The sequence below is a fragment of the Adiantum capillus-veneris genome, chromosome 27 (genome assembly GCF_014529385.1).
Source record: "Adiantum capillus-veneris isolate H3 chromosome 27, ASM1452938v2, whole genome shotgun sequence".
Lineage (NCBI taxonomy): Eukaryota > Viridiplantae > Streptophyta > Polypodiopsida > Polypodiales > Pteridaceae > Adiantum > Adiantum capillus-veneris.
In genome coordinates, this window is record NC_140957.1 from 72,052,861 (window position 1) to 72,124,949 (window position 72,089).

At 41.5% G+C, this 72,089-nt stretch overlaps 1 protein-coding gene across 1 annotated transcript in view; it reads right to left on the reverse strand.

The window, feature by feature from the left end:
• The window catches only part of LOC147422183 (pentatricopeptide repeat-containing protein At4g13650-like), a 2,737-nt gene extending 1,673 nt beyond the window's left edge, over positions 1-1,064 (reverse strand). Inside the window, exon 1 of the mRNA XM_086503274.1 lies at positions 1-1,064. This exon is cut by the window's left edge and continues 1,673 nt beyond it. Within this exon, the coding sequence (XP_086359400.1) occupies positions 1-887 (887 nt within the window). The 5' untranslated portion in view covers positions 888-1,064.
• Between the last annotated feature and the right edge of the window lie 71,025 nt (positions 1,065-72,089).

The following is a 72,089-nucleotide window of genomic DNA, read 5'->3' on the forward strand; positions in this document are numbered from 1 at the left end:
GCTTTCAAGCTACTGACATAAGTGAACGCATCTGGAGGGATGCCCTCATCTTGCATCTTATCAACAAGGTGAAGTACATCTTCTGCATTCCCATGTTCGGCATGCCCAGTAATCAAAGCTGTCCAGGAAACCTTATTTCGGACTGGAAGCTTGCTTAGTATGTGTTGTGCAACCGGAAGCAAGCCAAACTTTGTATACATATCCACTAGTGTATTGCCGACAGGACATCCACCATCCAGGCCCTTACTAATGATCTCAGTATAGAACTTTTCTCCTTCGGCCACAGCTCCTATGCTACCACAAGCTTTTAAACAGCAAACAAGCGTGTACTCATTTGGAGGTATTTTGTCTCTTCGCATTTGCTCAACACGTTGAAATGCATCCTCAACACACCCACATTCAGCATATCCTGAGATCAATGCAGTCCATAAGACCACGTCCCTAACAGGAAGCCTGTCAAAGACTGCTTGAGCTTTGGAAAGGGAGCCACATTTTGCATACATATCAACTATAGAGCTGCAAACAAAAGCATCTCGCTCCAAAAGCCCCCTTTTGGAGATGTCAGCATGTAATTCACAGCCGCGGCTGAGATCTTTGAGCATGGAACAAGCTTTGAGCAGAGCCACAAAAGTAGAGCCATTTGGATGTAAAGAGTCATCTTCCTGTGTCTTCTGGTAAAGGGTAAGCGCACGAAGGGGCTCTCCACGCTTCACAAAGCCTGTAATGAGAGATGAGTAGTAACCTTCCTGATAAGCATGGCAAATGCACATGCTTCTCACTTGTTCTTTCAAGTATGGTGATGGTGATATGAATACACAAACGCTGTTTAACTGACATTTCAATATCAAGAACACTTTTGAAGAACGCTCTTCACCAGAGCAAACCATGAAGCAAGCTGCAGAAAAAGGGGTGCATTTCTTCGTGCTGCATAACCAGCGCCATTACACAGACGAGCTCACGCGACCCGCCTACGGCGGGTCTCGCTCGCTCGCACCAACGGGAGGCTTTGTAGATCATTAATGGACAATTTGTGACTGTTTCTCAAGCTCACTCATGAGCACAAATAGACTCACACTATATGTCTCTCGTGAGTTCAACTCTCGTCCGCGATAGATCTTTGAGGTCTCTTGGGATAGTTTCCTACGACGTTGAAATCCTCTTCTTCTTCTTCTTCTATTCTCGCTTTTGAACGTCCCTATGTATCTATGTAGTATGTATATATGTGTTTACATAGCTAGGTGTGTGTTTACTTATATGTGTATGCAACAAAAAGGAAGGAAGGAGAGAGAGAGAGAGAGAGAGAGAGAGAGAGAGAGAGAGGCAATCAATATATTCCAATAGAAAATATCTTAGATAGGAAGCAACACAAAACTCATCCATGCACAATCTATACATTTGTTCAAAAATTTCAACTTCTTGTATATTGTCACATGTGTTTAAGATGTAAGCATAAGAAATTACATTTTTAAAGAGTGACCCTCACCTTGCATCTCATAAAAAGTTGCAAAGCCCATGTTGGACATACCCCATGACAAATAGAGTTCAAGAGAGGCCAGGCAGCTCATCTAAAAAGTAGCCACTACTTTACATTGATCAAAATAGCTCAATGTTTTGTGGCATCTTGCAATTAATGAATTCCAAGAAATCACATCCGTGAAATGGGCCAAAGAGATCTTGCAGGAAACAGAACGGTGTAGCTAGGCAACAAAGGGGCCACAATCCATGTAGATAGACTTGAAGGCAGAATTATCATCAAAGGAATCAATGTGTGTACTTGGGCACCTATGTATAACTTAGGGCCATAGAAGAGCCATTGTTCCCTCATATATGATGATCTGCATGAACTGAGGCTGAGTTACAACCACCTCAAAATATCATTATTGATACTTGGGCTGGCTACCCCATCTATGGAAAGTGAGTCAACAACTTCCCATGTTTCCCTTACATATTGTGTGACATTGCTAGTGGCCAAACTGCTACCATCGATAGTATGGAAGGGCACCTACCTTGAATGTTGCAGCACCCCAAACTTGTGAGCCTTATAAAAGCATAGCAAGATTTTAACGCAAGCTAGGGCATAGCAACGAAGCTTGAAAAAATGCTTGTTGTGAATGTTGTAGAAAGACATTTGGCAATTACCACAACAATGCAAGGGGTGTGGCTGCAATTTGAGGGGTTGAAGCTGCACATCGGGCCTAAATCGATAGATGTAGGAGTTAGCGGTGCTTGACTATTGCTCTTACTGTTCCTCTCTTCATCTTTCACCAACTATCCTTTCTCTTTTTGTGTCGTCAAGGGGTCTTCAACTATATTGCATTCCTTTTGCTTGGGCTCCTAGCAACGGAATGGTATTTGAGCTCCTCAAACATCTACTCTCGTTTGCACATAAAGAAGCCCTCGAAGGGGGTGCTACATTTGCAGACCTTTGTACTGCTCTTATCAATGTAATGCTCACACTATAACTGCTAAAGAGCGTAAAAGTCCTTAAGATGGTACCATCCTAATGGCCAAGCTTCAAAGATGGAAAAATAAATGAATCCATAGCTATTGGAAAGGCTTATGCAAGGTATTATAGCTCAACCATTATAGCATGCAATAAAGATTAGTGGATCAAAGCTATGTAAATAATGGTGTCCAAAAAACATTCATATCTATCAAAAAGGTTCATGCAATGTGTTATATCTCCGGCTATCATAGAATGTACTAAAGATTAATGAATCAAAGCTATATAAGTATACATGGATAGATGTTCCCCTAATGAAACAAAAAACAATGAGTACCACTAATGAAAGGGCGGTGGTAATGCATGTGCTAGTTTCCACCCAACTGTGCTATCTTATAGCCTCCCCCTAGCGTACACACTGTTCAGCCATGCCAATGGCCTTGCTCGTAGGACCCATGTCCTTACATTACCCCCCTTGGAGAATCCTTTTCGTCCTCGAAAACAAACGTAGGAAAACGTTTCTTAAGTGCGGAGACATTCTCCCATGTAGAACCTTCTTCAGGTTTATCTAACCATTTTACCAACACCTGTGGTCTGACATGATGTCTAGTGCGAAGCTCATGAGAATCCAAAATCTTTTTTTGGGTTCATGAGGGATGCTTGGCGGTTCGATAAGGTCAACTACTAACACACTTGTGTCAATGACATTATCATTCTGTGCTAGCTGTTTTAGTAAACGGCTAACATGAAAAACATGATGAACTCGTGAGTGCTCTGGAAGAGCTAACTTATAGGCCACTTGACCTATACATTTGAGAATGGTAAATGGTCCACAATAGCGTGGTGAAAGTTTAGCAACCTTTTTCGTCTTCAGACTTTCTGAATGCTCCAGAACTTTGAGGAAAACTTTGTCTTCTTCTTTGAAAGTAGCAAGACGATGATGCTCATCCGCGTACTTCTTATATCGATCTTGAGCTTGCTTAACATTTTTTGAGCAACTCGAAGCATGTCAAAATGGTCTTGGAGAAAATCCTTCGCTTGCTGTATCTTCTCCTTAGACAACCCCACCGTAATGGGTGATCTAGGTTGAAATCCATACAAAAGCATAAATGGACTAAACCCTGTAGTCACATGCTTTGAACTATTATAAGCAAATTCCAATATAGGTAAGTAGTCCTCCCAATTGGTTTGCTTCGTGCTAAAGTACGCTCGTAGCATATCCTCTAGCACTTGATTAACTCTTTTTGTTTGACTATCCGTTTTTGGATGATCAGCCGTACTTAGATTAATTTTAGTTTCCAACTTTTGGAACATAGCTCTCCAAAAGCAATTATCAAACTTTTGATCTCTGTCACTAATTATACTAGCTTGTAGACCGTAGAGTTTATATATATGCTCTACAAATATCCATGCTAATTCCGGTGTCTTAACCGTAGTCTTAGTGGGAATGAATCGACCCATCTTGGTGAGACAGTCTACAATTACCCATATGGCATCATGGTCACGATTTGTAGTAGGTAGTCCTACTACAAAATCCATAGAGATACTCTCCCACTTACCTTGTGGAATCTCTAAAGGATGTAAAAGGCCACCTACCTTCAGGCGCTCTGCCTTATTAACTTGGCACTGTTGGCAGTTTAGTACGTACTCTTGAACATCATGATGTAAGCCTGGCCAATAAAATTGATGTCGAACTAAGGCATACGTCTTTCGAATACCTAGATGACCAGAACTTGGACTATCGTGACACTCAAATAATATTTGGCGCCTAGTGTCTGAGTCCTTTGGCACACATACTCTACCTTTGTGGAGTAAGTAGTCATCATCAATGGAAAAATTCTTCTATCGCTTAAGCTCTTTCTGAGTAGGGGTGGAACTCTATGTGTTGGAGTTTCTATCTGTGTGTGCAGAGACATGTTGATCTAGCTGTTCAGAGACATGACATGTGAGTGTGAGGGATCCCTTTTTAAAACTGCACTCCACACTTTAGCATATGATTGATCTTGTGCACACTTGCCACGTAATGACTCTAAAAATCCAGTCTTCATTTCCGTGAAAGCAAGTGAATTAACATGAGGCATCCGACTTAGTGCATCCGCTACTACATTATATCACCCCTTGCAATATCATAGCTTACAATCATAATCTTGAAGAATTTCGGCCCATCGAGCTTTACGGCCCTTCAAGTCCGTTTGAGTAGTAAACCATTTGATACTCTCATGGTCAAAATCTACTTCAAACTCGGCACCATATAAATAGTGTCGCCACTTTCGTAAAGCGTGAATTATGGCATAGAGCTCTCTCTCACAGAAAAAATAATTATGTTGAGCTCTATCTAACTTTTTACTTTCAAAGGCTATAGGTCTTCCCTCTTGAAGAAGTACCGCACCAATTGCTTTATCACTAGCATCAGTCTCTACCACAAACGGCTTAAGTGGGTCGACGATTGCTAGGATGGGAGTAGTGGCTATAGCTACCTTGAGTTGTTCAAAACTGCGTTTTTGGGCTTCTTTCCAAGAAAAGGTCTTACCTTTTGCTTTAATTTTATCCGTCATAGGAACATCAATTTGGCATAATCACGGATATATTGTCGATAAAATCCAGCCATGCCTAAAAATATTTGAAGCTCCTCAACCATGTTGGGATGTGGCCATCGAAGAATGGCAGCGACCTTGTCAGTGTCCATTTTGATGCCAGAATAAGAGATCACATGACCGAGGTAATGTCTCTCTATTTTAAAGAAATCGCACTTGCTTTGCTTAACATACAGCGCGTGAGCTCATAGCTGTTCGAACACTAATCGTAAGTGTTCTATGTGTTCATCTTCAGTCTTACTGTAAATGAGAATGTCATCAAGGAAAAGCACAACAAATTTTCCAAGATAGGGACGTAAGAGACTATCCATGAGTGTCATAAATGTAGCTGGAGCATTGGTTAGACCAAAAGGCATAACCAAAAATTCAAAATGCTCGAACCGTGTTCTAAAGGAAGTTTTGGAGATATCTTGTAGTAGGATATGCACCTGGTGGTATCTTGAACGAAGATCTATCTTTGTATAGTATCTTGCCCCATGGAGTTGATCAAACAACTCATCCACTCGAGGTAGAGGATACTTGTTCTTGATGGTTATCGCATTTAATCCGCAATAATCTACGCAAATGCGCATAGTACCATCTTTCTTTTTTACCAATAGAATTGGTGATGCCCAAGGCGAAGTTCTAGGTCTAATGAAACCATGAGCGAGGTAGTTAGCTAACTGACTCTCAACCTCCTTGGCTTCTTTAGCACTCATACGATAAGGTGGTTTACTCACCGGTTTAGTGCTTGGCAAGACATCTATGCCATGCTGCACATCACGTGTAGGGGGTAAACCCGGTGGCAAATCGCTTGAGAACAAATCACTATACTCCATGAGTAGGTGAGTTATCTTTTGCCGTGCAAAAGGAGAAAGTAAACTAGAGTTATCCTAGGATGGAGAATCTTGTAATTCCTATAATGTTTGTTTTACAATAGTTGCACGTTGCTCTATAGAATTAAAATTGAGAGCACTTTGCTTGTTAGATTTGTTAACACTTTGTTTATCAGTAGAATTCATTGCACTTTGCATGCCATTAGAATTCATTGCACTTTGCATACCATTACTAGAATTCACCGCACTTTGCTTTTGAGAGTTCACAAGACTTGGAGACAAGCAGTAACACAAAAAGACTTCATCTATTAAATCTGCTTTCTGCAAAATAGAAAGCTCGACTTTACATATAAGAGGTGCAGACGGTATATTTTTCTCACCAAGCAAAAGAACATGTTTATCATTGGCCATAAAGGATAAGGAGCTGTGTTCATAACTAGTGTGCAATGTGTCTCCTAAACCATGCAGCCACTCCCGTCTTAAAACTACATCAGCACGGTCCATGTTCATAACTTGGAAGTCAAGGGTCATCGTATGATCTTGAACAATAAGCTCAACCCCTTAAACTACTGTGTCCCATACTTCTTTATCATTCCCAGACATCTGCTCCACCACATACTTGTGAGAGCAGGGAGTCTGTGTAAGTTAAAATTTCTTGACTAGCTTATAGTTCAAGAAGTTATGAGTTGCACCATCATCCACTAAAATATAAACACGTTGTCTGTTAATAGTGCCATGCATGCGAATCAAATCATGGGGGCCAAAGGTGGGCTGTCACATTGAAGCAGACACACAACACTTGTGCTTTTCTTCCATATGAAGAACCTCTACAACACAATATTTAGGAGATGAATCTAATGTGAGACATTGCACCGTGTGCATGGCCTTTTATTTGCCTTGCAAAAGAGGACAATCTTTCTTGTTATGTTGGTCCAAAAGACATCTAAAACACAAATTGTGTTTCTTTGCACGCTCAAAATCAACAGTGCTGAGAGACCCACGTGGAGTATCTCGTTAGCTTAGGCTTCTTAGCCTCTTGTGGGCGTGGAGAGGTAGATTGTCTCTTATTCCTCTTGGAACGTGTGGGAGATCTACCTCGCCATTGGCTCTTAGCCACATTGCTCTTAACAAAACTATTCTTAGAGTAGGGAATATTTTCTTTCCTCTCTTGGTCATCATCATATCTTTGGGCATGACTGATGGCTTCTTCCAAAGTTTTTGGATGTTGGGTCTTGACATGAAGACGATAGTCTTTTGTCAAGACCCCTATTAAAACCCCGTATCTTTTGGAATTCATCTAGACCTTCTAGTTTCAATATGATTTCCCGATACTTCGAAAGGTACTGTGTGAGAGAGAGGCCAGACATGCGGCATGCATCCCATGCTAACCAATTTTTATCTTCTTTATTGGAGTTCAAAAACTCTTTGGAGGAAGAAGCTTGAAACACAGCCCAAGACGGAGGACGAGCATCTATTGGAAATCTCATCCACCACTTATAGGCCTTGATTTTAAGAGAGAGACTTGTTTCCATAGCCGTCTTTATATGTGGGGTGTGTCTCAATCTATGAATATCACTCCATTTGTGTAAGAACGTATTGACCGCATCCTTGTTGCGATCACGCTCTTCCCCGTGACACTCAAGAATGGTGATATTCTTAAGTAATGCATTGCTACCTTCTGCATCTTTTGCAACACTTGTCTCTTGGACTCCTTGAGTTGTGCGAGCTTGGTTCCCTTGAACTGCGCCACTTGTGGCTCCTTGAGCCATCTGTGAATTCATAAATTTCACAAGTAACTCCGTAAGATTGGTAACATTTGCATTGAGTGCAGAGAGGTTGCTTTCAATTACGCTTTGGTGATGTTCCAAAGTCTTGAAAGAAGCCATATCTACAAGCCCATGATCTCTTAGATCATCATCATCATGTATATTAGTGTCAGCAGCACCCGTGGTGCCCTGATTTTGATCTACGTGCTCAAAATCAAAAGTGTGTGTAGGTGGGATATCCTCACTTGCCATGGTAAACACAGACTAATGTAAAGAGAGAAAAAACATCAACTTGTACCTTGTGAAATTGAAGCCTTTGTGTTTTATATGCTCCGTGATTTGTGTTGCATGCGAACCTCGCCTTGCGAGAATTGTAGCGCTTCACGTGTTGTTCGTCGTAAGAACACCTTTGTTGCCTCTTCACAAAAGCTCGTCGTTTTTGTGAAGGCTTTTGCTCATTTTAAAGCTACCTCCTTGAGGAAAAAAGAATTTTTGGAGAAAAACTTGCCTTCCTCCAAGAAGTGAAGAGGAAGGGTGAAACCACTTCCTTGAAGTTTGAAGCTTTCCCTTTCCTTATAGCTTTTATAGCTTTCCTTTCAACACAAGTATGCTATTTTTCCTTATTATACATAACAAGGGTCAATAGCTTGATGGTAAAGTGTTGGCCTCTTGCCCTCATGGGGTGGGTTCACCCCTCCTTCATGCAAGGGTTAAGCGGGCCTTCTTACGCGCGTAGCCAACGGCGCCAACGGAAGCCTTCGGAGCCTCGGTGCCATCGAGTTTGCCTTGGTCGCCCGCCTTAGACGTACGTAGGTGGGCTGTCCGCGGTCGGCTGTCGCTGTTTGTCCGCGCGCGCTTCGCATAGGAAACTGTGCCTATCTTCTTTTTGCTGCACAACAAAGATGTCACTGTCTATGGAACATGGGAGAAAAGCAGCACGTTGCACGCACAAGCAGCCCGCTTTTCGCCTCCTCCCAAAAATAGCTCGGATACCAGTGAAAGGGTGGTGGTAATGCGTGTGCTAGTCTCCACCCAACTGTGCTATCTTATAGCCTCCCCCTAGCGTACACACTGTCCGATCGTGCCGGTGGCCTTGCCCGTTGGACCAATGTCCTTACAACTAAATCGTCAAAATTGTGTGTTAAGGAGTGGATCATATCCTTTAAGCTAGTTTTCGCAATATGTTTCTCTTGTTTAATTTTCATAGGACACTATATAATTATTATGCATGTCTCCATTTCCATGTGGATCCAATCTAATGGAAAGTCATGAGGCCGGGCAATCGCATTGCTACCCTTCACACACAGTCATCTATCTGAGAAAATAAAGATAGTAGTGCATCTTGGGGGAGGACCTTGCAAAAGATATACACCACCATGCTTCCACATCATGGCATACCCAATCTAAAAGAAAAATTATATCCTTATGAAGTAATTTACAAACATGAAAATCAAGAAACAAATACATCCTTTGGAATATTATAATACCAAAAACAGGCAAAGTATTCATGCCTATTTTTCACATATTGCTACAAATAGCCTTGTGACCCACCTACATGCAGTTTCAAGGCCATTTCTTGCCTTTGCTGCAAGGGCGTGCAATGAAATGTTGTCCTCTTCTCGAAGCTTTGAGCAACATGTGAGAGCAAGAGAGATGCATCACTTTCATATGACCCACTTGTTTCCATCGTGGAAAACATAGTTTGCCATTGTTAATATGTAGTTCCTACATATTATGGAGTGTTTAGTTTGTGACTGCCCCACCTACTAAGAAATGCTAGAAGGTCGTAAACAGTTGGTCTTACACTAACTATAAGTTTACTCTCATTGATGGATCTCAATGGGTTTCAATTGTATCTCTGTCTTTGAGATCAATTTTTGTTGTAGCCCTCTCACCCACCACCTGTGACCACTCAATATTCTCCACAACATTTTTGATGTGCAATAGAGAACTCTATTGGCATCAATAAAGGCAATCATGCCACGATAGCCAGTAGAGGGCTACCTTCTCTATGATGCTTTCATGGTGGTGGTGAAGTTGAGGTGGAAGCTAGGAATGACCTAAGGGAGTCGACATGCCTAGGATGATGTGCACCATTGTCAAATTGCATGGTGAGCACCAAAAGGAAGTGAAAAATTTAGAGGCAATGAAAGTGGGCACTGGATGCAATACCCAAGTGACATAGGAATCTATTATGGGAGGCCATATTCACGCACTCCACGTGGCTGCAAGCGGTATCAGCACGGAGCATGGATGTCAGTCGTCGCAAGGAGAAAGGGATTCCGGTAGGGGAAGGGTGACACCTCGCAACAAATACAAAGTCTGGCCACCTAGATATCAATCCCCTGATCTTTGTTGAGTCTTGAGTGACTAGCCAGTTAGCACACTCTATCTAGTGTTTTCAGCTTCTAAGGCATTTGGAGCTATTATTACTATCCATCCTTGGAGTTGGTGAAGGCAAAAAATTGGCCTGCACGCAATCGCACACAACTAGAGAGGGAGGTAGAGGTGTGTGCTCCCATCTAGATTCTCTTTTAATCTTTTTGGCCATTAGAGTGTGTGCATTAATGCAAACTAGCATTATGTCGGCACCAATATGGACATGCTGCTAGGGTACGACCATGCATCCTCTTCTCTGATTCTATATACTCATCCAAGATCTCCACATGGCTCAAAGCATGAGAGCACCGAGATACAGGAGCGAGGTCAATCCAAGATATTCATGAGCACAAGGTCACTCCGAGGTGGTTAGCCGACCACTTGCTGGAGCATGCATGTATGGGAGCAAGAGAGGTCGGCAACTGTATGTGAAGTGGACGAAGGAAGGATTTGAGAGCTTTGTTGAGATTGCAAGCTTGACATAACTAGAGTACACCCATGCAGAGAGCAACCATGCTTTGTGTGTGTGTGTGTGTGTGTGTGTTGAGTGCGTTGTAGTTGAGATCCATCTGTAGTTTTTTGCAACATGATCATACAGTTGAAGCTAATTGGCTGGGTTGCTGCTCTTAGGAATTGAAAAGCGCAAGATGAGTATTCAATTTTCTCCTTGGATCGAAACGATGAGAAAAACCTGCAGGTTTTGGTTTCTTGCTTCAAGATATCAATTGATCAACACACGACTCTTAAGGTTGTAGCCTATGGAACCTACCACCAACAAATATAACTCAATCTGATTTTTTTTTGTGCAACCAGCTGCCACTAGCGAAGGTCAACTCAAAGTGGTAGTCGATCACATGAAAATTTCATGTGAGTTTTCATGAGCTCTACATATGCTTCACAAACTAATGGACATGCTCCAGCTGGTGCTCCGAGCTGGACCTTTTTTGCTGCCTCTGAAAGGGGCCCTAAAAGGAGGTTTGACTTTGCCTCTCTTGTCCAAAGTGGGTAGTCCGATGGAGTACGTTGTGGTTTGTCAAAACCCTATCAACCAATATATCATTGGAAAGATCTTAGAAAATAAGTTCTAAATCTCCAAACTCTGACAATTTTGGAGCTGATTTGTAGAATTTATGGCCAACCCACTGAAGCTAAAATGTGGGGAGAGATTCCATTTGTAAGACAAAGTTGTCACATCAAAAAATAAAATCTTCTAGAATATAAGGAATTTTGATGGCATGTTATATATCAATCCATATAGATCTTGATGAGTACATTCTTAATCCAAAAGGTCCGACAAGTTTTGTTTCATTTGTAATTTTTTTTAGCAAGTGCCCGTTATGCACGAGGGAAAAAGTCAAAGTCCTTATGAGGCCCATTTGAGAGTCCAAAATTTCCCTAATGAACTTGATCATATAATATTTATTCATCATTTCCAATAGTATGGCCATCACCATCACCTCAATTCACATCTCTCTCTCTCTCTCTCTCTCTCTCTCTCTCTCTCTCTCGCTACACAAAAGAAAGGAGATCGGCAACTCACACCAAATGTAAGCTTGCATAGTAGCAGCTTCAACCAAATCACTTTATTAGAGAATATCATGCACAAAACGTTGTTTTGTCCTACATTTGATGTTGCTAACTCTTGGGACATTAATAGTGCAAGATGAGATTAAAAATTTGATTGTGAGCTTTTGTGACCTTCTTATACCTCTTGGGTTGTGTACATGCCTTTGGAGATTGACACTCACCATGAAAAGTTCAATATGTTGACTGTGGCCTTTTACTGCGTTTTGGAGAGAGAGAGAGAGAGAGAGAGAGAGAGAGAGAGAGAGAGAGAGAGAGAGAGAGAGAGAGAGTCCGAAATGAGGGATAGGGAAGAGAGAGGAGGGCGAGAGGGAGGGGTTGAATTTCAAATATTAGCACATCTATTATCATGTTTAGTACCGCATCTATTACCGCTATTATAGCCTTTGACTTAATTAGGCGCTTAAATATTCAAATTTTGGTGTTTCCCTCTACTTTTCTTGTGAAAATAAATTAAAGAACATAATATAAAATTTCAATAACCAAGACTACTCACTTACATATTCAAATTTTGGTGTTTCCCTCTACTTTGCTTGCGAAAACAAATTAAAGAACACTATATAAAATTTCAATAATATGAGAAAAATAATATTTAAACATAAAACAATAGCTAACATGAAACTACAAAAAGTTTGCTCCATCTTAAAGTTATGCATGCGCCTACATGCATAACAAGCACCGTCAGAGATGAGAAGTCAAACATGGACGATATCTTTTATCGAAACATGGGGATGATAGAGTGATGTGTGCCCACATTTTACTAGATGGTAGCACCTATGTTAGTTTCTTCAGGTGCTAAAGTTATGCAGGCGCCTCCATGTAAAGCAAGCACTGTCAGAGATGAGAAGCCAAACATGGAAAACATCTTTTGTGGAGGCATGAGGATGATAGAGTGAAGTGTGCCCATATTTTACCAGATGGTAGCACCTATTTTAGTTTCTTCAAGCACTATCTTGCAACAATGTGCACAATACAAAACGCTAGCTCCACTTGCACCCATAACAATTTATAAGATCAACGCTTCTTAAAAAAATGCAAAGCATTTGTTACTTTTCATAAATAAATATTGTTTCAAAAAATTATAGATATTTTGTTATCAATTAAATTAATCACTCTCACTTGATTAACCTAATTTAACATTCTTCACAAAATTAGAGAGTGAAAGAGAGAGAGAGAGAGAGATGGACATCACAAAATTAAATTTCCACAACTTAAAGTATACGAAATGTTTATGAATCATCTTCCAAAAGATCTCTACAAGAAGTGTCATCCAATTCCAAGCCCGTGGCTCCTAAATCAATAAAGACTAGAGAAATAGAATTGTTGTTTGTGGATGTGTTGGCTTCATCATATTTGAATTCATCATCCTTCATCTCGTCATCATCATCATCATGACAATCATCCTCACTAGACTTGCGGCCGTGGGACTTGAATTATCCAACTCTCTCTCCTCTATCTCCCCCTCACCAAAGTAGTAGGTGGTAGTGGGTCAAAGATGGTCTCCACTTCATAAGTGACAAAAACGGTTCTCCCTCGACGTGTTATGAGAACTACAAACCAAAGTTTTGACTGGTGGATTGCTGGGATATAGACGACCTATAGAAGAGAAGCTCAAAGTGAGTAACATTGGTATAATTAACGTTACAAGCAAAAGAGGGTAAAGAAAGTAGTCACTCACATTGCGTGGAAAAACTAAATTGTCATACCAACTTGTGTGATGCACACTAGAGTCCACCATATAGAGGCCATTCTCATGCCGTCTAGACACCTTTGCAAACCACTTGCACTCAAAGATGAAGGTATGAAAAGGTTCTAAAATTAACCTTTAGTATCCTTTCAATAGTCCCACAGTACATGGCTTCATCACCATTTGTGTCAAAGTTGCCCATGATGCCATAATCCATGGTGGTCCGACGCTCGTCAATGTGACGTGTACGGAAGTGTCGACCCTTTGACCACATAGAGTTAAAGGAAAGGCACCACAAAACAAGAAAATATCTTCTATCAATTTCAAAGATAAAATCAAGAAAAAACTATACAATATGGTTTAAGTATATGAGTACTCCACCTTTGGTATGCAACCTCATGCATACTCCCATTCTTTGTCGATGATGTCTTCTCCACATGCTTTTGCTTCTGTCATTCTCTCATGAATTAATTTGGCACTAATGAGATCTGGGAAACATGCAAGGTGTCTAGGTAGTGGGGGTGCTCTTCTGCCTCCATGTGCTTGCTTCCATGCTTCCCTCTCCTGCAAATGACTTGCATTTTCCATTGTCCACAAGTCCACCCACTTGGTCATAACCTTTGCATTGAGGATAGAAAAGTTATCAACTACTCAGGATAGGTCCATATCCATGTTAAATAATTTTCCCTTTCCACTTGGCAAGTGTGAGATCATCCTTGCATCCTCCTTGTCTAACAACATGCGAGGCATCAAGGGTCAACTTGTGCCAAATACTCCAAGATGTAAACAAATGCCTCTTGCACAATCCACCCTTCAACCATATATGCATCTAGCTAGGATCGTAGCTGCACAAAATCCTTAAGAGTCTTTAAAAACCTCTCTAAAAAGAACATCCATCATGCATGCACTACTCCACATATAGCGATCTTATCAACCATGTGAACCAAGAGGTGGATTTGGCTAAGAAGAACCGATCAAGGAAATGCATCCTTAACCCACGGTTTCCACTGCAAGTGTCTGAGCAGCAGGGATGACATCTATTTCAATTTCCTTGGAGCTTACAAATCTACAAGAAAACACACAAGAGTACACTAAGTACTAATTGAAGGTATTGTGTACATAGAAAACTTTAGCTGAGTGGTATACCTTACTAACTCTCCAAGATTGAAAATAGATTCCCTCACTTTCTTGTCCTGGCATATGCACATACTCACCGAAAAAATGAACTACAATGTCAAAATAGTAAACAAGAAAGTGAGATAAAGTCATACACACAAATCAATATCTAGTCAAGATGAGGGAGAGGGAGAGAATAGAGAGAAAGAGTTACCTGTAGCATCTTGTGTCCACCTTTATTTGCTTTTGTGAAAGCTCCATTTAGGGACCTCATGTATCCTATTGGTGTGCGAATAGATGCAATGGTACCCTTCACTTGATCTAGTTCTTCTTTGGCTAGCATCCATGGAGCTTTAGGAAGCACAATCTTCCCATTCGAGGCTTGACATGGGGTGGAAGAGGCAAGGAGACATTTAAAGACCCTCAAATCCTCCCTCACCCCCAATGAGTCCTTTTTGCCAATAATGTGATCCCACAAGGTTTGAGATACATTTTTGAATATGTGCATGGGATCCAAGAGGTATTGTATTTTTAAGTCCTTCCAATATGGAAGCCTTAAAAATATGGAATACCTTGACATATCTTTTGGTGGAGTAGTCGAGACCGGATCACTATTGTAGTGCTCATCCCAAATAGTTGCCCAATTCTCCATCGTGCGCTTTAGAGGAAACTCCCCATTTGTTGGAGCCTTGTATTTGGTATGACCTTGGGGTAATAATTGATGGTTGTTTGGATAGATTACTGTGCACACTATCGCACGTGTAAAAGCAAGGGACTTGCCGTACACTGTGTGCGAGGCACAAATGGCTACAAGCACACAACTAGATTAATCTAGCAAGTTCAAGAGAGCAAGGGTATGTCGCTCACCGCCCTACGCTCGCCTTCGTGGAGGATTCCTTGCCGCAAAGAGAGGGAGCTACCACCATTTTGCTCTCAATCGCCTCACCATCACCGTGCTGTCGTAATGCTCGATCACACACACATACACACACACTCTCTCTCTCTCTCTCATACACACACACACACACACACACACAAGGAGATAAAGAAGAAGATGGAGATGGAGCAAGAGCACTCTTCAATTGTACAAATGAGAGAATGAGTGATTTTTAGGTTTAGGTGACTTTTATATGAGCTCGCCCATTCATACTTGGACGCCCATGCTTAGCCAACTAACCCTTGAATGTTCCAGTTAGAGTGTGCCTCTCATCGGCGATCACTCTTACCCTTTTCCTATTGGACCAACAAACCCGGTCCCTGACTCTACCAAATAAATAATACCGCATCTGTCGTAGGTTATAGGGTGTTCGTGAGGGTTAACATGTCCCCCTTCCTAATGTAGATTCCGTCCTGGGAAGCTATTGTATTGAAGCTCATTCATCGAGGTGAACGAGCATTTGAGATGAATGTCCTTAGCCTTCTTCAATCATTGCAAAATCAAACAAAATTGGCATAGTAATTACATTCTCATATACAATTAAAAAGAATATACAGTTGTAGACAGACAAATTGATTGGTAACAAAAATTTAATTAATTTGTCAGCAATAAACATTATATTGTAATATAATCAAGCGCATAAACAGTTGTAAAGGTCAATAACTAAACAAGTATGGGGTCGCTAATGTAATGGTCAAAAGGCACTAGAGATCAACTATTAATACCATGGGCAACCTTCTCAATTTTCTCTGGTCAATTAAGTTGTTTAATCGCGAGAGCCAAGTATTTCATGTTCGAGGGCTGACTAGAGGCTATACCTAGAAGACCTTGTAGTTAAGCTACGATAAAAGGAATTGCTCATGAAATCATTGCCTGACTTATTTTCTTTTCTTTGAACCCCCAAAGTCTTTTCACATTGATTCAATTTTGATGTGTGTGATTATTTTGTATGCCTTGGGTTTTTTGCTTTTCAAGGAAAAGCGCCCACACTGGGAACCTCTATGGCTCTAGTACCATAGGCGATACATGTGAGTGAAGTACCAAATCAAGTTGAGATTTCTCTTCTCGCTTAAGATTTTACATTGTGACACTTTGATTTTTTTGTTTGTACATTTTCAATATTTTAATTTTATAATTTTGGGACGTCATATAACACTGTTACCCTCCCCAGGCTCATCACATTAGTAAACTCCCTTTATAATACTTAAGCTAAAGGTCAATAGGGATTAAGCCCACTAGAAAGCCCTAGTACATTGCACACAATGCTGCCTAAATTGGATTAAGAACCTAAGTAACCATTGATTATTAGAAAGGCATTCCCCATGGTATTAAGAGAAGATCTCTAACGCCTAGCTTGGTCAAACTAGCTTAGTCGGACTGCTTTTTAAACCTAGACAAGTGACTATGACAAAAAAGTACATTGAATTTAATGTTTGATACTAAAAAGTGCGCTGAATATTTTATACCAATCACAATTAAAGAAGACAAACATGGATGCAAAAAAGATAAGGGGCAATGCTAATGGACAAGAAACACTTGTTTGTGTTGATGATCGCGCTTGATTTGAAGAGTGAACAAGAGAAAGATTCCATGAAGTTCCAAATCCTAACAACAGCAACACGTTCTTGTACATACTAGGAAACACAAAGAATACCTCTAGGAGGCACATCAGTGGGAAGAGGTATCAACCCTTATTGAACACAATTAAACAACATAAGGAACCCTAATCTAATTATTTGCACTCTCCCTAAAGAGTCAAGGGAATAGGATATTGTAGAGATTGGGGGGGAACCCTAAGACTAAACCCCTATCCTCGTCATCGAGAAAAACAAAGTCATCATCCGTGAGACCATATGTGCCATCCTTGTAATCATGTAAATCTTCTTCATCATTAGAGGCACCAATGTGTACTAAGAAGATCACTAGACGCCTATAGTCATCTTGGTCAATAGGATAGTCTTGTGCAATTAGGGTGACGTCCTCTACTAAGTATGGATTAGTTGTGGTCAAGTGACGTATCAACCATTCTAATTCCTCGAAATTACTCTCACATGCTAGCATACTTACCAAATCCCATTCACATGCAAGCACTGGGTAGACTATTTGAAACACTTGTGCAAAGTAAAGAGGGTACCTCTCACCCAAGGCAGGAGTGGATGACTCTAGCATCCTAGCCAGATCTGTACGCATAGATAGATGATGGTTAGAGTGAAAATATTACAATGGTCATGTCCTTGTGTATAATGTGTTTTTATGATTTTGTGTTATATATAGAACTCGTAGGTTTCCAGATTTTTGTTTGGTTGCTCTTGCTTTTTTACTTTTTTTTTTTTTTTGGTGAGTATAAGGCTTTATATATACATTCCCTAAGATTGGGAGATTGAGAGGTCAGGGAGGAAGGTTGAGAGGGAAGCAAGTGAATGATGGCTGTTAGCAAACACTCCCCCCTTCCTTGGGTAGATCATACCTTTTGGAATGATGTCGTCACCTTTTGAAACCAATTGTTCCAAGTTGTTATTGGTGAAGGCTTTAACCAATAGTTTTTGACCGCCCTATGCGTTTCATCTAGTTGTAAGGGTGGTAAGGTACTCTCCCATGATTTTATTTGCAAAGTTGTTGTAGGTGGTGAACTTACAACGGGATGTCCAAACCCTTCCTTGTTTGTATGGATATGTACAATGGTAGGTGGAGGTTGTGTGGAAGCTTCTTTTTTTTATAAGAACTACATGAAGAGAAAGAAGCTTCATTTGACTTCTCTGTTCTTGAGCTAGGTGGAACAAATCGTTCTTTCTTTGGTACCCAAACTAGCTCTGGAGCGGGTGTGTAGCATTCCATGATTTTTTTCTTTCTGCGATCGTAAATCAGTTTTGGAGCTACAGGTTTGGGCTCACATGGGTCAGGTGACAAGTAAGAGTACAATTTACATTTTGGCACCCAGATTTGATCATTTCCTTCATAGTAGCCTTGGGCTTCCAATAGTTTTTTGGGAATCCAATGCAACGTTTTTTTACATTTCTTAGGGCGAGTGGGACATCTCTTACCAGGCTCCTGTCTTTGAGCACTAGCTATGGTCACTAAAGAAGCTTTAGGGACCCACTTGTATGTTTGCTTTGCTATATTAGGATGGATCTTGTGTGTCTCAAGCTTTGTTTCAACTACAACAGTTGAAGCTCTAGAGAGTTGGGCTATTAGGACATATGGTTCAATCTCTTGGATATGCAATGTTATGGGTTTTATTTCCTTAAGAGGCAATATCTTAGGGACTATGGCTTGAGTGGTAGGGCTAAGATTTGGTTTCTGCGTTGTGACACCCCAATTTCCCCCCATTAATAGTGCATTTGGTGGCTATCATCCACGTGTATCCTAGGTTTATATTACCCTTCGTAGTTCCAGCAGGCATGACCAAAAAGTCTTGAGCTACAACCCCATTGTCATAATTGACAGAATTGTGCCAGATTCCAAAAACCGCAGTTTTTTTCTTGTTGACAACCTTGACGTGGATAATACTCTCAAATAGAGGTGGCTTCCCTAACTGACACCACACCCCATATGATAGTAGATTATACTTAGCACCCGTGTCCCAATAAGGCATTATATAGCACATTTCCATAGGTGCTATTTAGCTCAATAGGATATCATAGAGGTGTGTCAGAGTCCAATCAATCATCCTCTGTTTCAACATGGAATGCATGTGTAACTCCAAGGTTGGCCTCTAGTTGGCGTCTTATGCATTGTTGTCGCTCTTTAGCCTCAGCTTGAGGTTGTATCTTCTTCAATTCTATTTATACCTTGGCTGTATTTTTTTGATGGATGGCACATAGCTCCTCTTGGCTTAAAGGATCATAGTATCTTTTAAGTTTGCTCCCATTGAGGAATCCAATGGTTTCAACTCCATCAAGAGTCTCCACACGAATGGTACCTTGTGGGGTGATTTCACTTACTCTATATGGTCCTTTTCCCCGCATATTTCAACTTTTTCTTTTTGTTACACACTCCATACATAAGGATTTTATCACCAACATTGATATCTTTGTTCTTTAGATGATGGTCAAACTATTTCTTCCTCCTATCTTTCTCCACAAGTGTTTTTTGCACAACCAATTGTCTTTCTTCATCTAACCTCTCAAGGATATATAAGCGCTCAACTAAAGGGTTACCATCCCAACCTTCTTGTGGAGCTATATGCAGACTAGGAATTACAAACTCCCATGGCATAACTGCTTCTTGTCCATATACCATTTTGAATGGTGTACAATTAATAGCCACTTTGTAAGAAGTACGATAAGCCCATAGGGCTGAAGTCAGCTTCAAATCCATTGTTTCCATTGTTTTGGTCAAGATAGAGATTAAGGTCTTGTTGGTACTCTTAGCTTGGCCATTTGCTTGTGGGGTTAATAAGGTGTGGAATTATGGTGAGCTATCATGAAGTTGGTAGTGAGTTCTTTTATCACTCCATTTATAAAATGAGTGCCATTGTCACTCACAATCTCAAAGAGACAACCAAATCTTGTAATAATGTTCTCAAAGAGAAACTTGGCAGTTGACTTTGCATTAGCCTTACGTGTCGCCCTTGCTTCTGCCCACTTCGTCACATAATCAGTGGCAACGATAATATATAGAGATTGAGTGCTACGAGCTACCAGACTAATTGGGCCTACAAAGTCCAAACCCTATTTTTCAAATAATTGAGTCACTTTAACAGGATGTAAGGGCATCTTATCCTTTCATTGTGTGATCTTGTAACGTTGGCATTCATCACATCCTTTTGCAAAAAGTGATGCATCCTTGAATAAGGTAGGCCACTAGTAGCCTGATTGCAATACCTTTCTATCTGTTAGTTCCCCTGAGAAATGTCCTTCGGCTATACCCATGTGGGCTTCTTGCAGTATGTATAAATACTCATCCCCATGGGCACAATGCCTAAGAATATTATTCTTCTCTAGACTGTGGGTTCGTGCAATGAGAGAATAAGGTTCAGATTCTTTTAACAGTTTTTGAGCTATGTCTTTACGAAGCTCTTTGGGTGGAAAACCATTAACTAGAAAGTTCACAATCTTCTCACTCCATTCAGGCATGGTCTCGACTAGAAATAAAGAAGTATTGGGCAATTCATCATCGACTCCAGTAGGGGCTTCACCATTAGGTATGCGAGACAAATGATCCGCCATGACATGTCTTTTATCAGGTCTCACCGCAACAGTAAAATCAAACTCAAGGAGAATTAACAATCATCGTGTAATTCTTCCTATGGAACAAGGTTTATTTACTAGATACAACAAGGCTTGATGATCCACATAGAAAACAAACTTGCTGGCAAGAAGGTAGTAGCAGAATTTCTTTACTGCATAAATCATAGCTAAACCTTCTTGTTCTGTAGTGGTGTAGTTTCTCTCGGCATCATTCAATTGACGACTTGCAAAGCTAATGGGGTAGTACAATTTATGTTCTCCTAGTTGAGCTAGAACATACTTAATAGCAAAGTTCGATGCATCAATATGCACATGGAAAATTACATTCCAATCGGGCACTCATAGAATAGGAGCACTAGTCAAGGTCTTTTTCAATGAATTCATAAGCATGGCCATACTCCGCGGTCCAGTGAAACTCAATAAGAAGTTTGTACAATGGATGAGCTATCTCAGCAAAGTTTAAAATAAACCGTCTGTAATAACCAACATGGCCCATGAACCTTTGAACTCCTTTATAGTTTGTAGGTGGTGGCAATTCAGCAATGGCTTTAATTTTTCTCTAATCTATGGAAATCCCAATTTTGGACACTATATGCCCTAAAATGACTCCATGTTTTACCCAAAATTGGCATTTGAAAGGGTTTAAGGAGATGAGAGACAATTTGTACTTCTCAAACACTTTCCGTAAGCATGATAGATGTTCTTCCCAAGAGGAATAAACACAAAGATCATCTAAGAAAGCTTCGCAAAACTCCCTCAAATATTCTCTAAAATCAGTGTTTATTAATCTTTGAAAGGTAGCACGGGCATTGGTTAAGCCAAAAGCCATAACACAAAATACGAACACTCCAAATTCGATTATAAAGGCTGTTTTAGCTTGGTCCTCTAGTGCAATTGTGATTTGATTGTAGCCAGAGTACCTATCTAAAAAGCTATAAGCTTCCTTCCCTGCAATTATTTCAAGCACATTTCTAAATATGGCAAGGGGTAATGGTCCCTCCTAGTGGCAACATTGACCTTCTTGAGATCCACGCACACTCTGAGTTTCCCATTCTTTTTTGGCACAATCACTATTGGAGACACCTATTCTGAGTGCTCAATAGGGTATATGAATCCACATTTCACAAGATTTTCAATATCTTCTTGAACGATCTTTGCATATTTAGGATTCATTGGGTAGGGTTATTGCTGAAATTGTTTAGCCATGCTATTCATGGGGATTGTGTGTTGCACCATGGAAGGTGGAACACCTTTCATATCATGATATGTCCAAGAGAATATATCCCTAAATTCCTTGAGAAGTTCTTTAAGTACACACTCCTCAGTCTCTGTCAAATCTTGGGCAATGAAAACAGATTTGGACTCTTCTCCTAGGTCTGCTAGCTCTATTTTCTTAACTATCGCTGGACCATCATAAACTCCATTACTTCCATTGATAGGTTTTCTTTGAGACTTTGTATACACAACCTTACATTCCTCTGTAGTGTAGGATTTGAAATGCTCAAGTGCAGGATGTAAGTCTGTGGGGTCGTGTTGTTCTGTGGATTGTGATTTCACTTTTGATTCCTTTTGTTGTTGAGCTAACTCTTGATTTTGTTGTCTCCTTACAATACGGCTCACTTTGGCTTCTCTGTAGCCTCTATTTGTGATATGTCAATGGGTTGTGGACTAACCACATAACACTTTGAAGGTATTCACCCCAGTTATCTACCAGCTTCCGATGAGCATCACATGCCCCTATATAACTAAGCCATTCTGCGATAAATTTCTTTTCATTTATTCTACCACGCACATTTGCTCGATATCGTCGCCTCTTATATCTCTTACTCTTCTTGTCTAATTTTCGATTACGGCCGATCTCTAGTGAAGAGTCACTAGATGAATCACTACTTGTGTCTTCTGCTCCCTTGGATAGATCGTCATCTAGGGTACCACTGGGCCCTGAATGGTTTGTCCCCACATTTGCACTAAGATTTAACTAAGATTATTCGTCCTCAGAGTTAATTTCAATTGATGATTCTGACCCGAAATTGTGTGGGCTATAGTTTTGTGAGGTGCTACTGGTTCCAATGCCACTCAAACCTTCATCTTGTAGGCCATCATAAGCTATATGCATTGCTTCTAGCATATATAAGGGTACGAGTGGTGGCATTTCATCCCCCTCAGGTGTTACCCAGGTCATCCCGCTGTTTCCTCAAGTCTTTATGGTTGCTGCTAAGTGGAACCAATCCACATTGTCCGACTTAGTCATCCCAGGTAGAACATCCATATAAGGAGAATCTTCCCCAACATCAGTGTCCATATTACATGTGTAACAATACTGCAATGGGGCCGAGTGAACTGGGATGTCAGATCTATGATCAATTATAAACCTGTTTCCTAGAGGATGTGCTCGACCAGTTACAAGATCCACTCAAATGATAGAATCTTAGAACTGCAAATAGACATGGTTTTTAGACCAGTCATGTACCATTTTTGCTTCCCTCATGAAAGGACGCCCTAAGATCATCTCAGATGCCATAGTGTGCTTGGAGAAATCCATAAAATGAAGGTATTTCTTATTTTATGTCCAAAGACCTTGATCTTGAGATCTTCTAGCATCCCAATAGGTTTAACAATAGACCTGTTGGCCATCCTTACTACTATGGTTGTGGTCCCAAGGTGAGGTCTTCCCATAGTTTCCAAGCAATTTTTAGTCACAATGCTAACCCTAGCGCCACCATCAAGGATTCCCTTCACAGTTAATCCCTTAGTAGTTTATTGGTATGGTTTCATTGGATTCATTGCCCTCAAAGTATTGTTCCTTGTTAACATGTATTTTTACAACACGGTTCTCATCTAGGTTGGGTTGTGGATCTAAGTGTTCCTCCTCTATTGGCATCTCCCTAGCTCCATCCATATGTGGAAATTGTAGTAGCCCGACCTTCAGTTCTCCATTGAGGAAAGCTTGAAGAGCTAAGAATAGCTCAGGGTCTCCATATAGTTTGGACATGATGGTGGTTCTAACTTTTGAAGCCATGAAATTCATCAATTTGGCAATATTTAATGGCACCTTTTGGGCTTCAATCCCTTGACGTGGGGAAGATGGGATCTCCATTTCTTTGATAGGGTTAGGTAGTCCCTCAAACATTCTTTCCAACAAGAAGTGAGTACGTCCACTTTCCCATGACTTTAAGTCACTTTCTTCTTGGATGACACTAGGTATGGCTAGGGGTCTATGGACCTTGTGAGGTTGTTGTTGTGTAGGGAACAATGTGTCTGTAATCTGGATCTGCCTAGGTACTGGCTCTAGACCCCTTTGGGTATCTTCTACCAAACTCCTTAATTGCTTGACTCGCTCGATCTCCTCTATAGGGTTTGGATAAGTTCCTATCTTCTTCTTGGATCCTGGCCATTGTGGCTCATGACGATCTTCCTTCTTGGTTTCTTTCTTAGTGGTCGTTTTGATCTCTATGGTTTCACCTGAATCAAAATCCTCTTCAGCATCGTTCATATATACGGGGTCGTCATTAGTCCCTATGTTGGTCTTTGAACGGGGGTCTGACTTTGTTGCTTTTCGTGATCTCTTCCTTCGTGTTTTCTTCTTTTTTTGAGATTGGGAAATTGATGTTGTGTCTCTTTCTTCAAGAATATAATTATGTTTTTGGAGCATCGATCGTGTGAGTACGTTTATTGATACCACAAGTGTACTTTGTGATGGCTCCTCGGTAACCTCAATCAAGTTTAATGGCACGATCTTCAGCGCATTTAGGTTATTTGGACATTGGGCAATCAAATGATCTATGCCACATCGATTACACATGAGTATCGGCATTGTAGACGTGCTCACTTGATTGGTTTGCATTAGTGTGGAATTATTTTGTAGCCTAATAGGGCACTCGGCCACACGATGTGGACCTCCACACTCATAGCATTGAAGAGGTGGTCTCTTGGCAGTGTAATTGATATTTTGGCCTCTTGCAGCAAGAGCAACTACTTGATAGACATGTTTGACTTGTCCCCAATAGTCCTCCATGTAGTATTGTGGACTTTCTTCAAGCACATCAATCCCATAGGCAATATTAGGGTCTATATCTCCCTCACAGCCTTTCAAACAAGCAATAGATGACTCACAACCCACTTGATTCACAGAAGTGATTCTCGGATGTGGTGGTTGCGGTCCTAGGACTGGAGGTGGTAAGGGTGTTGCTTGAACAACATTCTAAGCCCTAGGGAACATGTGTTGTGATGTTTGTTCAAGAGGTGGGGCCGGCATCAATGCAGGCACTTGAGGTGTGTCTGTCCATGCTAAGGTTGGTCTATTGGCCATTGCGTGTTTAAATACTATGAAATCTTTAGCTTGATGACCATACCTCCCACAGGCATTGCAATTCCCATTGAATTTTACTCTAAAAGTAGGGCATTCACTGGTACTATGCGGACCATAGCATACCGAGCACCATTGTTGCTCCCTTTTTGGATACATATGATTGTTTTGCAGAGCACGATTGTCTCTAAGACTCTCTTGAATGGCCTTGGTGAGATCTGCTAAAGTCATCTCAAATATCTTTGGCTCCTTAACAATAGGCTTTAGGGTCATTGGCTGATGCCCCGATGCTTGCGAGCTAGTAGATTTAGGCTCAACAGACACTATTTCTCCTTGAATCATTAAATTATCCTCCAATTTGATCGCCACTTGCTTCCCAAGTGGTGATACCTCTAATGACTAGGCCATTGTAGATATCCTCATGTCGTAATACCCTAACGAATCTATTGAGCAATTGATTATTATTAAAGCACTCATTTGGATTACAACGAGAATCAAATGCTTCAAGAAACTAATAAAGTCTCTCACCGACTCTCCTTCATGTCGGTGGGTTTTCTGGAGTTGAGAGGCTACACCCCAAAGCACTCCCTCTCGTATGTATTCTTTCAAGAACAGTCTCCTAAGAGGAGGATACATCATTTTTTCTTCTACCCTTAGGGTTCTATACCAGTCCCCAACCTTCCCACTTAAGGTTAGGCTTAAAGCATTACTCTTATGCAGGTCATCGTGTTCTCCTAGAGAATTGCATATTTATTCAAACACTTCGATATGCTTTCTCACATCCCTGTCTCCACTAAACTTTTGTGTGAGCTTGGCTATTTGTACTGCCTTACTTCTACGTTCTCTATGAGGCATGCTATGCATATTCTCAGCAATAGGTCGACTAATAGCTTGAGAAAATGTTGTTAAGTCACCTAAGTGAGCATGCACCGTGGGTGAAGGCGCTCCAGAGACTACATGTGGAGTAGGTATTGGCATTGGGCTTGGCGCATAGGAAGCCCTTGGGTTCCAAGTTTGGTACGGTGTTGTGCCATGTGGTGGCCCAAAGTTCATATGTGTGGCCCTAGGCATAGCAGACATCAGATGTGACATGCTAATGCTAGCCGGTATGGTCCGATTGAAATAAGAGCTTGGATGTTGTAGTTGTGGAGCATAGGTTGTTGAAACAATGGGAGGGGTAGGGGCTATATGAGTACGAGGACCCATAGGTGTATACGATTGGTACACACTTGTAGGCCCTACTGCAGGCATTGAGCTACCATGTAGTGGTGCTTTACTAACAAATGAGGTCCATGGTGTGTTTCTTGGCATGCCCATCATTGGGGTAGGCATGGTAGCCGTGGTGTCATCAAGGGAAAGATGAGCTAGATTTAGAAAAGTAAAACTACTACTTGTGGGTTCAGACTATACCGAAACTCCAGGCGACACAATATATGAAGGGTCCATTGGAGTCACTGAAGGAGTTTCCATCTGTGATAGTGTCGGTTGTGTGGCCTTGCCTATATCCAAGAATCTCATAAGGCCCATTGAAGGGATGTTAATCCCTCGTTTTTGCCTCTCCGATTGGATGAGACCATCTGTTGCCGCTCCTCTAGATTTGTGGTGGTAGAAGTAGATTGTACAACTTCTAACCAACCTATATGGTATGTGTTACCTGTGTACAAATAAGTCAAGGTTTCAATTTGTAGGTCATATTCCCAATTTTCGTTGAGAAATAACCCTTCTAGGCCCGGTGTACTAGAGGTTTCCCTTGAGGTGGAAGCATTGTTGTTCCCCGCAGTTTGACCCACATTGCCTACTAACTCAGGAGCACCCGACTTCTTGATTGCTATGCTTGTTGTCCCAGGGGTGTTTCCCTTCATGGATCGGCGTTGTTCTAGGAAACTCTCCATTTCCCTCTCCCTAGCCGCTTGCATATAGTGCTCAACTTCTTGCACCTCCGCAAGACTCCTACCATCGAGTAGTAGAACTTTGTGGGGTGATTGCTTTGCAAGGTCTTCCATGAAAGTAGGAGATGAGATATTGACGTGGGCACTCTTGGGGAGTATAGGCTCCCCCTGAGATACCGAAGGCGAATCTACCTCTCCCTCACCTTCGTTAACTTCACTAGCCGCAGGTTTAGAGCGAGTAGCTCTACTAAAGGTTTCTATAAAGTGACTAAACACACTAGATCCAGGCTGTGGGGCCAAGACAGGTATGTTTTTGTTTACTTGCTTGAGGTTTGGTGTAGGATGCCCTTCCATAATATCGTAGTTAGATGAAGAGTCACTAGCCGCTATGTTTGGGTCTTGGGTTATACTACCTTGGGTCCCCACCGAGGGCCCGAAACCTAAGGTAGGTAGGTATTGAGAACCCACGTAGGTCAAAGTGCTTGCTAGTTTCTCGGCCTCTAGCACACGACTAGAGCGCAGATGCATGTGTCTTTGGCACCCTACAAGCATCAGCGAATACCCTTGAAGGTTAACCGCTTGATTTTTTGGGCGTTTTGCACCCCGTCTTCACTCATTTTGTTAATGTTTTTTAATGATCAATTTTTGGATTAGAGCGTGTGATAGATCAAAGCAAGAGTATCACTTAGGGGGTCGTGGTGTGCTTTATAACGCAACGTTCGGTTACCTAAAGCTCCGATGGTCCTCAAAAGGGTCGATTTTTACTTAGGTGTGATGCTAAAATAAGTAAGTACAAAGGGTGACTGAGGCCTGAGCCTGAGCTTGGGCTTGGGCTTGGGCTTGGGCTTGGGGAATGTTCCCGATCCGGGTCCTCCCTTTTAAATAAATTTTATTATTGATATTATTATTATTATTATTATTATATAAGGTCTCCGCGGCCGCGCCACGCGTGCACATACACACACCTAACCTACCTACTTACAACTAACAAAGCTACTGTTACACACTATTTAACACAATACTACAACAACTAATGAACTAACAAATCTACTTACTGCACCTTATAAATCTAGCATTATAGATCTAATACCTTAATTCTAACACCTTATCAATAGAAAACAGTACATTGCAACACCTTATTAATAGAAAACAGTACATTGAAGCATAAACAAAGTTCACAAATCCTTCTCAACAACTACACACCTTCTTTCTCTACCTTTCCTACATCTCAAATTGCACCACAAAGGAACATAGAGTGATATTCGAGCTTAGTGCAGGGCATTTTCCCGGTAGCGGTGCCAAAAATGTACGCATTTGTTGCACATGTCAAAGCAAGGGACTTGCCATACACTGTGTGCGAGCCACAAATGGCTGGAAACACACAACCAAATTAATCTAGCAAGCTCAAGAGAGCAAGGGTGTGTCACTCACTGCCCTATGCTCACCTTCGTGGAGGATTCCTTGCCGCAAAGAAGAAGGAGCTACCACCGTTCCGTGCTCAACCGCCTTGCCGCCGCCGTGCCGTCGTAATGCTCGATCACACTCTCTCTCTCTCTCTCTGTCTCTCTCTCTCTCTCTCTCTCTCTCTCTCTCTCTCTCTCTCACTCATACACACACACACACAAGGAGATGAAGAAGAAGACGGAGATGGAGCAAGAGCACTCTTCAATTGCACAAATGAGAGAATGAGTGGTTTTTAGGTTTAGGCGACTTTTATATGAGCTCGTCCATTCACACTTGGGCACCCATGCTTAGCCAACTAACCCTTGAATGTTCCAATTAGAGTGCACCTCTCATCGACGATCACTCTTACCCTTTTCCTATTGGACCGACAAGCCCGATCCCTGACTCTACCAAATAAATAATAGAACGTTTGTCGGAGGTAGTACGGTGTCTGTGAGGGTTAACAATTACCTTGCACAAGGCATCTGGCCTCACCAGTACTAATGATGGCCCGCAAGTAGGACATGCATTGTGAATTGATGTGGAAAACCTTGCACATATTTCACATTGTTAGATAGGAGCTTCAAACTATAAATGGTGACTAGAGGGGAGTATGGAAACAACATACCAAAAATCTCTCCAAGCCCAGGATATCGTGCATAGTCCACATAAGGATTCCCCTCACAATGTAATCTCTTCTCTCCTTTGGAAGTGAGACATCTATAACGGGGATGCCTCTCCAAAGCTCCTCCAACTCTCAATGAGGGACTCGAGGTAGACACCAATATTTTCCACCTTATACTTCCCTGGAACAAGCAAGGAAGCAAGTATATTCCCCTTCTTGGTTGTCTCCTATGGTGGAATATTGTAGTTGATGATTACCACATGCCAAGTGCTCCATGATGTAGACTTGGCACCAAACGTATTGAGACTATCACTTGCTAGCCCAAGCCTCAAGTGTTGAGTCTCTAGCCAAAACTCTGGCCATTGAGTCTCTATGTGCCTCCATGCAGGGGAATCGATAGGGACACGCATCATTCCATCATTTGAGTGGTGATTGGTGTGTTAAGTGATAAGCTCCATTGTAGACCTACTTTTAAACATGTGTTGAATGCGAGGGATTAGTGGAAAATGTCTCAGTATCTAGCTCATTGACAATCTAGAGGCATAATATGAAGATTTTGCCCACCAAACTATAACAAAAAAAGAGATTCAATACATAGACAAGGGATAACCATGAAGTGAGAGCCATGTATAAAAAGCCTTTAGATAAAACTTACCCAAGGAGTGCATCTACACTTGCATTGCTCCAGCTGAATTTTGCTTGCAAGTTGAGGACCTCCAATGATGCTTGGAGTAGTGTACCATTGTAGAGGGGTGTTTGGGCACTCCTCAACAATCTGTCCTTGCCCGTCGAGTGCATGGTCAACAATCTTTAACACATATGTTGCCTTCCTGAGTCAATAACTCATCGACTATGTCGAGCATGTGCTCATCTTCAAGCTTAAAGAATCCCTGAGACACATGTGGAGGACCTGTCCATGTAGAGCTAGTGGGAGTGACACCATGCGCCATGCCTTTGCCCAGTAGCTCTTGTCATTCTCTTTGGCCTTGCGTGCCAGAGCACCCCCACCAAACACAGACCAACGAGGGACCTCCTCAAGCGAGGGATAGCCATTGCTCTCATCTACTTGAGTGATTTTAAGGATCCCAAAGCCCTTCGTTATCCACGTGCTGCAAAGCAATGCACCTCATGTGAGGAATTTCCCTTTTGCAATTGGCACAAAGACAAGGGAGTTTGTACAGGACGTCCTACAAAGTGGCAACCAATTTTACTCCATTCGAGTTGGTCTATGGTAAGGAGGTGGTGTTGCTAGTACATACACAACTAGGTGCTTTGAAAGGGATGTGGCGAGTCAATGACACATAACAAGGAATGCTATGAAATCAAATTGTCAATATTGAGGCTTTGCAAATAATTAGGGAGGCAACACCGGTCTATTGTGTGAATCAGTGGGAGAAAAGGATTACTAAGTTTAACCAAAGCTTGCCTGATAAGAAGATAGAGGAAGGAAACCTGGTGATGAAGTATGCAAGTTACTTGGATTTTACTTTCCAAAAGAAGTTCAAGAAGAAGTGGACTGGTCCACAGGGTGTAGAAAGATTTTCCAAATAGGACCTATGAGTTGATGGGAGTAAATAACGAGCTACTTAGAAATAGGGTAAATGGGGTGCGGCTTAAGCTGTACTTCGATAGGAGTTTGGTACCTGATGTGTTGTAGGATTCAAGTTCAATAAAGCTACTTTTGGTTGAACATGAATGTTCAATAGGGGGTGGGCAATGATGGTGCAAGAAAATTTGGTTGGAACTCGGAAGTGTGTTGTAGAAGGCTATGAATGCCTACAAGTGTGGGGCCATGTGTTAAGGTTGGTATGTAAGGCCTAGGCAGGCAAGGGCTGGTGGACATGCATGTATCATGTGGTTTTTTGGGCCAAAAAGATTGCTATAAAGGCCAATTGGGAAGGTAGGTCCAAGTGTCGAGAGTGCTATCCTAATGGTTGGGAATGTAATGTTCAAAGTGATTTAGAAGCTGATCCAAATGGCTCCTCCTTGATGTGAAAGATAATGAAGTTCAAAGTTAGAAAGCTTGTCAGATCCCCGACAGGTAGGGCAAAGGGGGACAGGTGTCTAGAGCTAGTGTCAGCGAATAAGATTGAAGAGCTCAAATTGCAAAGCATTCCGGTCTTCTTGGATTAACAATCGGAGCTCTAATGAGCAAGCATTAGGAGAAAGTTGGACTCACTTTTGGGCCTTTCAGTTCTAGAGAGAGAGTGGCGCTCGACCAATGAGGAAGAGGCTAACGTTACATTGAGAATCGACATTTTGGAGCCAAGATTTTTTAGAAAAAAGGGAGAAAATATTATTTTTGTTCATCAAATTGCAAAATTTCACGATTTCAAGGCATACATGCCATAAGTTGTACTAACTCTGTACCGACGAATTTCAGAACTTTCATTGAAGACTCTATCTAGTATTTATGTTCCCGCCTAAATATGACCTTGAGTAGCTCTACATCCCTCTCAAAACTTCTTCCCTTTTTACATATTTGTGCTGTGTATTCTAGTGCACACCATGACTACTTCTCGAAGGCCTAGGACTACCATTGACTCTGTTAGCATTTTTAACAGTTATACTACAGATGATCAAGCATGGATACCATCTCGAATAACTATCGAAAGTTGGGTTTTACTACAAACTAGGAGGAGGAAGAGGAGGCAACACAATGATTTCGTGGAGGCTTTCAAGGGACAAGTTAAAGAGTTTAAAGTGTGTGCACAAAGCAAGCGGGTGAAAGAGGTCCTCATACAACATGCTTTCTAGCATGCAGACTTAAGGTTGCAAACATCTCCTCCAAGTTTTCCACGTCATCGACCCATCTGTAAGTTATTTTGAGCATCTCGCTTAGTGCATGATTACATTCAAAGGTTAAGTGGTGGATATCATCTTTGGTATGTTTCAGATATTTATCCATTTAATAGGACGGATTGGCAACCAGTTGAGAGCATAGTTGGGATTTTTTGATGCTTTCCATGCATTTATTGGTGACAAAATGTACCAAGGAAGACAACACAAGGAACTTGCAGATAATGGAATATTTTATGTCATATTTGGAACTGAGAACTTCCTTTGGTTGGGGTCATGTAGCTATTTGTCACTTCCATCCTTTGACAACAAGGATTGGTCTTTGCCAGCTTCGCAAACTAGTGAAAGCTTTAGGAATAGGTTGTTTCAGGGTATAGAAAAGTCCCTCAAGTATTCAATTGCCACAAAAATAGTTCAAATCGCACTATTTATGCCTCTTGAAGTGTTTGTAGATTTCTTCTTCGATGAGAAAATAAGAACTACCACAACAATGTTCATTTGCAAGTCTGAGAGCTGTTTGGACTTTTTAGATGATAATTGGGATAGGAAATAGTCACAGGGCAAAATCTCTATTTTGCAAAAGAAGTCCATAATTTGCAAGTTCATTATAAGCTCTCAAAATTTCTTACTATCATTTTAGTATTTTAGATATCATCTTCTTAGTGGGCAGCTTATTCCACTCGACCAAGATACAGAGTCTAGCCTCGAGAACAACTCTTTATCAATGGAGCTCTACTTTCGAGACAACCTACTTACTGTGATGGAGACAATGTCAAGCATAACTCTTGCACAGTTCAGGTAGATCTTACATGTGAAGAACTTCCACTTTTGTCGAAATTGTATGCATTCAGTCTCACAATAGAAAGGTGCTTACTTAATGGATGAATTTTGATTGTGTTTAATACATTAAGACACATAATCTAACTCTTTCTTCTTCTCAGATTTCAAGACACAAGGATAAAACATCATTGTGCAAGGAGTCACTCTCAAATACACTTCACTTAATTGCTTCCACCCGAAGCTAGGTCACATGCCTTGTGCAAGCAATGAACTTTGATTCCATGCAAACCATGATGTACTCTTCAAAATGACTAATACAGAGACATTTTGTGCCGCTCAAACAATGTTTAAAAAATGTACACTTTTCAATGTCTCAAAACTTTACAAATTGTGTTGTTTTTGTCAAAATGTATACAAGTTATTGCTCCCTTTTCCTGATACTGCTCCCCTGTCCTCTCCCCCGGTTGCTGCCATTGGTCCCCTGTCCTCTCCCTTGGTTGCTGCCACTGGTCCCCTACCCTCTTCCCCGGTTGCTGCCACTGGTCCCCTACCCTCTTCCCCGGTTGCTTCTACTTCTGCCTCGGGGGATGCTAGTCTTTGGCATCCTTTCACATTGTTTGAAAGCATGGGCCTCTTCCATGGCTTCCCATGCATCTTGCACCTTTGAAGCTTCCCTCTGATTTTGCTCTTGCCGCTGACGTGTAGCCCATTCCTCTACTTCTGCGGTGTTTGCATAATATTGATTTATTGCTTATTGCATATTCCAAACCTCTTCTTAAGTCTGATTGTAGCTCTACGTCATTTTGTCAATGCAAGCCTGTTCGAACTCCTCAGCTCTCGCCCTTTCCTCTCTTGTACGTCTTTTTATCGATATTATAATATGCTGGATGGCCATTACAAAAAAAATATCGCACATCGTTGGGGATTAGTTATGTAATTGAAGTTCCTATAGAAGCGTGATAATAGGAAAGTAAGTAAAGATGTTGCGTCTTTTAATACAAACATCGCAGCAAACAAACAATGAAACAACACGATTACTTAGGTTTGGTACATCCAAAATTTGACAGAGGAACAACAAGGCATTCAAACAAGTTCGCCAGCCACAACTATAGTCATCAACCTGCGTGGGCACGGTTACCCGTTCGTGCCGGATGGTAGTCCCTAGATCATGTTATAACAAAACATGCTCTACACAACATACAAGTTTTTTCGTGGCACTACATACGTAACCACTTGAGTCAGTAACACATTACAAAGAGACACTACTTCCAAATGTACCTAGATGTGCCTTACGTTTTTACATGACCATGAAACAACCTGCTTTGCCCAGAGTTTGCGTAGTAGACAATCTTATCTTCAATGTCAAATAACAACAGATTCCAATGATCAATACACCAAAACCATCAAAGATGAGTAGAAAGATCCTTAATCCAACATGGTTTTTACAAGGCAAGAAGAAACTCATGATTGATTGTATGCAGTGACCAGAAAACGTGTTAGATCAAAATTGACTCTGTAAACCAGCCCATCAGAGCAAAAAAGGAAACTCCGCTGTTCTACAGCATAGGCAAGATCAGCGGATCTATTATGTATATTTTGTTTTGAACCTCAGTGGGTAGAAGCGAGATAGCGTGCCTAACATGAATTAATGGCAGAGATTAGACTTAAGATATTTTAGCGAGCTTCACTGCCACAAACACATGAGTCAATACTGAGCGATTGGGGCAGCTATCAAATTCCATAAGCCACTGACTCACTTGGTATTGACCCATGTCTTAGCGGTAGTGAGCCAGCTAAAGAACCAAGCGTGACTTATAAAGAAAAACTTGAGATGTAACACAGCAACGTTGACGACTGCCGCAAAAACATGGGTCAATACCGAGCGAGTGGTATCACTATTTAATTCCATAAGCCACTGACTTGCTTGGTATTGACCCATGTCTTAGAGAAAGTGAGCCATTTAATGAACCAAGCGTGACTTATAAAGAGCTTGAGAAGTACCACAAAGCAATGTTGACGACCACATCCGTTGCGTTGGAGTTGGGAAAACTGCGCATGCACAGGAAGTCTTGTTGATCAAGGTTAAAAATGTAGGCCTCCTCTGACCTTCCAGGCAGCAGTCTCTGTGCATGCGAAGGCGCTGAGCTGATCAGAACTTGCAACTCCTCTCATTGATTTGCTCATAAATAATCAACTCCTCTGATAAAGGCTCCTCGTTGGATGGCCCTTGTGAAGGAGAGCCTTTCCCTTGCCTTTCTTGAGCTTTATCTGTGGCTGCCTCATTCTCCTCCCTTAATGGCACAGGCTCCTCCCTAACAGGTACATGCTCCTCCCTAACAGGCATAGGCTCCTCCCTAATAGGTAAGGGCTCCTCCCTTATAGGCACAGGATCCTCCCTTACAGACATAGGCTCCGGATCCTCCATGCCTTGTTCATTTTCCTTCATAATTGGTTCCTCCATAAATGTCTCTATTTCTTCAATGATTGCCTCAGAGTACACCCTGGCCTGTTCATGCCGCTCATCGACTGGCTCAGCCTGCCCATCTGTGTCATTCCTCTCGACCCGTGATTGTGTCCTTCTTCTGTTTAATCTAGCCCTAGAAGGCTCTGTTTGTCGTGCACGAGGATGGAGAGGGGGGATGTTAAGAATATCCATGGTTCTAGTATCCCGGATAGGTACTGGCTGAAGCAGCCCATCGTAGCGGAAGCGCAACCTCCAAAGAGTGTCAAAATCCTGCAGCATGATAGTAATGCGGTGTGCATGGGCAGCCATGATATATCCGTCGCCGAAGAATTCAAAGAGGTAGTCTTCTGCAACTTCTTGCAGGCAGAGAAGTGCACTGTTGTCCCATCGCATGCCGAATCTCCACTTATTGCAAATCCCTCTCACTACTCGTTGGAAAGGAAGATGTGGAATGGTTAGTTGCACGTGTCGTTCGATCTTCACAGCTCTTGCAGTACACCTCTGTGCCACTCATATCGGCGTCTTCTTGCTTGCGCATTCAAAGAGTCACCTGTTGCCCTTCTAGGCGTGGCCTTTGCACGAGGCATCTCTACAAATAGAATAACAGAAAATGACATGTTACTTGTTGCACAAGGGATTTAGGATTTCTAGGGTCCGCATGAAGCAAAGCACTGCACCAAATACGGTTGTATTGCCTCTACTCGCTTGGTACTGACCTCAGAAAAGTATAATAGCAAACAAAGATGATGGTCAGTAGCAAGACAACAGGTGCAACAAACAGAGTTTATCTTCCCTTATTTGCTTGGTACTGACCTCAAAAAAGTGTAATAGAAAACATCATTTATACTTTCTGAGGTCAGTACCAAGCGAACAGGTGCGAGGAACATAGTTTGCCTTCCCTTATTCTCTTGGTACTGACCTTAGAAAAATGTAATAGCAAACATCATTTATATTTTCTGAGGACAGTACCAAGCGAATAGGTGAAACAAACAGAGTTTGCCTTCCCTTATTTGCTTGGTACTGACCTCAGAAAAGCGTAATAGTAAACTTCATTAATATTTTCTGAGGTAAGTACCAAGCGAACAGGTGCAACACATAGGGTTTACCTTCCCTTATTCGCTTGGTACTGACCTCAGAAAAGTGTAATAGCAAACATCATTTATATTTTCTTAGGTCAGTACCAAGCGAACAAGTGCAATGAACATAGTTTACCTTCCCTTATTTGCTTGGTACTGACCTCAAAAAAGTGTAATAGCGAACATCATTAATATTTTCTAGGTCAGTACCAAGCAAACATGTGCAACAAACAGGGTTTACCTTCCCTTATTTGCTTGGTACTGACCTCAAAAAAGTGTAATATCAAATATCATTAATAAAGACGATGGTCAGTACCAAGGGAACAAGTGCAACGGACAAATTTTGCCTTCCCTTATTCGCTTAGTATTGACCACACAAAATACAAGTGCACAAAAGTGTAGTAGCATACCTCTTCAGTGTGTGTAGAGTTTTGCGTCACTAAAGAACTGCAGAACAGGGGTAAGAGGAGGACACACAAAAATAAGGAGAACTAGAGAGTAAGAGGAGATGCATAAAAGGGGTTGGGAGCACAAAAGAGATGGTTTACTTACTGCGTAGCATCGACGGGGGCATAGTTAAAACGCTGGGCAATAGAGGATGCGAAAAGAGGCAGAAGAGCGCTCATCTGGGGCGAGGGTATAGTTAAAATGTTTGGCGGAGGTATTGCCTCTAAATTTAGAATGCTTACCTCGGTGAGGGTGATAACTTCACTTATGTGCATGATTACACCCGAGATTGTGGTTGGTATATCGTACTGCATGGGAATCTGAGCCCGTTTATTACTGGTTGTTCTTTGTGAGCACAACCCACGTGCCTTTTTTGAGTGACTATTTAGAGTCAGATGCCGATTTCCGTTACAGTCGCCATCTCCATCTCTAAGTAGAACAAATAGATGGCCCTTGCCTTCACCTTTTCTGTGCTCTTCCCCTTGGCCACCTCTTGTGCTCCTGCATTGAGCAACCTCCATTGATTTGAGTTCTTTGCTGCCGTGTCGCCATCGCCCTGGACTTTGCCTTTTGTTTCTCTTCCTCCTGGCCACCTTCTGGTTCTTGCTCTCAGCGACCTGCGACATCACCATCCAAATCAGCGCCATTGGATATTGCAGAGACTTGTTCTTTCTCCCTCTCTCTCTCTCTCTCTCTCTCTCTCTCTCTCTCTCTCTCTCTCCCCCCTCTGCCTATGTGCTGTTAACTGTGTGCGCACCGAAGCCACTACGTTACGGGGTTAGAGAACAAGGGGAACAACACTCCAAGGGACAAAGTGGTCGTCAGGGTAAGATTAGAAATCTTGCACCGCAGGGTTGGAATAATTAATCCTTATGTGACCGTGCCTGAGTTATTCAATGCTATGTTTGGGCATAGTGAGTGAGTAGGTCTATATATCTTTTATTGATAACATTAATTGCCTCTGTTCCAATCCACCTGTTCTGAATGGACGTGGGTACAACATAAATTCAACCTTGGGTCAAAACCAAGTGAATAGGGCCCTTCGGAGATTCTTGGGGTCCCTATTCGCCTGGTTCTGACTCAAGTGATGTCACCTATTATGACATTAGTGCACGGGACAAAACCAAGCGAATAGAGACCTTGAGGGATACTCGAGGCTCAATATTCGCTTGTTATGACATCAAATATAGAACAATTTTGAATAGTAGTTTTGGCTTGCTTTTTTTTCAGTCATGGGGATCATAGTCCTAGAGACAGACAATGTGGGCGAGGATACAGAGCATTTACTGATAACATTAAATTCTCTCTTCCAATCCACTTGTTCCCAATGGACGTTGGTACATCTTTAATTCAACTTGGGTCAGAACCAAGCGAATAGGGCCCTTCAGAGATTCTTGGGGCCCCTATTCGCCAGGTTCTGACTCAAGTGAGTCACCCATTAGAAGAAAGTTGGATTCACTTTTGGGCCTTTTAGTTCTAGAGAGAGAGTGGCGCTCGACCAATGAGGAAGAGGTTGAGAATCAACCTCTTCCTCATTTTGGAGCCAAGCTCATTTAGAAAAAAAAGGGAGAAAATATTATTTTTGTTCATCAAATTGCACAATTTCACGCTCTCAGGGTATAAATGCCATAAGTCGTACTAACTCTGTACTGACGAATTGCAGAACTTTCATTGAAGGCTCTATCTAGTATCTATGTTCCCACCCAAATATGACTTTGAGTAGCTCTACTTCCCTCTCAAAACTTCTTCCCTTTTTTCATATTTGCGCTATGTATTCTAGTGCACACCATGACTACTTCTCGAAGGCCTAGCACTACCATTGAATCTGTTAGCATTTTTAACCGTTATACTACAAATGATCAAGCATGGATACCATCTCGAATAGCTATCGGAAGTTGGGTTCTACTACAAACTAGGAGGAGGAAGAGGAGGCAACGCAATGATTTCTTGGAAGCTTTCAAGGGACAAGTTAAAGAGTTTAAAGTGTGTGCACAAAGCAAGCGGGTGAAAGAGGTCCTCATACAACATGCTTTTCAACATGCAGACTTAAGGTTGCAAACATCTCCTCCAAGTTTTCCACGGCATCGACCCAACTGTAAGTTATTTTGAGCATCTCACTTAGTGCATGATTATATTCGAAGGTTAAGTGGCGGACATCATCTTTGGTATGTTTCAGATATATATCCATCGAATAGGACAAATTGGCAACCAGTTGAGAGTATAGTTTGGATTTTTGATGCTTTCCATGCATTTATTGGTGAGCAAATGTACCGAGGAAGACAACACAAAGAACTTGCAAATAATGGAATATTCTTTTATGATATGTCATATTTGGAACCGAGAACTTCCTTTGGTTGGGGTCGTGTAGCTCCTTTGTCACTTCCATCCTTTGAAAGCAAGGATTGGTATTTGCCAGCTTCGCAAACTCGTAAAAGCTTTAGGAATAAGTTGTTTCAGGATATACAAAAGTCCCTCAAGTATTCAATTGCCACAAAAATAGTTCGGCTCGCACTATATTATGCCTCTTGAAGTGTTTGTAGATTTCTTCTTTGATGAGCAAATAAGAACTACCACAACAATGTTCATTTGCAAGTCTGAGAGCTGTTTGGACTTTTTAGATGATAATTGGGATAGGAAACAATCACAAGGAAAAATTTGCATTTTGCAAAAGAAGTCCTTAATTTGCAAGTTCATTATAAGCTCTCAAAATTTCATAGTGTCCTTTTACTATTTTAGATATCATCTTCTTAGTGGGCAGCTTATTCCACTCGACCAAGATACAGAGTCTAGCCTCGAGAACAACTCTTTATCAATGGAGCTCTACTTTCAAGACAGCCTACTTACTGTGATGGAGACAATGTCAAGCACAACTCTTGCACAGCTTAGGCTAGATCTTACATGTGAAGAACTTCCACTCTTGGCGGAATTATATGCATTCAGTCTCAACAACAGAAAGGTGCTTACTAAATGGATGAATTTTGATTTTCTTTAATACATTAAGACATAGAATCTAACTTTTTCTTCTTTTCAGATTCCAAGACGCAAGGAGAAAACAACATTGTGCAAGGAGTCACTCTCAAATACACTTCACTTAATTGCTTCCACCGGAAGCTAGGTCACATACCTTGTGCATGCAATGAGCTTTGATGCCATGCAAACGATGATGTACTCTTCAAAATGACTAATACAGAGACATTTTGTGCCGGTCAAACAATGTTTAAAAAATGTACACTTTTCATTGTCTCAAAACTTTACAAATTGTGTTTTTTCTGTCAAGATGTATACAAGTTATTGCTCCCTTTCGCTGCTACTGTTCCCCAGTCCTCTCCCCCGGTTTGTGCCATTGGTCCCCTGTCCTCTCCCTTGGTTGCTGCCACTAGTCCCCTATCCTCTCCCTCGATTGCTGCCACTGGTCCCCTGCTCTCTCCCCCGGTTGCTGCCACCGCTCCCATGCCCTCTGCCCCGGTTGCTGCTACTTCTACCTCTTGGGATACTAGTCTCGGGCATCCTTTTGCGTCATTTGAAAGCATGGGCCTCTTCCATGGCTTCCCATGCATCTTGCGCCTGTGAAGCTTCCCTCTATTCTTGCTCTTGCCGTTGATGTGTAGCCCATTCCTCTACTTCTATGGCGTTCGCATAATATTGATTTATTGCTTCTTGCATATTTTGAACCTCTTCTTGAGTCTGATTGTAGCACTGCTCATTTAGTTAACACGAGCTTGTTTGAACTCCTCAGCTCTCGCCCCTTCCTCTCTTGTACGTCTGGTTACCGAGATTATAATATGCTGGATGGCCATTACAGAAAAATGTCGGACATCATTGGGGGTGTAGTTATGTAATTGAAGTTCCTGTAGAAGCGTGATAATAGGAAAGTAAGTAAAGATGTTGATTCTTTTAATACAAACATTGCAGCAAATAAACAATGAAACAACACGATTACTTACGTTTGGTACATCCAAAATTTGACTGAGGAGCAACAAGGCATTCAAACAAGTTTGCCAGTCACAGCTATAGTCATCAACCTGCGTGGGCACGTTTGTACCAGATGGTATTCCCTAGATCATGTTCTAACAAAACATGCTCTACACAACATACAAGTTTTTTCGCGGCACTACATACGTAACCACTTGAGTCAGTAACACATTACAAAGAGACACTACAGTTTCCAAATGTACCTAGATGTGCCTTATATTTTTACACGATCGTGAAACACCCTGCTTTGCTCGGAGTTTGCGTAGTAGACAATCTTATCTTCAATGTCAAATAACAACAGACTTCAATGATCACTACACCAAAACCATCAAAGATGAGGAGAAAGATCCATGGCAAGAAGAAACTCATGATTGATTGTATGCAGTGACCGAAAAGCATGCTAGATCAAAATTGACTCTGCTAAACTAGCCCATCAAAGCCAAAAAGGAAACTCCACTGTTCTGCAGCATAGGCAATATCAACAGATCTATTACGCATCTTTTGTTTTGAACCTCAGCAGGCATAAGCGAGATAGCATGCCTAACATGAATCAATGGTAGAGATTAGACTTAAGATATTTCAGCGGGCTGTCACTGCCACAAACCCATGAGTCAATATCAAGCGACTGGGGCAGCTATCAAATTCCACAAGCCACTTACTCTCTTGGTATTGTGCCATGTCTTAGCGGTAGTGAGCCATCTAATGAACCAAGCGTGACTTATAAAGAAAAGCATAACTGTAGCTTCTATAGATGCTCTAATCTTGAATTGTAGCAACCTATATCATCCATGAAGACCTTGATAAATTAGCCCAGATATGGACCAAATACACTGTTCATCCGAGCTTGGAAGGTAGCGTATGCATTCACTAACCCGAACGTCATCCTACGGTAAGTGAAACAACCCCATGGAGATACAAACGTGGTATTTTACTGGTCTTTAAGTGCAATCCCTATTTGAAAGTACCCCGAGAAACCATCCATTATCGAGTATCTCTCGTGCCTAGCCACATCGCTTAGGATTTCATCTTGAAACGGCAACGGATAGTGATTTATCTTGGTTGCTGCATTCAGTGGCTTGTAGTCAACACACACCCTCCATTTCCCATTCTTCTTAGGGGTTATAACTACTATTGAGACCCACTCTCACTCTTTCACAGGGTATATGAGACCTGCATCCAACAACTTATTGATCTCCTACCAAAGGGCCTCCTTTTGGATTTCCCCTAGTCTTCTCAGCTTCTATGCTTTAGGTCTATATCCCTCCTTGAGAACAATCTTGTGCTCTACCCCTCTTGCACCGCACAAATGCTTGTATTCCGTTGCAAACAGGTTTGGATAGGACTCACACAGTTGAACATAAATCTCCTTCTCACCCTTGGTCAAATATTCACTTAACATGCTCAAAACCTCCTCTATGCTTAAACCATGAGCTTGAGGCTGCATACCTTTTTCTTTAGGAGGGGAGTTGTCTATGGTGACTCCGAATAAATCTGCATCTATCTTCAACATGTCGTCCTCACTTTCCTCTTCCTCTGTGCTAGTGTAGCATTCATCATAGACCATCTCTGTCTTGTACTTGTAGCTCGTTGTGTCGCCTTCATCCTTAGTTGCCATAGGACGGGAATTGCTCTCCTATCCAGCTTGAAGGGGTCCCCATTAGCCAATTGCATGGCCGCCGCTAGTTCTGCCCAACACTCTTCAAAATGACCCAGGAACATATTGAACTCTTCACTTACATCCTATTTAAGCGTCTTCAGCTTTGCATTCATCTCGACCGGGGACGCCTCCTTGCAAAAGTTGTGGAGAAACCTCACCCACAGAGCCGATCACGCTTGTCTTGGCTCGCCTTCCAGAGCTTCATACCAAACTTTAGCTTTCCCACGCATCACCAATATAAATGTCTGCATTTTGCTATCCTCATTTGGCATACGCAATGATAGCATATAAAACTCAAAATCTGACATCCACTCATCGGGGCCCTCCTCGCCTATGAAAATCGGTCCATAGCTTCTTGCCACCATGACTTCCAATGCACAAAACCGCTTCTTTTCAATCAACTAGGAGCAATCAGTGTGCTCCTCAGTGGGGGCACCAAAAGATGGAGAGGGGGAATGGGGGAACATGCTCGACACAACAACAAAGGCCTCTCTATAGCTCAGGGTATCCACAACACCCCTATCCTCTCAGAAAACACCTTCAAAAACACACTTTACACTAGCAGACCACTGCCTACTCTTTTCCCAATCTCTGCACACTCCACAAGTCCACCACACAACGCACACCTACTTCCACAATCGGTATCCACCCTTACACATGGACACGGCCGCTCAATCTCACTCTCTCACACAAAACATCGTCGGTCCAGGGAGGCACACACATCCAAACTGCCGGCATCGAGGGGGAACACGAAAGTAAGAGAAAGAGAAGGGGAAAGGGAAAACGACAGCAAAATGGGGCAACAGTGGCTTGATTGCACTTCAAAAGGCATGTACAAAGGCTTGCAATGCCATCACAATGGCTATTTTCAAGAAAAGTTACAAAGGGGATTGAGAGGCACACTCCTCTGTCAGAGAGCTCCACTTTGTAGGCTTCAAATGGCACTAGAAAAGCCACTAATTTAATTAAAAAATGACTTTTATAGTGGGGGGCCTTCAACTTTGGAAACTTCCTCCTAATTGGCCCATCTAGCACCTTAATTTGGAAACTTTGGAAGGATGGAGGCGCCTCATTTTCATCTGCTCTCTTTTTCTTTCTTTTGCACTTGAGGGGGGGTGCACTAGCAATGTTGCTAGTGCCCCTTGGAATCTTTTTATTTGATCTATTTATCCTTCATTTTCACCCTTAGCTTTGCACTACTCCTTTGACCATCTTTGTCCGGCTCTTGACTGCCTGCTTTGACCACCCTTTGGGCTTCCTCTCTTTCCTTATTCTTTCTCTCTCCACATTCCCAGACTTGGTCCTGCGCTACCCCAACTGTACCCTCTCTCTCTCTCTCTCTCTCTCTCTCTCTCTCTCTCTCTCTCTCTCTCTCTCTCTCTCTCTCTCTCTCTCTCTCTCTCTCTCTCTCTCTCTCTCTCTTCTCTCACGGGACTGCCCCCTATCTATGCACCGGGGAGGAACTAGCGATATTGCTAGTGCCCTCCTCCCTTGCCTTAAATAAATGGGCTTTCAAGGGCTGCATGTGAATGGGCCCCTGTCAAGCGGCACATCATCACCCCAACCACACACGCGCATGCCACTGGCACTGCCTCCAACTTCCAAAAGCAACCGCTGCTGTTTCTACGTTGCCAGGCCTATTACGAACGCCGCCAATAGGAGCGCCAGGCCAGCACGCCATCGCTATGCTCCACGGGAGCTCTCGCACCACACATGACTTCAGAGAGGCTCACGCCCCAGCACATATACCCTGCCTTGCTGTCCCTCTTCCTCGCATATGGGATCACTACATGGCCATGTGGCTTTCACTGAGTCATTGAGCCTCTAAAGGCATTGAAAATCCTAAAAAAAAACGCCTTCATATACTCGCCTTTTGGGACCACCATCTTTACTGCTTCAGGGTCGGATCCACAAGCCGCAAACCTCGACCAAAATTTCACCGTGTTGGCTTTAAACCGTCATAGATCTCGTCGTCTTTAGACTTCACTGTGGCCTCGAACCAACAATCCAAAAATTGGGAATCCGATCGACACATAGTCAATTCCTATCAGCTCCACATGAAGTGCATCACCTCTAGAACTCAGTCGAGGCTGAAGAAATGCCAAATGACATGATTCCCCATGCGATCGACTTGACCCATAACTGGTCCCCCAAAAAAACTTTTGGTGGCCATAACTTACTATCCAGAGCTCTGATTGGCAATCCGAGAAGACATGCATGCTCCATAGTTCAAGCTCTACGCATCTATATGCTGACATCTCCCTAGGCCATCTGTCCCCAGCTGCCCTCTCCATCGGGTATCTTCTAAACATTCTAACTTTGAACTTCAGTATCTTGAGCGTCAGGGCTCCTTTTGACGAGCTGTTTGGACCGGTTTCTAGAGCACATTGAACACTGCATTTCAAATCATTGACTTGGCACTTTGGACACCTTGATCTATCATCCCATCTGGACCATCCTTTAGCTCTTTTGGCCTAAATAACCACTTTAGACATACATTCCCGCTACCCTTTGGTTGCCCAGGACCTTGGTACCTGCCCTAGCCTTCTGCACTTTACCTACTTGCAGCCTTTGCCTGACATTGCACGCCTTCCAACTCGGACCAACTTTGGTTGCACCACCGTTTCCAAAGTCTGTAATGCTTTTGGGATGCAAAAATGTAGCAGACTTCAAAAACAACTTTCCCGCAGGTCCTTTGTGCATGTGAGCTTGCAAACGACTACATACCTAAACCTAACAAGCTACCTGCAAGCTATTTGAAAGCTCACTTGCACAAAGAGCTCGTGGACAAGCCATTCTCAAAGTTGGCACTAAATTAAATAATCCTAAACCCTAAACCTAAGCCTAAACATACAAATACCTTATAGTGGCTGTCACATACATAACCCTAGACATACATATATATAAACCGCACACATTTCCCAATACATACTCTTTTTTTGAGCACTACACACCTCTCACCTAAGTGACTGCATCCTTGCATTCATCACATATTCTAAAAGGCTTTACATGGTGGTGGTGGCGAGCTCTCTTGATATGAAGAGATGCTAAACAAGGAGCACAATAAAGAAACTCTTCTTCAAAGCACTCTATAGTAGTGGGAGCACTCTTGCACTGCGCACAACACAAAACAGTGGCTCCACTTGCAGACATACGTCTTCACAACAACAACAACATAAGAAAAGGTATGAAGATGGATGTGTGTCTGTGAGAGAGAAAGAGAGAGGGAGAGAGACTACATCCCATCTTGTGTAGCTGAGATTCTCTGTGCCACCTTGTTATTCATTCTCTTTTTGAATTTTTTACATCATAGCCCAATTATACTCGAATATATGGAGGTGGCAACTTTTGGACTCTCAGCCTCTTAATGAAAGGTCAAAGTCCACCTCAACAAAAGTCGAAAACATCCCTTGGGTTTGTGTTCACACAAACCCAAGGGATGTGTTCACCTCAACAAAAGTTGAAAACATCCCTTGGGTTTGTGTTCACACACGTTTGTCCCAAGGTGTGCATATGAGATACCCTAATCCTAAAACTAAAGTTAAATATAAAACAAAATCCTAAACCTAAAACTTGAATCTAAACCCTAATCTTAACCCTAGATTTAAACAAAAATCTTAAAGCTATACATATATGTATATATACATATATATATATATAAACCATAAACCTAACCCTAAACCTAAATCCTAATCCTAACCTTAGATTTAAACCTTAATTCTAGCCCTAATCCTAAAGCTTGTAAGGTTACAACTATGGTGGGTGCCAACGACAAGCCATGGTGGGAGAGGTGAGCGTGCACAAAAGGTGAAGGAGAGAGAAGGTAGATTGACTCAATAAAAAAGAACACGCTATATCTTTTAATCTAAAAAAGCCTTACATATATAAGGAAAGTTTCGATGCAAGTTTCCCTCGGGGGGGGGGGGGGGGGGGGTCAGTTAAAAATTATGTGACTATCATGTGAGTGCAGCAGAAGGGATTATTAATTGTTTTTTCTCACATTTTTATATACAGAAGGGTATCATAAGATGGAATTGAGAATAAAATTTACAGGTTGAATAGGAAAAGGGTGTACTTTATTTGTCCAAAATTCATACATAAAGAGTTTTAGAAATAGTCCTTAAACGCATGTGATATACATAATTTATACATAGTGACCCCTAAACCCCCCCCCCCCCCCCCCCCCCCCCCCCCCCCCCCCCCCCCCCCCCGAAGTTCACCCATGCAAACTAGTAGAGGTTTAACTACATGCTTATAGGAGTATGGTCCCACGGGTTTGACACCAGACTAGACTGGGGCTTGGAAACCCAACAATCTCCCCCTTACGCTCAAGTTGGACACACCACTCTAATGATAGCTCGAGTTTTTTGTATACTCGCCAACCGTGAGTTTTAGGTTCTCTCACAACGAAGGGTTTTGGTACACCCACAACCTGGTGCTACTGGAGTTTTTGGTTTAATTCCAAACCTTGGGTTTTGGTGTACCCAATAACCTCATGAGAATTGGGACAATAGGATGAGAACATATGTTTTTGGGAGGTCTTACCACTCATGTGTGGCAATATCTATATTTGTACAAACTTTTGTCATGGAAGTAATTGAAAACAAGGCTTTGGACAAAAAAATATATGATTGTTACAATAGACAAAACCTTGGACAAATCTATGACACTAAACTGGTAAAAATAGTTTTGAAATGTGCAAGAAGATCGGTAGTTGTAGTTGAGAAGATCTAGGTCAAAAGCTCCTTCAGATTTTGAAAGCCTTTGGAGGCTTGGAAACCAAAAATTCTCCAACTGATGATGTAAATTGGCCGCATCTGTCAAACTTTGATGTCGTATTTGAATCTTCAACTTCAATTTTTTCACAGTGATCTACTTGCACACATAATAATTGCTTCATAAACTGTCTGGTACCATTTGCAAAATCCTTTTAGGTTTCTATGATGGCTATTTGCGAGTGAAGGGATGTGGTATGAAGAACCGCTTGCTTGAAAAATTTAAATTTACTATGGTTTTTTCCAATGTTTGATTATGCCTTGGTGGCTTTCACTGCTCATGATGTTGCCGGGTGGGGTTTTTAGATGCCTAGCTAATGTAGGTACGTGATCACCCTGCGAGAATAACATTCTAACACATAGTATACATCTTGCCACTCCTTTGCAGCACCTCTCAACAACGTCAATCTCTTGGTCAATGTGTTGGGTAGCGTTTGAGAATGCTACGATTGCACACAACGAGAGTCCTGCCGCTCTATCTTTGCCCCCGTTTTGTAGGCATTTCAATATGCTGCTGGGGAAGAAGACCACACCTTGAGTCGCCCTGCAAAGGGTGATGGCTTGAGAAGTTGCTGCACCACCACTCCTGCATAGAATTTTGATATGCCGCTAGAGTGCCACCTTCATAACAACAACGCCTTGCTCCAGCAAGTATCGTGTATCAAAGTTCCAGCACCAAAGCTTGCTTGGGATGTCGATGCCTACCACCGGAGCTTTGATACCAATTGTAAGGTTGCAGCTATGGTGGGTGCCAACGACAAGCCATGGTGGGAGAGGTGAGGATGCATAGAAGGTGAATGAGAGAAAAGGTAGATTGATTCAATAAAAAAGAACACGCTATATCTTTCAATTTGAAAAAGCCTTACATATATAAGGAAAGTTGCCATGCAAGTTTACCCATGTAAAATGGAGGTTTAACTGCATTCTTATACGAATATGTTCCCACGGGTTTGACAAAAAACTAAACTAGGTCTTGGAAACCCAACAAAGCTAGACCTAACCCTAAACCTAGATTTATCATTCTCTCTATTTCTAGCTCTCTTGTTCTCTCTGTCTCTATCTCTTGTTCTCTCTCTTTCTCTCAATCTTAAGAAAAGACTGAATGAACTGATGCAGTCAGATGAACTCAGGCAAAGAGCTATATTGGAACAGGAGATTGTTCAACAAAGAAGGAAGCACTGGCATGATCGCCAAATTAAAGTCCGAGAATTCCAGAAAGGAGACTTAGTGCTTCTATATCAGTCTAAATTAGGTCCAAAGAAGCCGAATTTGAAGATTTCCTGGGCAGGACCTTTTGAGGTCGATTGGGTCTTCTCCAATGGCACAGTCAGATTGAAAGATTTATCTCGACTGATGTTGACGAGAGTATATAATGGAGCAAAGATCAAACTTTATTATTCAGAGAACAGAGAAACTGGGTTGGAACAAGGTACTAAGGAACTGGACGTTGTTGATCAAGAGATACCGGAATCAGAAATTTTTGGTCTTTTCCATGTGCAACCAGTTCCAGCTTCAGAACCAGTACCCAAAGAACCAGATCAGGCTGACCTGAGAACCAGTACCGGTATGGTCCAGCCAGAGTGGGAATCAGTTCAGAACCAGTATAGACACATTTTCCAAATTTTAAGTGGGCAACGGTCAAGTGGTATGCCAGTGGTAATTATTACAAGGATGGGTTGCAGTCTTGTCCAATGCATGTTTGCCATGACAGCAATGGAGCACACAAGCCTAGGAGCGGTGAGTGGTGGAGCTTTTATGGCGCGAACACGTATAACAGTCAGGAGAGTTAGCATTTTTCCTCATAAATCTCCTGCGTGACGCTTTCCTCTTGTCAACCATTCGCCATCGCCGAGCTCCGAGGTTTCTTCACTACAACCGCAAACTTCGATCTCTGACGAGACAGCTGACTGGCAGACAGCCTTACCAGCGACACCAGGAAACGTCTTTGACACAAGTAAGTCCTCTTCGCCTTCGCCTGTTTCATCGTCGTCGACCTCACATTGTATGGGTAGAAGGAAACGCTCAGAGAAGATGCAGGAAACTCTTGAAGAAACCCAGGCTATAGTTGCTGAGGCAAAGGCAAGACTTCTTGTTCTTCCATACAGTAAAATCCAACGATATGTCTTTACTGATCACGCAATGACTCCGCTACAACTATGGGATCTGCGAGTTGTGTTGCAAGCTTGATGCAGATATCATCAAGCAAGTTCTTGATTCCTTTGATGCAAACGAGGAAATAGACAGTCAAACGATTTCCAATGACCTGAAAAGGAAAGCCACTGCAGAGGAAGCTGGCAGTTCAAAGAAGCCAAGAATTACACTGACAAAAAGCAATGAGTTATTGAAGCAAATAGAAAGCCAAGTTAAGTCAGTGAGCACTGAGAAAGCTGAGAAAAGTAAAACTGAGCGGCAATTTGCTTAGAAAACTGTGCCTGATCAGTCAGTTGTCAAACATACAGTTGCTACTGGTTCTGGGAAAGATCATGTAAAGTCAGTCATCACTGAGGAGAAGGTACCAGACCAGTCAGGGGACAAAGGCAAGAGTCAACTGGACAAAGGGAAAGGTCCAGCGTCCTGAACTTTGTCTGGAGAAGTTCCTGTCATTTCTGGAAACCCTCTGCAATTGGTTAAAAAGGATAAGTTGCAGCAAATGCAAACTTAGAAATTGAGAGGGCATCTTTTGCTCAGCACAACTGATTATGCAACTTTACCCTACGTGGCTCCTGTGGCAATATATGAACCTGTTGATTCTGAACCAACCACGGTCAAAGACAGATGTTTAGTACTGATACAGTCTTCTTGGAATACCGTTGTCAGTTGTATGGGACAATTGGTGGAGGCTGCTGGATCAGAAGATGAAGTCAAAAAGCCTAAAGCTGACTTGGCAGAAGCATAGCATCAGATTGCAACACTCCAGAAAGCCCAGGAAGTGCAGAACATACAACACAGGGTATTGGAAGCTCAATCAGAAAGGGCTCAGGAGTTGTTGAATAAAAAGTTAGCTAAGGCTGAGTCTGAAATTATGATCATGAAGAGTCAAAGGAATGAAGCACTAAGAGCTGCCGAGCAAGCTGAAACGATTCTCAGAATGAAGCGGGCAGAATTCAAAAAGCTGCTATTGCACCATACAGCTCTGAAGCTTTCACTGAATGACAGATACATCTACAATAGCTTGTCTGAAATTTTAAACCCCGCAGGCAATGCTGTTTTTGACTTAGAAAATTTAAAGTCATTGATGGAAAGTATGCAGAGCGATTTGCAGGACAAGATGGGTGAATTCAATAATGCTCTGATGAACCAAGCTATAATGGATTATATTGAGCAACAAACTTCCGCGGATGAGGATGGGGAGGATGAAGAAGATGAAGCTGATTAGGAGGAGGATGAGCAAGAAACTGGGCATACAAAGGATGATGATGATGCCCCACTGCCATCTCCACCTCCAGGACCTGGTACTGGTGGGACAGGGCCAGATGAAGGAGACAAGTCACAGCCAGACCAGCGAGACCAGACTGAGGGTCAGCAGGAAGGACAGGATAAAGAGCACCAGTCGGGTCATCAGCAGACTGAAGAGCAGCAGCCCAGTAACATTGGAAATCAACCATTTGAGCAGTCCCATCACGACAGAGAGGCTAAAGGGAAAATGAAGGTTCAGGATGAGGGACCAGTGATTGATCATCAACATTCACTACAGCTCATTACTTTGAACAAGCAGCTGAGACATCAACAGGCCTCCATCACCAGACAGTATCTGGAGGATGATGCTCTCTGGACTGATTTAGAAAGATTTCAAAGACTATATGTGGGAGCCAGGGAAATGGTAGAACATCGGAAATCCGCTGCTTTCCATGATAAAGAAGCTTGTCGACTACCTGCGCATCCCAGTACAGTTCAGTTGTTGGAATGAGTTCTGGAATGGATACTCAATGCTGATGAGAAAGTGGCAAACCTGCACTGGCAAAGACAGTCTACTGCAGATTGTCGGTCTTTAGCTCTAGAACTGGAACTTCTGCTGGGTAACAAACCAACTTACCGCTGCATGAAGGATGTTAGGGTCCAACTCAAGGAAGTTGTGGTACAACTGCAAGCTGCCAGAGGTGTTTTGGATTAGAGAGTGAAAGCCATTCTTGAGGACCAGACAGCCACTAGCAGAGGACCTCAAACGATAATGTCAGTAGGAGCACATGCAACTGATCTCCGAACCCTATTCCAACTAGTGAGAATCACTAGAAAGATGATGCAACAAGAGAACCAAGCAGTTCTCAATTTCTTGGAATTTGTGCCTGATTCTCCAGTTCTCTTGTATGCTGTTCCAGCAAGAGAGACTGAGCTGCCAAGATTCTTTCCAGCGCTGTATCCTCAACATCAAGAACCAGTTGATCGACTCATATATTTCAAAATAGCTGATGAGCTTCAGGATTGGTATGAGCGATGAATTGTGGAATGGAAGACTTGGCAGACATTGTTCAATGATGCTCTTCAAATCAATGACATTCAGGCAATGAAAGAAGAGCTACAAAGGATTCAGCTGTGTATGGGCTAGTGGAAGATTCACGTCAGAGGATTGACTAGGATTACTAATCAGTTGCTACAACTTACGGTCGAATCTTCCAAACTGCCTGAGAAAGACATTGCAGCAAAGCCGGGTCTAGCACCACAGTACAGAGAAATGGCTGAGATTCTTTTCGAAGCTCGTGTCAAAACAAAGCAGCCTCTTCCAGAAGGATGGATCCATACTGCTTCGCATTGTCATAAGCTGGCCAGAACCAGACTGAGCAAGGGCAGGCGTACACTCTATGATCTTGACACCAAAACCTATCATTCTCTCACACCTTATGAGGTAGAGATGACCATAGACCGACGGGATCAGCTTGAGCAGGAGGCCATTTACCGACTGATTCAGAAGGAGAATGCTGGTGCTGAGACTTCTCAGGCACCATCTCGGTCAAAGAGCAAAGGCAAAAGGAAGACGGTCCAATGGAAGGATACTGGGTAGTTCCATCTCAGAATTCAGTGGTGACTTTTCTTCTCAACACGCAGGGAGAGATGACAGCTCTTCCTTGGCCTGATGACAGCTCCACCTTGGCCTGGTGAGAGCTCCACCTTTGCCTTTTCAGCTGCCTCTCGCAATCTGTGATCCTTCTTGAACTCCTGCATCCCAACATCAGAACCAGACAATGAATTTTTCAGTTCCACACCAGAACCAGACGATGGATTTTTCAGTCTCACATCAGGAATTTTTTTAAGAAATTTTGGAATCTTTCCAAAATTCAAGAAAGAAGGGAAGGATGTAGACGGCTGGATAATCACCATGTGGGAACGTGTTCTTAGAAGATGGGCACCGAATTACTTAGTAATTACTAGAGTAATTACTACAATAAAATCGAAGTGTATAAATAGGGCCCATTACATTATTATCGGGTTGGCAATTGTTATCACTTGTATTAGCACTTTGAGCTACAATTGTACTTGAGCATCAATGGCAGTATTGTCGGCTATACTTTCTCTCTGTAATCATATTCGCTGTAATCTCAATCATGGTATATATTTCAGTGATACTTATTTCTCAACTAGTCTTCTGAATTTGAATTTGAATTTGAACCTTATTCCAGTCTATAAGTCTGATTCTTATTTCAATATCCATATGTCAGTCTAGTCTCTGATTTCTGTCTAGTCTGTTGTCTGAAATCTTCCCACACTAGTAGCTGAAATCCTTAAACACTGGAATTAGCTGTCTCAAGAGATCAGCTCCAATTCCAAAGAGTGTGCCAAAAAAAGTGGCAAGAGACAACAGATATATAGCTGTATTACAGATGCAAGTCAAGAGCAGTCATAGCCAAATATTAACTATGTTGATCTTGTGGTGACACTAACTAACCTTGGAGAATAGCCTTCGCAGGGAGAACAAATGTCAAACAACATTCCTTTTAAGTATCACAATGAAGGTGGACTTGGTCAAATGCATAAAAAATCATTGCATCAAAGCTTTTAAATGCAATCTCTAGAAGAAGCACAAACTGCACTCGCTAAAGCAATATTCTTCACTGGAAGTGCTCTAGTCATGGTAGAGATCAATCATTGGAAGACTGCTTGAAAGAAAATCGATGAACTTGGCCCAGGATTTTCAGCTCCCTCTTATCACACGATACAAAATGTTCTCTTGGACAAACGTGACAACGGAGTCAAAGAGCGTGTTGGCAAAAAACTACTTGGAAATATTGGGCTTTCAGAATGCACAATTGTGAGTGATGGTTGGTCAAATGTTCAAAGAAGACCATTGATCAATGTAATGCTAGTTTGTCGAAGGAAAAAAACATTCATAAAGGCGATTGACATTTCTGGAGCAATTAAAAGTGGCAAATACATTTTTGAGGTCTTCATTAAAGTAATTAAAGAAATTGGTGCTGAACATGTCATTCAAGTAGTCATGGACAATGCAAAGAATTGTAAGAAATCTAGTAAATTAATAAGGAAGTGCTTTCCATATATTTTTTCCAATGGTTGTAATACGCATAGCTTAAACTTGCTATTGAAGGATTGGTACACTAGTGAAGAAACCACATGGCTTGCCAAAATAATTGACACAATGCGCCAGGTTGTGAAATTTATCTTGAAACAACAAAGAGTGCTCGATCTATACAGAATGCACATGTCAATGATGTTGAAACTGGGGTGGAAACTTCCTGCTGAAACTCGGTTTTGCATGCATTTTTACACATTTGAATTAATTCTCCACAATAAGTGCGCTGTGATTAACACTTTCAGTTGCTCAGACTTTGATGAATGACAGCTTGAGCAGAAAGAAAAAGTGATAGAGAAAATTATGAGTCTATGTGGTAACATATACAAGGCTTCTTGGTGGAGGAGTGTAATGGATGCATACCATGATGTAATGATGCCCGTTATGTTTGCAATTCGCAACCTTGATCAAAAGGCACCAAAGATGGGCAAAGTGTGGATTTAGATTAAAAGAGGGTTCTTTTGTGAATGATTTTGTACAATCAATGGAAAAAGAGAAATCTGCATGGAAGTGGTGGATGATGAATGGTGGAGAGCATTCCTCGACCTTACGTCCCCTTGCAATGAAAGTATTGGCACAATGTGTAGCAAACTCAAGTTCAAAGAAAAACTGGAGTACGTGCAAGTATGTTCATAGAACTATTTGAAACGGACTATTAGCACATAGGGCGGAGAAATTAGTGTATATGTTTTGCAAAAAAAAGGTATTGCATCACATTAAAAGTGCTGGCTACAAGGAGGAAATGCCAATCTGGTTGTATGATTGTCAAAATGAAGACGAAGAAGAGTTCAATGTTGGTGTATCTCAATGCACTATAGACAAAATAGAAGAGAACCTCGTAATAGATATGGAAACACACTTACAAAGAGACCCACAATACTCAGACTTAGAACCAGATAACAACTTCACAGATTCAATATAGCTTGAGAGTAGAATGAAGATTGTGTCAAAAACCAACATGAAAGAGCTTGTATTCAATTTGTTTTGATCATATACAATGCTTCATATTTGCGACTATACATAGTTTGTCGATCTTAATTGTTATGCTCAGAACCAGAATCTTGGTCACCAAACAGATTTCTAATTGTATTAGCGGTATCTTGAATTTATACTTATTTTCCATGCCAAACATAACATATATTCCTTGTGGAATATCTGTTGAACAGATGGAGCATTGACTACTATTTTGCATCAAACAAATAAGACAGACAAAGTGATAATAATGACCACATGTCAATGTTTAATATCCACTCCATCCATCAAAATTCTTGTAGCAAACTGCTCATTGGGATGATGAAGATGCATCCGAAGTAGATGAGGGAACCAAGTTTGGATGCAGGACAAGGTGACTGATGTGTGTCCCTTGTACAAGCGAAGGATTCACTCACTGTGTCAATTTTTGAACGTCTTGGCTTAAGTGGTGAATACTTTTCTCCATCCAAACCTGTGAGGGTTGGGATGTTTGGGTGGCTATAGAAAGCCGTGTTATTTCTACATCTTTCTCTACCAACTGTATCGTGTAAATATCTTTCTCTCTCTTTAACTCTAGGTCGGCACCTTAAACTATCAATGCCAGTTCATCTCGAGTAAAAGTGACACAACTTTCCCTAGTATCATGGGTGGCAACAGTTGTCTCCTTCGATAAAAAGTCTATTGGTTGCTGTTGCACAAAATGAACATTAACATCTTTGCAAAATATAACACACAATTTGCATTGTGCAGTGGATGGCCATAAAGTTCCAAGTAGATCATTTCAGCGTTTTCTTTGATCGCTTCATGGAGGAACTTTGATACCTTCCACCTTCCTTTCTTTATCTCCGCGTCCTCACATGGCCATATTGTTTTGATCATGTCCTTTGTCACTTCTTTATTGATCTCTTTCCATTTCATGTGGTTTGGATTTGCCCATTATGAAAGTCGTCGAGCAGTGCGCATTGCTTGTTGTGCCGACATACTGTGCGCTAGAGACTTCATGTGCTAAAATGCATCAACAGCCTCTTGTTGTTGATCATCAAGCACTGATTGGGTGCCACAAACTCGTTCTTCATCGGTCATTTTATCTTAGAGCAGCAATGTACAACTAGACAAATATTCAATATCATTGTCAAAAATATATTCTCACAATTCAACAGTCTCATAGATACACAAAGTAGATCCGTCTCGTCCACTACTGATGCAACTACACAAAATCACAACTGACAAACCCAATTGAATCACAAGACAAATTTGAAATGAGTAAAGATGATTGATCCGTTTAAAATACATGACAATTGATCCGATTGAAATATAAGACATTAACCAGTGAGGTGAACCACCCCAAACTAGATAATACACATCAATACAAATGAAAACCCCCAGACAAGACAAATGTATATCACAAAAATGTTTAGGTTGGGTAAAAAGATGGTGCAAGTTCAACAAGCAACCGTTGGACAGGATTAGGGTCTGTCTTTAAATTTTCTTTGAAAAATATCAAAACATCAGATGCATTTCTTCTATTTTCCTGCTCTCTTAATTTCATCCAATAGTCTACTTTAATCTGAATGGCCCTGATAACATCTTGGTCGGGGTGGTAAAATACTTCTTCAGGAAAATAAACTTTCCTTGCTGCACTCCAAAAATCTATCAACATGTCGAATAGGTAACCCAATGCATAAATATTACTTGATTTTGTGTATGCATCTATGCACCATGGATCGTACAGTTCTTGAGCAATCCACGGCCACTTTACAATCTCGTCTTTCCTTGCTTTCTGTGCCTCCAAAACTGCAGGGTCCGAATGTCCGCTTAGATGCAGATAATTAATTGACATGCACGTAGTTGGGGTTTTGAGCATCATTCCCGAGCCAATGATGCCAACATGGGGTTTATTTGCACGAGTAAAGTCCAACATTATATTGAACTGGTGTAGGTCATTGTGCACTATACCAACCGAGTGAGCAGCTACAACGCCATCAATCAGGGCGTGACAAATTGCTGACATTTGCTCAATCACTGCTTTGATCTGCGTTGTCTCTATCTCTGGTAAGTGCTGATTTGCTGGTGGCAATGACCTCAAGCCATGTTGTAGCCTGTGCATGTGTCATCTGAACGCTCCGTACAAATGGAAAGCAGCACATCATGTCCCCCGAGGTGCCCCCATTGTAGTATGGAAATATTGTGATCTAGGGGGCTTCAGTGGTAAAGCCAATGCATCTTACAATGGAGGGGTGAAGCGTTTGCATTCCTTGCTTTGTCTGGAATCTGTCAAATTTTGCCTCACTCTCTCCCTTGTAGCATTATCCCACGTATGTAATGTGGTCTAGAAAGAAAGAGATGCCTTTGATGGTGTACAATGTGCACACACCAAAAGAGCGTCTCCAACCTGTGTGCCTTCTACCAAGGCCTTGTGGGGAATGCCAATTAGATGTGTGCACTTGGCATTCAAAGCCGTACGCATGATTGTGCTAGTAACGTTGGCATCCGATCGGCCACCCACAGTTGCTTGCGCATCTTGGGCCATCTTCAATCTCTTGGGTAAGGAGGCTTGGTCCCGAGCTTTCACACGCTTCATCTTGACCTTTTGTTCCTCCCATAATTTGTCCCAGAGCTCTAATTTTGTCATATCGCAGGCAAGAGGGATATCTTCCTTTAAGTCTCTGCAACAGACTTTATGTTGCCCAATATTGTCCTAACCTTGTGATGGGGGTCAAATTCTCGAATCCCTGCTGGAATCAGCAACTCATATTGGCCTTCACCTCGCAGCCTCCACTTTGTGTTCTCCCATATAGCGCTAGTGAGGTCTTTGATGAAGACGCCGCTTTCACTAATCTTCTGTATGCGACCATCTGCACATGATGATATTGCCAAAATACATTCTTTTCGAATGACATGCATAATAATTTTCTTTTGATCTGGCGTTATTTTAGCACTGGACAATAAAAAACAATATATCAAATACAAATTCATGGCTGCACACTGCACTAGAATTCTCACACTAGATCAGACAAACCATAGCCATGACTTGGAGGACACATGTTAAAAATCTAGTTCAAACATAGCATACACTTACTTAAAGACTTCAAAAAATTGTGCAAAATTATATTTATACAAATTAATAATCAATTTGACTTTAAAATGGTATGTTTACTTGTGTAAAATGCAATAAAAATAAATCACTCCTAATAAAATTGTCTAGATCTAACAGAACATGTAATTTAATCCAAAACAATTCAAAATTTTCCAATTCGCTTCAAAAATAAAGACTCGTGGAAGATACATGCATCGTGATGTACATATTATCACTTTTATTTTAGCTCATTTTGAACATTGAAAGTATACAAATCGGGCTAGGAAATAGCAAAGAACGTCTTGCTCTTTAAAAAGATAAAATTGAATATTTACCATGAAAATTGTGTGAATATACTTTCTTACATAGAATTTATGTAAATGTAGCATTTAAAATAGCGATGATGATTGATGAATAAAGCATTCTTTTGAATGTGATTAGCTAGCATATATTTTCATAAGAACACTTAAAAACAACAATATCAAGCAACTCAAACATTTGTATATGAAATACTCTTCACGATAGTGTTATCGACCAAGTATTTCATATACTTAATACTTAAAAAAATGAAGTGCACATGCACATACAAATTATATGGCATTCGTACGGCCGAGTTAACGACCTGAACACACATTTATGAAAAAATAGATGCTTTTAACAAATGACACTTAATTAGCCGTGTTATCGATTGAGTGCCACCCGAATCTAAAGAGAAAAAATGGCTTGCATAAGAACATCAAATAGCCGCGTTATCGACCGATACCCATATGTTTTTCTGGAAAGGGGAAGGAAAGTTGACTCACTATAAAGATACTAGATTTTCCGCGTTATCGACGTAGTACCCAGACAATAAGCTAATAGTTACCACAAAGACACTATCTTTCCCGCATCACCGAGGTGATGCCCCCGTGGTGGTAAGCATTACTTTGTAAAATAGCCTACGCATACACTCCCCGTTGACATGCCAACCTTTCAACAACGCTTCCACAAAGATTCCATGAAGATTCCTCAAATATTCCTCAAAGATTCTCTAAAGATTCCATATGAAGATGCTGCTGAAGTGATGAAGATGAAGATGAAGATGGACATCATCGAATATCCCGTTATTATCATTTTGAGCCATTACGGCCACTTTTGTAATGTTTACAGGAACTTCATATTCTAATCGGCAATTGTATTTTGGCCGCAGATGCTTGTTGGATGAGCAAAGCCAGCTCACGGTGTTGTATTAAGCTCTATAGAAGCCTAGGGACAAATCAGGTCATTTTGGCCGGACATTAGGTTTTCTAAGGCTTAATATATAAACCAAAACCTAAAGCTTTGTAAGGTGACTTCTAATAATCTTATCTTCTGTGTCGACTGGGAGACTACGAGAGAGTGAGAGAGAGTGTGTGTGTGTGCTACAAGAGGTACGGTGGTCGGGATCGCAAATAGAGAGCAGTACCGTGTTGCCCATGAGGAGAGCTACGCTGTTTTTGCAGATTCACCCGCGAGCTACTTTTGGAGTTTCAATGAGTAAACGTTGTCCGTTTTTGCATTTCAGCATATCCACGCGATCAGAGCGAGTAGAGCTGCGCATTAGGCATCTTAGTTTTTGGAACATTGACCTGTAAAAACCTGTCAGACATCCTACGTGATTCTGCACTGGGTGTTTTTGGGTAGGGGTTTTGGGTCACGAACCTTAGGGAGATTGGCCTATTGGTGTTGGTAGGATATCCCTGAAGTTTCGTAACGTTTCAAGAATGTCTAATGGGCTTTTGGCTTGTGGTAGCATCATAGGAGACTCTTACATTCACAGAACCAATGGCATGTAGATTTGATATCGCTGTAGGAAGTAGTCATTAGTCGGTCGAGTAGAGGTTGACACCCTTTGCTTGATTCGACGCGCCTACGAGTCGAGCTCTGTCCTCAGTTGACATCATATGTTAGGTGAGTTCTCGCTATGCTGACGTCGATCGCGGCGTATCTGCCAACATTGGCACCGCTGCCGAGGACGAGGTCCCTAAGTAGGTGACTGAGACTAGTCCTTGAGGATAGAGGTCCCTCTGGCTTGCTAGAGTATATTCATTCTTTTAGATAGGATCGGAGAGTGGTGGAATCTTTTGGTCTTAGAGGGAGTCTAGGGAGCGTGTGTCTGGCCTAGATCCTTCGACTTAGGTAGTCTTAGGTAGGAGATATGTGTGGATTGATGGGGAGTTGGTGAGGTGGAAGAGGGGAAAAGTCAGTTAGAGAGTCTGTGTGAGGCTAGAAAGCGACTTGAGCATAAAAAATTTCACCATCCCATGTGATGAGTAGTAGTAGAGTAAGTAGGACGTACTGATTTTGATCTTGAGCATATCATGCATGCCATATTTGCTACTAGGCTCATCAAAGTTATGAAAACATAAAATCAAGGAAAAATTAAAATTGCATTTGGATGCTTTCTTGATGATTGATAATTGTTGTGAGTAGTCCAAAGGGGTTGGCAAAGCTTAAGAGAAAGTTAGAACTGAAAAAATCACAATTCTGTCATTGGGGACATCCTACACGTAGGATGTCTCTAGAGGTAAAACTGTGAAGATTTTGAAAATTTTAAGGTCACCAGTGTGTTCAGTGGGTATGTTTTACCCTAAGAACATGTTGAGTTGAGTGTTTTTACATGTTTTTGGTGTCCAAAAGTCAAAAGGTGAAGCTAGAAAGCGAGAAAAATTCATAAAGTGCTTGTTTTGAGTGATTGTTGTGCTTTTGAGTGTCACTGGTGAATGATATCAAGTGTAGAGACCATAAAGAAGCATCAAAACTTTACTCCAGTCAGGAAAATTATGCAAGAGACATCCTACGCGTAGGATGTATCTAGGGCCATTTGGGGCAGGAATTTGGAAAGTTTGAGGCTACCAGAGTGTTCAGTGGGTGGGTTTTACCCTATGTACACCTTGAAACGAGGAGTTGGACCTTATTTCGGCTTCAAAAAGGCAAAAGACGGTGAATACCAGACATCCTACCCATTTGATGTTGGGGAGTGATTGAGAGACCTAAACCATAAGCTAACTTCATACACATGTTCTAAAAGTGTTTCTAAGGGTGTCTACCAAGTTTCATCTCATTTGGACACTTAAACTGGGGTGAGGTGGACTTTAGCATTTTTGGAAAGATTGTGTCTGGAAGAGCCGTTTTGGATGATTTTGACATCCAATTGAATTTCTGAGCATATCACTCTGTTGCTAGACTTAAGCGGAACCTTTGAACCAAATCTTGCTTCATTCTGAGCACAAAAAAATGTGGACGTAGGATGTCTCCATGGGGGTTTTGGACAGGAATTTGGGAATTCTGAGACCACCAGTGTGTTCAAAGGGTAGGTTTTACCCTAGGAACATGGTGACTTGAGTGTTTTCCCATGTTTTTGATGTCCAAAAGTCAAAGGAGAAGCCAGAAAGCGAAAAATTCATAAATTGCTTGTTTGGAGCGACTTTGACATTCAAATGAAATTCTGAGCATACCAAGGTGTTGCTAGACTCAAGGGGAACCTTTGAACCAGATCTTGCTTCATTTCGAGCAGAAAAAAAATTGGGCGTAGGATGTCTCGAGGGGGTTTTTGGGCAGGAATTTGGGAATTCTGAGACCACCAGTGTGTTTAGAGGGCAGGTTTTACCTTAGGAACATGTTGACTTGAGTGTTTTTCCATGTTTTTGATGTCCAAAAGTCAAAAGGCGAAGCCAGAAAGCGAAAAATTCATAAATTGCTTGTTTGGAGTGATTTTGACATTCAAATGAAATTCTGAGCATACCAAGGTGTTGCTAGACTCAAGGGGAACCTTTGAACCAGATCTTGCTTCATTCCGATTAGAAAAAAATTTGGGCATATGATGTCTCCAGGGGGTTTTTGGGCAAGAATTTGGGAATTCTGAGACCACTAGTGTGTTCAGAGGGTAGGTTTTACCCTAGGAACATGTTGACTTGAGTGTTTTCCCATGGTTTTGATGTCCAAAAGTCAAAAGGCGAAGTTAGAAAGCGAAAAATTCATAAATTGCTTGTTTGGAGTGTTACCATATACATGTGGTAGTGATGTGTCTGAACACACTAGGACCGCCGGGGCATTTTTTCCCTCTTTAGGAGGTTTTTCCCCCCGTGCATTGTATATATGCCCATCACTCTAGGGCTATCTATCTTTCCATTGCACACTAAGTAACACACTCTCTATTGTGTGCCTTGAGCTTCCTTCGTCTTCTCCAAGCTGTGTGTGTTTCTCTACAACCCTAATTCCAACAATTGGTATCAGAGCAGGTCACGTCCTCCCGGGCTTAGTCGCCAGCTGCTCCAGCACAGGCCTGCTCACTTTCTCCGATTTCAGTGAGCTTTGGCGAGCGTTCGCAGGTCGACAAAATTTTTGGGAAAGCTCGAAGAGCTTGGTTTGCTAAGAATTTTGATTTGGGCTCATTTCGGCCTCTGTTTCCACTACAGGCAATACTGCACAGGCTATTTCGTCATTTTGTGCAGAATTTCTGTCAGTGCCGTTTTCTGCATAACAGGTGCCTTATAGTCTTCTACGGTTTGTGCTATATAGCACAGGTTGTTCCCGCTCCGTTTTTCCTATTTTCGGGCAGTTTTCACATCAGGTGCAACATTTACCATGGCTGACAACAACAACACAGATGTGTTCAAGATGTTTGCTGCTGAGGACAGGTTGGATGGGGACAACTACCCTATGTGGGCTTATATGATGCAACATGTTCTTGTGTCAAAGGGTGTCTGGAACATTGTGCAGGGCATTGATGTACGTCCTGGTTCTGAGGATGTAGGCGATGTTGAGGATGTTGCAGGTCTTGCTGCAAGGATTGCAGCTGTTAGAGTTGTTTTGCCTACGGTAGAACAAGCGCGTTGGGATGTTAAGGATGCGCAGGCTCATGCATTGATTGCGTTGTCTATGAAGCGCACCATTGTTCCTCACATCCGTTCAACAAAATCTGCAAAACAGGCTTGGGATATTCTAGCAGGTCTTTATGCAAGCCGCAATGAGGCTAAAATTGCTTTGCTGCGTAAAGAGCTGGAGTTGAAGATTATGCATGAGGAAGATGATATGGACACTTTCCTTGCTAGTGTCAAGGATATCAATGAGCAGCTTATTTCTGCAAGTGAAGTCATTTCAGACAGTTCCCTTGTGCAGACTGTTCTTGATGCCTTACCAGATTCCTACCAGACTTTTGCTAGTACTTGGAGACTGATGACCCAAGGAAATCCTGAAGCTGTCAAGTTTGATGCATTATGCACATTGCTGTTGCAAGAGTCACTTTCTAGAAAAAACAGGACTAGGCAGCGTGCAGTTGAACAGGCTTTTATTGCTTCTCAAAGAAAGGGTGGTAACAGTAATGTAGCCACTTCTTATGGTTCTGCTGCGAGTGGCAAAAATTCTGTTCCTAATGCTTCTGCTGGTAGTACTTCGTCTGGTAATTCTGGTGATAAGGGCAAAAAGAAGATGCGTTGCCATTATTGTAAAGCCAATGATCACTTGATCAAGTCATGTCCTAAGTTGAAGGCCAAAGAGGCTAAGAAGAAAGAGGCTGGTTCCACTACAAATGCAGCCATTGTTGAGTCTTCTGTGAAAGGAGACTGTGTTGCTGATGTCGATGCAGAATGGGCTTTTAGCGCAGAGTGCACTTACAATCCTGCTGTCCATGATGCATGCTTGTCAGTTGCTGCAGATTCACATGTGTGGTATTTCGACAGTGGTGCTACAAAGCACATTACCTCACATAGTGAATTGTTTACCTCTCTCGAGTCTGTCCCTCATGGGAATTCAGTCACTTGTGCCAACAACGCCTCTTATCCAGTTCAGGGAGTTGGAAAGATTGTGCTCACTGCTGCTAATGGCAGTTCCTTCACACTTGTTGATGCACTTTATGTACCTGGGATCAAGAAGAATCTCTTGTCTGTATCCACACTTGCTAGACTTGGACTTGTAGTCAAATTTGTGGATGACAGATGTACAGTACATGATCTCAGTTTTGGTGATGAAATTGTTGCATCTGGCCTTTTGTGCCGTGGGCTGTATAAGCTCACTTTGTATGACAAGTGTGGACAAAATTTTGCAAATGCTGTTGTAGATTCAAGGGCTATTTCAGATGCAAAACTTTGGCATGCACGTTTTGGTCATCTGAATTTTGCCAGTTTGCTGCGTTTGCAGAAATCTGATATAAAAGCTTCTTTGCCACCTCTTGAAGGACCTGTCAAACATGTTTGTGAAGGCTTTATTTTGGGTAAGATGCAGCGTTCTAAGTTTCCAAAGGATGGTTCAGTTCGGGCCACATGCAGGTTGCAGCTTGTGCATAGTGATGTTTGTGGGCCCATGCAAACTCCGTCCTTGGGCAATTACCTGTACTTCGTGACTTTCATTGATGATTACTCCAGGCATGCATGGGTATTTCCACTTAAAGCGAAGTCCGAAGTTTTTATGTGCTTTGAACAATTTTTGGCTATGGCTGAAAATGTCTCGAAATGTACTATGGGCACCATCCATTCCGATCGAGGGGGGGAGTATATGTCTCATGAATTTAATGCATTTCTGGCTAGTCGTGGGATAAAACACCAATGTACAGTGCCTTATACACCTCATCAAAATGGTGTTGCTGAGAGGAAAAATAGGTCACTGACGGAAATGGCATGATGTATGGTCAAAAGTCAAGCTTTGCTGCATTCTTTTTGGCTTGAGGCCATCATGTGTGCCACTTATGTACTTAACAGGTGTCCTACGAAAGCTTTGCAGTCTATTACTCCATATGAAGCATGGCATGATAAGAAGCCTTCTATTGAGCACATGCGTGTTTTTGGTTGTTTGGCATATGCTTTGGTGCCACAAGTGCAGCGCAGAAAATTGGATGATAAGGCTGTCAAATGTATTTTTGTTGGTTATAGTGCTGAAAGCAAAGGTTACAGGTTGTATCATCCGCAAACAAAATGTATTCTGGTTTCTCGGGATGTAGTGTTTGTGGAAGATTCTATTCAACCCTTGTTGTCATGTACTAGAGACAGTAATGTAAGCTCACAGGACATTTATGACACTTTGTTGCCTCTTTTCAGTGGTGGAAATACGAATGTAAGTTCCAATGAGGCAAATGTACAACCTATGGGGGTTTCTGAAAATGTTTTAGATCAGCCTATTACTGATGCAGATGTACATGATGTACTTGATGAGGAAAGGGCTGAAAATGAGCAGGCTAGAGGTATGCCAAAATGGCTGGTGCACACTTTGCGTGACAATAAATTGGATGCAGCTTTGTCTAGTCGTACTCGTTCAGGATCTCGCCATGCATTTTATGCATCAGATTGTTATGCTTTGGCTGTGTCTAGCTTACATGATGTTGAGGAGCCTCTGAATTTTGATGAAGCACAAAATTCAGGAAATTGGATGGCTGCCATGCAATCAGAATATGATGCACTTATAGAAAATGACACATGGACTTTATGTGATTTGCCTCCTGGCAAAAAAGCCATTGGTACGAAGTGGGTTTACAAGCTGAAACGCAAGCCGGATGGTGAGATCGATCGCCATAAGGCTCGACTTGTTGCAAAGGGTTATGCACAACAAAAAGGCATAGATTATAAAGAGACTTTTGCTCCCACTTGTCATATGACTACTGTGCGTTTTCTATGTGCATTGGCAGCTCATTTTGGTTGGGATGTACATCAATCAGACATTGTTACTGCTTTCTTGAATGGTGACATATTTGAGGAAGTTTATGTAACATAGCCTCGCGGTTTTTTCATAAAAGGACAAGAGGACAAAGTGTGCAAATGTAACAAGGCTTTGTATGGGTTGAAGCAATCTCCTCGTGCTTGGTATGAGAAAGCTGACGCTCATTTGGTCAAACAAGGCTTTCGTAACAATCCAACAGAAAGCACATTGTATGTAAAGCGTGAGGGTGATGTACTTCTCATTGTGGTTCTTTATGTTGATGATTTGCTGATCACTCGACCAAATGAGAGACATATTGCTGAATTTAAGGCTGATTTGAATGCTACTTTCAAGATGAAAGATTTGGGGTTGTTGCATCATTATTTGGGTATACAGTTTAAGTAGTGTGATGGTGGAATTGCCTTGTGTCAGAAAAGTTACATAAAGACATTGCTATCTTAGTTTGGACTTGAGGATTGCAAACCTATTGCCACTCCCATGGAAACAGGTTTGAAGTTGAGTCTACATGATGCTGGTGATCCTGCTGATGTCACTCTTTACCAAACTGCTATTGGCTGCCTCATTTATGTATGCAACACGAGGCCAGATATTCAGTTTGTAGTCTCACAGGTCAGCAGATTTATGCATAGCCCAGGGTCTAAGCATTGGCAGACTGTCAAGAGGATTTTCCGCTACCTTAGTGGCACTTTACATCTTGGCTTGTTTTATCCCAAGGGGGGATCATTGCCGCCAGACTTACATGCTTTTTCGAACTCAGATTGGGCTGGTTGTTTTGACATGCGAATGTCCACAACTGGTTTTTGTTTCATGCTTGGCAGTTCATGTATATCATGGTTGAGCAAGAAGCAACCTACTGTGGCCACTTCGAGTTGTGAGGCTGAGTACAGGGCAGTCTTCACAACTACGGTTGAGTGTGTATGGCTCAGACTCCTTTTGGTTGATTTGGGTGTTGGACAGGACACTGCCAACACTATCTACACTGACAGTCAGAGCGCATTGGCAGTTGCGAGGAACCCAGTTTTTCATGCTTGCACAAAGCACATTGAGGTGCATTACCACTATGTCAGGGAGAGGCTCTCAGTAGGAGAGATCAGCTTGGCTTATGTGCCAACACAGGACAACCTTGAAGATCTTTTCACAAAGGTATTGTCTCGTGAGAAGCTTGAAGCTTTCCACAAAGCTTTGGGCTTACTCCCCTTTGTGGACTGATCCTGTCCTCAGGGCTGGCACTTCCCTTTACTCATGTGCCAGCTCTCGTTCACCGCATCACTCCAGGGGGGATTTGTTACCATATACATGTGGTAGTGATGTGTGTGAACACACTAGGACCGCCGGGGCATTTTTCCCCTCTTTAGGAGGTTTTTTCCCCCGTGCATTGTATATACGCCCATCACTCTAGGGCTATCTATCTTTCCATTGCACACTAAGTAACACACTCTCTATTGTGTGCCTTGAGCTTCCTTCGTCTTCTCCAAGATGTGTGTGTTTCTCTGCAACCTAATTCCAACGTGGAGTGATTTTGCCATTCAAATGAAATTCTGAGCATACCAAGGTGTTGCTAGACTCAAGGGGAACCTTTGAACCAGATCTTGCTTCATTTTGAGTAGGAAAAAATTTGGGCGTAGGATGTCTCTAGGGGGTTTTTGGGCAGGAATTTAAGAATTTTGAGACCAGCAGTGTGTTCAAAGGGTAGGTTTTACCCTAGGAACATGTTGACTTGAGTGTTTTTCCATGTTTTTGATGTCCAAAAGTCAAAAGGCAAAGCTAGAAAACGAAAAATTCATAAATTGCTTGTTTGGAGTGATGTTGACATTCAAATGAAATTTTGAGCATACCAAGGTGTTGCTAGACTCAAGGGGAACCTTTGAACCAAATCTTGCTTCATTCCGAGCAGGAAAAAATTTGGGCGTAGGATGCCAGGGGATTTTTGGGTAGGAATTTGGGAATTTTGAGACCATCAGTGTGTTCAGAGGGTAGGTTTTACCTCAGGAACATGTTGACTTGAGTGTTTTCCCATGTTTTTGATGTCCAAAAGTCAAAAGGCGAAGCAAGAAAGCCAAAAAATCATAAATTGCTTGTTTGGAGTGATTTTGATGTTCAAATGAAATTTTGAGCATACCAAGGCATTGCTAGACTCAAGGGGAACCTTTGAACCAGATCTTGCTTCATTCCGAGCAGAAATAAATTTGGGCGTAGTATGTCTCCAGAAGGTTTTTGGGCAGGAATTTGGGAATTCTGAGACCACTACTGTGTTCAGAGGGTAGGTTTTACCCTTGGAACATGTTGACTTGAGTGTTTTCCCATGCTTTTGATGTCCAAAAGTCAAAAGGCGAAGTCAGAAAGAGAAAAATTCATAAATTGCTTGTTTGGAGTGATTTTGACATTCAAGTGAAATTTTTGAGCATACCATTGGGCTGCTGGACACAAGGAGAGTCTTAGGTTCAAATTCGGGCCAATTCTGAGCAAAAATACATCCTACCGTAGGATGTCTCCTGCATGATTTTGGACCTAGACCAACATTTGACAATACCAAAGTGTTTCGTAGCATCTTATAAGCCTGCTAGTCAATTTTGGTCCAATTTGGAGCTCATTTGACTTGAAAAATCAGCTGATAGAGTATCTAGCTTCTGAAACAGATTCTTGAGCATTTGACTAGCCTAGAGGTGTCAGAAACAAAAAGTGAGGATACGTTGTCATGCTGTGGCACGTATATAGTGGGAACGGGTATTAAACGAGTTATCTTGCGACTTTTTGACGCATATGTATACTTCATATAATACTCATATGGATAAATAAAAGCTTTCTACCATATCTTAGTATTTACCTTTGAAGTGATATAAATGTACATTACTATTAGAAAGTACTGCAAGAGAAGTATCAATGATTGTGCCTCTTTTTGTTTGGGGGAAAAGCATTTGTATATTTCTTCTAATATCTCAGCTATACCCTACCATATATAAATTATTTTCTTCTTTTCACATTTATTTAAGAATACAACCCTTCAATAATGCATACCTTCTTGGATACATACAAGAGGGAACGACCTACTAGAAGACTTTATGAAAAGGAAGATCCAAAGCTTCTTGGACCATCCCAATTTGAAAATCCCGACCTAAGGGCGTGGAGAAAAGGCCAAAACCAATTCAAGCTCTTTTAGTAGGCCAATTTTGGTTTTTGAAGCATGTCAATCCGAGTTACAGGTCAAAAGTTACAGGGAAAACAGTGAAAAATACTCTCACAACTACACTGCAAGAAGAGATGGTAAACAGGTGAATCAAATGAAAAGAGGTAATCTTGGTCTTTTTCCATAAAATAAGATATATGGAGGATAAAAGACACAAGCATGTGAATGTGACACCTCAAAGATGCCTTGAAGGACAAGACACACAATTTGGGACCCCCTGCTGGAGCCACACATAAGATGCCTAGGTGGGCCCCACATACATCATGCATCCACATGGAGCCTCAATGACCAAAAATGCTGAATTTCATGATATTTTGAGTCCTACTATTGCCCATTTTAAGAAATATCCAAAGAACATTTGATTTGTGCTAATTCTTTAGCTTAATCAAGTGATTATGTAAAACATGGCTCCCTCACCTATAAAAAGGGCAACTTTCTCTTCATTGTGGGGAAGTTATGAGTGAGTAAGAATAGCTCAATTCCATAGTGACACACTCATCTTAGTGCCACACTTTATCTTGAAGAAAGGCTGAAATCTTGCCTCATCTTCTCTCTCCATTAAGGTGGTGGCGATTACTCTCATGTACGATATATGTTGCTAGTTTTTCTTTCATTTGCATATCTAGTCCTATACTTGTCTCTAATTCTATCTCTATCTCTCATTATCTATCTTTAATACCACCACCACCCTTAGATCTATCTCTAATTCTATCTTTACTCCTCCTTTCATCTCTCTTGTTGTGTCCTAATTGTTTCATTGGAAGGTATTCAAGCAACAATCTTGTCAATGTAACGGGCACAACCTTCTTGCGGGAAACAATTATGTGCACAAGGTTAGTAACCATATCTTCATCTTTCACAAGCATCTCTCTCTCTTAAGGTTCTCATTCTCTTCCACAAACTCTAGAATCTCCTTGCTACAGGTACTTCTCTCCCCGCAGTATCCTTATTGCCTAAGGGCAACAATAGGGCTTGGGAGAGAAACTCTCTTCTTCTTCTCCTTTCACTTCTTTCACACCTTTATCTTTGAGCATACTAAGTATATCATTGATGAATAACCATAATCCACATGGAGGCAATTTCTTTCATTTCCATTCTGTGCAATCTATTAGGGTCAACATTTGGATTAATCGAAAGATTCACTTTCAGCAATGCATAGTGTTTCTATTTGGTCCTGAAAGGCTCAACGAAATACTTCTCTCACCAGATCCCATCATACTACCTATTATTGACTATGAGTTCTCTTTTGATGTGAATGTGGTTATTTTATTATGAATCAAGAGGATTTGTACTCACAACTAATCCCAATTGCTAGGCAAAACATATACATTATAGTAAGCACAAAGCTACAGTTCCAAAGAGCAATCCGTAGCTTATTTGGACAACAAAGATTAAATATCATTAACTCATCCATTAACCCTTTTATCCTACCCATGATACGATATGATCGTAATATCGATGTTTTCATTTTTGTTTTGTTTTGACTATCTTTCATGAGTTCTCTCCATCACCTGTGTGTTTGTAAGGGAAAGTGAGTGGCTTCTTTGGCCACATTTCTTCTTTAGCTCTAGCTAGAATCCATGTTATCTACATCTTAGATCCTTCTCATAACCCTTGAGCTTCCTCACAAACTCTCACAGCAAGAGGCCCGGTGCCTTCTTGGCAAGATCGTCGACTTCTTGACATATTTTTGGTGAACTCGACGCGAATCTGCCAGGGTGAGAGTCTGTTGGTAACCATGGGTGATCATGTTGAGAAAGAGAGTATGCATTTTGACCCAACAACAATGCAAACATTTCAAGCATTTGCAATGTTCATGCAACAACAACATGCTACTGAAAGAAGGGAGATTTCAGCAACGAAAGCCATACAAGTGGTAGTCAACAGAATGGATCAGTTCAATGGCAAAGATGTAACCAAGTACTTACACGAGTATGTGAAGGAGATGGAGCTGCATCGCGTGTCAGAAGGTGAGATGATTCAAAGCTTTGAGCTAGTTGTTGCTCCAGAAATTAGGGAGCGTGTTAGGGCAATTAAAGATGGACATGGGAGAAATTGGGAAGAATTCAAAGTAGCCTAACAGGACATAAAAGTGTCCTTTCAGGGTTTTGAAAAAAACCTCCAAAACCATAGTAGATCCACTCATTTTGTAAAATCCTTTCATGAGGTTATAGTTCAAGGCCTACTATACATGGAAAAAATAAGAAACTTGTAAATTTCTCATCTTTTGGTCACACCAAGCGTCCAAAGTTGATGGACCAGTGCATTTTCATCAAAACAGTCATTTCTTACGTTTGTTGCATAAAAATAAGATTAGGGATTTTTGTAGGACTTGATATAAATTCCCTAGTTAACTTCAATGGGTTGGTGATCAGAACATATGATTGCTTCTCACTCACTATTTTTTGTTTTGCCAAAATAAATAGGTACAAAAAAGTTGAATTTTTACCATTCTGCAAACCTATCATCAAAGTTTCTATAGCCACGCTCAATACAAATAATATATGCATGTTTTCTTAGTTCCCTATTGTCCTTTATGTTCATAAGGAGCCATGGAGCATTTCAAAAGAATAATACATCTCTTACCAAGGGGAATCTTGGGGACAAAGATGAAGTGCTAAATACAGCAAACATGAAAAAACTGGGTTCAACATTATGCGTTGTAGAATCCCATAGAAACTATTCAATATCTAGCCAAATTTGATCCTTATGACTAGATATGGTTACTACCTACAAAATGCATGTAGTTGTCACAAGAAACTAACAATATTGAAAAAGCTATACTTGATATACTAGAATGTTTCGTTTTCTTCTATAATTGAAAAAATCATCCATCGTTGTGTACTATGCAAAATAGGGTATTAGGTGCCCCAAAAATCAAGAAATATTAGCTTTATGTTACAATATGCAACATAGAAAATCAAAAATGCATTTGGATATCATGAAATCCACCAAAGAAATCATAGAAGAGCTAAAATTGGCTAAAATACAGGATTTGACAATTTTTGTAATTTGGTCAGAACTTACAAGTTTTATATTTATTTTTCCCTAGAAGCATCAGGACATGCTAAGGACTACTAAAGATAGTTCTCTAGCATTATAGACCTCACAAACATGAATTCTAGAGTGGTATAGTTGCAAAAAGTTGAAAAAAGGCAAAAACAGGACCCTTTTTTTCACACACTTTAGGTTGTGAAATATTGTGCAAGGACAAGGTTAAAGATGGAATTGATATTCCAAAAAACTGTCGAGTTTTTTTCAGCTCATGAGACAACTTTCTAGATAGATAGCACCTCAAAATCCATTTTGAAACTCTTGACATAATTCAAGGAAAATGGTCACTTAACAGGACATAAAAGTGTCCCATTACCAACCTAGTGTTAAAGGAGGAATATTTCATGGAGGACTCGGAGAGAGTGAACAAAAGGACATTTAGGGAATTTGAGCAGTGCTATGCGCAACTCACCAGGACAGAAAGGGCCACACTAGATGCAGAGAAGACATTCTTTTCTTACAATCCGTAGGTAAAGAGTTTCAAGAAAATTTGGAGATTCTTCTTGAAGATAAAGATGCTGAGCAAGGACTAAAGACCGACTGGAATGAAGTTGAAGGTGCTGTCTCGTTGCTTGCCAAACGACAAAGAAGAAGAGATAAGATGGTAGTAAACACTACAAGTCTGTTCAACCTCAACTTCTGACAAAATGGTAAAGCCTACTTATATAGCTCCTAAGTTTGATGAGTCTATGCTAGATGAACTTGTGAAGGGAATGCGTGACCTGAAGGTGAAGCTTGCAAAGCTTGAAGAAAAAGGCACACCATCAAGGCCACTTCTTAGGCAAAGACAATAGCCCAAAGAAGGGTTTGTTAATAGATGTATTTGGTGTGATAGTACAGACCATGTAAGAAGGGATTGTGATGATTTTAGTGAT